The sequence below is a fragment of the Scyliorhinus torazame genome, chromosome 13 (assembly GCF_047496885.1).
Source record: "Scyliorhinus torazame isolate Kashiwa2021f chromosome 13, sScyTor2.1, whole genome shotgun sequence".
In the NCBI taxonomy this organism is placed as follows: Eukaryota; Metazoa; Chordata; class Chondrichthyes; order Carcharhiniformes; family Scyliorhinidae; genus Scyliorhinus; species Scyliorhinus torazame.
The window spans coordinates 10,589,434-10,661,522 of record NC_092719.1 but is presented as its reverse complement, the minus strand read 5'-3'; the positions used below and the strand labels follow the sequence as shown (position 1 = coordinate 10,661,522).

General features: G+C 49.1%; 1 long non-coding RNA gene across 1 annotated transcript; it reads right to left on the bottom strand.

Annotated features, from left to right (window-relative positions):
• Positions 1-25,410: 25,410 nt before the first annotated feature.
• Positions 25,411-62,256, bottom strand: LOC140387656 (uncharacterized). The gene is made up of 3 exons (XR_011933931.1): positions 62,072-62,256; positions 57,101-57,190; positions 25,411-25,740 (listed from the first exon to the last, which is right to left on the bottom strand). It is a non-coding gene; the product is annotated as an uncharacterized lncRNA (long non-coding RNA).
• Positions 62,257-72,089: the final 9,833 nt, after the last annotated feature.

Sequence of the window (72,089 nt, the reverse complement as noted above, 5' to 3'; positions counted from 1 at the left end):
TTTAAACTCTGAAGTGACCTCCTCAGTCTGAACTGCTCTGCCTGACAGCTGATGAGCAGTCCAGGAAGTTCAGCCAAGAATCTGTGCAGGTCTCAGCATTGCCAGGCCTGTACCATGTGTGACGAGTGAGGAGGTATAGACTTGTGGGGGTTGTGGTTGCTGTTCCTCCTGGTTGTGGGGTCTGAGATTGCTGTGGGCAGCCTCGCCTAGGAAGCCCAACGCCATTACAAGCCCAGTGCTTCTTGCAAGTATTCTTTTGATGAAGTTGGTCACAAGGTTTGTTTTGGAGATCGGACAGCAAGGATTGGATATGTGACTGTGGAGAAATCTGTTTCCTGAGCACTGCTGCCTCACGGCGCCTAGGACCTGGGTTCGACCCCAGCACCAGGTTACTGTCCGTGTGGAGTTCATATACTCACCCTGTGTCTGCGAGGATTTCATCCCCACAACCCAAAGATGTGCAGGTTAGGTGGATTGGTCACGTCAAATTGCGCCTTCATTGGGAAAAAAAGAATTGAGTATTTGTAATATCTGCTTCATCTGCCTCTTCAGCCTGAGGCCTACACATCTGTCCATGCCGCCAGTCACCGTCCTGATTGTGGCCTCCTTCCTGGTCTGAGTCCAGTCACTCTTCATGATTTGGATTTTGCACATCAAAGAAGGCCAATTGGAGTCTATCACCATTTAATCTCCTCAACTCCATCCAAACATCATCTTTGAGAGTTGATACGGATGAGATGCCAGTGGAATAAAGGGGCTCTGTTTTACAACCTTTCTAAAGTCCCTCTGCTTCTGACTTCAGGATGTAACGTGGGATAACAAGGTTTGTTTATTCCACAGGCATCAAATCAAAGCTCTCAAGAAAAAGCTTAATTTAAAGAAAAAAGCAATTTAGCGAATCTCCACCTGTTGAGTGCTTAATTCCTTAACTCTATCTCTAGTCCTTGTCGCTTCTCGAACTCAGGGGTGCTGTCCAGATGGTGTCCCCCAAGTCTCCAGCAGCTGTTTCCCCACCCTGCTGCCACTTTCCAGCGCCCCAGCATCGTCAGAGGCCTAAGTCTACCCTGTTCCTGGCCTGGGCATCTTGACGCTGTGATTCCACAGCCTCAGGCCTCTGCTTCTGCTCCATACTGCTGCCTTCCTCTCCTCTTTCTCTCTCTCCCAGGCTTTCTTCAATCTTCTCCAATCTGCGCTCTGCCCCCAGCCTGCCAAGGACATCGCTTCTACTCCTACAGGGCCAGCCCTGTTTCCTGCCCAGAGTCCTCCCAGGCCACGATCTCTGTTGACAGGGACCCAGTACCCTGTAGGTGGGGCCCGGCATCTGGCTCTGCTTGGGACACCAAGGACCTGTTTGTCCACCTGCTTGTCTCCCCTGCCACACGTGACTCGTTGTCCAGTTCCTTTAGCTCAGTGGGCTAAATAGCTGGTTTATGATGCCGAACAAGGCCAGGAGCACAGGTTCAATTCCGGTACCAGCTGAGAATTCTGAATTCTCTCTCAGTGTACCCGAACAGGCGCCGGAATGTGGTGACTAGGGGCTTTACACAGTAACTTCATTGCGGTGTTAATGTAAGCCTACTTGGGACAATAAAGATTATTTATTTATTTATAACAGTCTGACTCTGTTGACAAGCTGTGTAACATATTTGGCATTGATTGGGATATTACAATGGGTATGGTTCCAGAATCTGAGCCAGATTTCACAGAAGACACTGTTTTATGTCCAAAGAGTAATTTGATCTGTCATATGAAATTATTTGCTTTCCTGCTGTCAAAATGCTAATTAAGCATGAATAATACTGAAGCACCTTTGTGTTGTCACAGACTAACAAACCTATTCCTTTCATTACCCGTCCGAGGTATCCTCCCCACTCTTCTTCATACCTCTCCACCATGATCCATCTAACCAGCGCCTCAGTCATGGTTCCATTCTTCATTGTCTCATTGCAGCCACAACAGATTCTGTACAACCTGGTCCACACTGCACCCTTGGGGCATTGCCATTGACGCTCATTGTGACTAAAGTCCTCCAAACCGGCCTTAACCACCTTGGCTACCTCATAACTCTGCAACCCAGGTCGCATTCAGGGGCGCCAAGCCCAAACCAAAATCTGCGTTCACCCAATGACCAAATGCACAGACAGATTTCGAGGGGCAGGAGTCTCAGTTGACCCTTCAACCTTTACCAGCACCAATTCCGCCCCCCCCCCCTCCTCCACCCCCGGTAAGGCTGTGGCCCCACATAAACGTGCCTGACCTGCACTTCCCCCGTTTGTCCAAAGCCACAGTACTTCCAACACCTCAGCTGTAAGAGATGTATTTGATTGTTTTTAATCTTTAAATGATTATTGCTGTGTATTTTCCATTGCTGCAACATTAGCCTCTTGGCCCGGGCGTTATTATAAATGAGAATTGGTTCTCAATTGACTTGCCAGGATTAATAAAGGGTAAATAAATAAAGAAATGGCGCGAGGGGGCAAAAGAAAAACAAATGAGGTGCGTTTATAGACAGATACTAACTCTCCATTTAAATTTTTTTTTTTATTGTTTTGCGAGCATTTGTTTTTTAATTTGTTTTTGCAGGAAAGAGGAAAATATCAGCTCGGGAATTAATACTGCCTGATATAGTCATGCTGACACATGCATTCATTTCAAATTACCCTGTCCATTGTTTTAAAGGAAGCATCAACCCATTCATTACAAATGGGCTTTTTGTCTCTGTTGAAATTATGGTTCACGGAATTCGACAAATCATATTGCGCGTAATGTTGTACTGTACCATCTTCAAGCTAGAGGTCTTTCTCCTCTTTGTATATTCATTCACAGCATGAGGGTGTCACTGGCTGGGCCGGCACTTATTGCTCACCCCTAATTGCGCTTGAGAAGGTGGCTGCGCCCCACCTTTCTGAACCACTGCAAGTGCGGCGGTTTGGCACAACTGAGAGGCTTGCTGGGCCGTTTCGGAAGGCAATTACGGAGAAGCCACATTGCTGTAGGCCTGGAGTCACATGTAGGCCCAGACTGGGTGGCAGGTTCAAATCCCTCAAGGACATCATGACGAGCCTGATGGGTTTTTAAAACAGCAAAACGGCAGCTTCACCGTCACCATTGCTGAGAGTGCCTTCTTGTTCCCGATGTTATTTAATTTAACGTCAAATTCCCCAGTTCCCAGAAGGAAAAAACAATTCGGAGCAGTATTCTTTATTTCCCAGTTTTTGCTGTTCACCGAGGTGGGATTTGAACTCATTCCACTGGGGCACCAGCCCAGCAATATGCCTGCAGTTGATACTGACTTGATTAAACATCAGACACTATCTAAATGTTGATTAAGCAATAATGAAACTCAATAATGATAATCAAACCAGTTTAAAATATCAACGTTAATAAATAGATTTACGGTGCTGGAAAGTTCACATAGGGAAGAATGCAATTACATTATTTGCAGACTTCAAAACAGGCATATAAAAGTGTCTGGAAAAGAAACCCATTATCACAATTTATACTGATCAATTTAACAATAACGGATTACTTCAATTGGCGTGAAGTCATGAATGAAAGGGTTGCTGCAGCAGTAAAAGATGTTGCCAAGTGCTTTTGCTACACTAACTATTAACAAGTTAGGCAGCGATTTCTTGTTCATTTGAATTCTGGTTGTTGATAGTCTCATTCATATGATTTAAATGCCGATCGACGTCGAGCCGCCAGCCCTGGGAAGCCTTCTGGGTCAGAATTGGAAGATCTGCAGCTTGCAGGGTCGATTTGAGATGAATCATTTTCATAAATGAGCAGTGAAAGAGGTCAGGGCAGGGAGACACAGAAGGTTACGTGTGTGGCAGAGATAAGAGCTCATTCATTCCCACTCTCACTGCCAAGGCTCGATAGGGGAGAATAGCCTGCAGCACTCATCAAGAGTGTGCTGTTTGCAGAGCACTTTCAAGGGAACCATAAAAATAATCCAAACCTTCAGCCTGAAAGAATTTTCAACAGCGCTCTGCTGTCTATGTTCCAGGGTGAGGCTTTTCCCATTATTCCATTTAACATGGTTTAGATCAAATTGGGTGTAGACATACAGCATTAAGGGTAGAAATAGAATTTAAGCACCAAGAATTCATCGTGTGCCGAGCAGTGGATAGATGGAAGAAATGCAGATCTCGTGTAATTTGATAATGGGGTTTTCGTACAGGAATGAGTTGATGAGAACTTTTTTTTTTTTAAATTTAGCATTCCCAATTCATTTTTTCCAATTGAGGGGCAATTTAGCTTGTTCAATCCACCTACCCTGCACATCTTTGGGTTGTGGGGGCGAAACCCACGCAAACACGGGGCGAATGTGCAAACTCCACACGGACAGTGACCCAGAGCCAGGATCGATCCTGGGACCTCAGCGCCGTGAGACAGCAGTGTTAACCACTGCGCCATCGTGCTGCCCAGATTTATGAGGGCATGAATCTTTTAATCTTTTAAAGTTATTTTTAAACTGCACAAAAATATCTTTTGAATTGAAATGGCCCTGTGCAGTATTTAGTAACAAACATGTCAACGGACATGTATGAAACACCTTTGTTTGCTATTTGGGGGGGGGGGGGGGGAAATCATTAACATGACAGGAAAGGGCAGCACTTTGGCTCAGTGGTTAGCACTCGCGGCGCCGAGGTCCCAGGTTCGATCCCGGCTCTGGGTCACTCTCCGTGTGGAGTTTGCACATCCTCCCCGTGTCCACGTGGGTCTCGCCCCCACAACCCAAAGATGTGCAGGGTAGGTGGATTGACCACACTAAATTGCCCCTCAACTGGAAAAAATGAACCCACGCAAACACGGGGAGAATGTGCAAACTCCACACGGACAGTGACCCGGGGCCGGGATCGAACCTGGGACCTCGGCGCTGTGAGGCAGCAGTGCTAACCACTGCGTCACCGTGCTGCCCAAAACTAGATGGGTTTTTACAGCAGTCCAGTAGCCCCATAGTCAACACTAATGAATGGAACATTTTATTCTATTTGCATTTAATTGAATGAAATGAAAATCTCTTATTGTCACGAGTAGGCTTCAATGAAGTTACTGTGAAAAGCCCCTAGTCACCACATTCTGGCACCTGTTCAGGGAGGCTGGTACAGGAATTGAACCGTGCTGCTGGCCTGCCTTGGTCTGCTTTAAAAGCCAGCGATTTAGCCCAGTGAGCTAAACCAGCCCCTGGTTAATTGCATTTAACATTCCCATTTGCTGGGCTGGGATTTGTGCTGCTGTCTCTGGATCCCTCCTCCAGTAACATTACCATTATACTATGTTCTCTCATTCCTGAGTTGTATTTTTTGGGGCCCAGAGGCTGTTCACTTATTGGTGGATAATTCCTAAATCAGGCCATAAGCAGCTGTCACTTTGACAAGCTTGAAATTTCTGCAAATTAATAGCAGCATGGAATACAACTTCTTCCTTTACACCTCAGGCTTCATGGTAGGTTCCATTTGTATATCATACCTCAGCCCATCGCTAATGTTGTAAAGTTAAATTTCAACTGCTTTCAATAAAAATAATCATCGCAATGGTGAAACCCACTCTAATGTTCTGTGTGGGAAGGTACTGGATTGAACAAAGAACAAAGAACAATACAGCACAGGAACAGGCCCTTCCCCACTCCAGGCCTGTACCGGTCATAATACCAATGTTTGCCAAAACCCTCAGCACTTCCTTGTGCTGTATCCCTCTATACCCATCCTATCCATGTTTTTGTCAAGATGCCTTTTGAACGCCGTTAATGTGTCTGCTTCCACAACCTCCTCTGGCAACACGTTCCAAGCATTCTGTGTAAAATACCTGCCTCGCACATCTCCTCTAAACTTTGCCCCACGGACCTTAAAACTATGCCCCCTGGTGACTGACCCCTTCACCCTGGGAAAGAGTGCCTGCCCATCCACTCTATCCATGCCCCTCATAATCTTGTAAGACCTCTATCAGGTCACCCCTCAACCTCTGTCTTTCTAATGAAAACAGTGCGAGTCTATTCAGCCTCTCCACATAGCTAACACCCTCCAGACCAGGAAACATCCTGGTAAACCTCCTCTGCACCCTCTCCAAAGCCTCCACATCCTTCTGGTAGTGTGGCGACCAGAATTGTGCTCAATATTCCAAGTGCGGCCTTACCAAGGTCCTGTACAACTGTAGCATGACTTGCCAGTTTTTATATTCGCTGCCCCGTCCAATGAAGACAAACAATCCGTATGCTTTCTTGTGCCACAGATCAAGAAGTTTGACAAAATAACAGACAGCAGGTTTTTTTTTTGAATGTTATCAGTGTGTTTGTTACCAATAACTCAGGGAGGGTTTCAATGCATTTGTCTAAAATGGCTTGTACGTTTCCTGGCACTTACTGACTGTTCCCGTGTTAATTAGCAAAGCACCTTCAAATCTCAGCCCTACAACCCCATCAAGCAGATGGATGTTTCTCTGTGGGTTTTTTTAATACTCACTGCTCTGTTCCTCAACAGCGAGTGTGTGAAGGAAATAAAGTTTGAGAACTTAGACACTCTGGTATTTCCTGCTTTTGTGAAAGAAGGAAAGAAGAAATCACATTATCCTGAGGCCAACCACTCAGTATTAGCTTGACTTCCAGGAAATAATGCGTCATAATCTGATTGCAACAGAAATTTGTCAATGTTGTGACTACAGTCAGCAGTTGTGTTTCTAAGCCTAAGCATGAGGCCTGGGTCACCTTCCCTGCTTCATAAACAGTAAACATAATAGGATACTGGTAAATCTCCAATGATGTTGCTCACGGGGAGCAGGTGAGAGAGAAAGGCACAAATTAATAGTGGTGAGTTGTATTTTGATTGATCCCTGGGGCAGTTGGTACAATCAGAGGTTCACAGCAGATTTATTTTGCACAAATCCATACACTTGGGCCACGATTTTCTGGAACTTCCCCGCAGCAGGTTTTCCGGCCAAAGAAAGTTACCATTGGCCATCTTGGTTTGGGACATCTCGCCAGTTATAATTAAACAGGTGAGGCCTCACATCCTCATTCTCCACGCATTGCCTATGCCCTAACCATGCCACCTCATGCTTCCCACCCACCCTCATGCTTCCTCATGCCCCGATGCAAAGTTGTGGCCCCTCCATGCCCATTGACCCACTATACACAGTATAGAACTAATGAACCCTACAGTGATGAATAATTTTTTTTTAAACTTGAGAAAAAACAGTCATTCCTTCATAACTTTGTACTCTGTTAAATAAAAGTCATTTTACATTTGAGCAATAATTGTATTGATCATCCAGACCCTTTAGATTATCAATAGGAGAAACTGCAAGGACTTGAACCTTGTGTTATGAGGCTTGACTGACCGCCCAGAAATCCATTAGTCTGTTGAAATATCTGAGCCCCATAGAAAATATATATATTGGCATCTTTGGATCTTTGATCTCTGCTGTCAATTGCATAATGTTTACTTACACAAGAGGCATAGCTTACAGGGGATATGGGTGGGGTCAAAAGGGGGAGAGGGATGGAAGGGCAGAGCCTGACATGGGGAGCATGAGGAGGACCTTATGAACTTATATTTCAAAAGGTTCCCTCTTGCAGACCATGTTTCATGACCACTGAGGTGCCATGAACCAATAAACTTTTAAAACCTGGTCTGAATCCATGAAAACATATTCACTAGATTTAGACCTGCATTCACTGGAGTTCAGAAGAAAGAGAGGGAATTTCATTGAAACATATAACATTTTGGCATTGTTGGACAGACAATGCCTGGGATTTTGTTTTCTCTGTCTCTGGGGGTCACAAACAAGCGGTCACAGTCTCAGAATATAGGGTAGGGAATGGGATGAGGAGAAAACTTCACTCAGAGGATGATGAACCTGTGGAATTCTTTATCACAGAAGGCTGTTGAGGCTAAGTCACTGGACGTTTTTAAAAATAAATTTAGATTACCCAATTATTTTTTCCAATTAAGGGGCAATTTAGCGTGGCCAACCCACCTACCCTTCACATTTTTGGGTTGTGGGGGCGAAACCCACGCAGACACGGGGAGAATGTGCAAACTCCACACGGACAGTGACCCAGAGCCGGGATCGAACCTGGGACATTGGTGCCGTGAGGCAGCTGTGCTAACCACTAGGCCACCGTGCTGCCCTCACTGGACGTTTTTAAGAAGGAAATGGATTTCTAGACACGAAAGACACTATGGGGTTATGAGGAGAGGGCAGGGTATGTTGTTGAGATGGAGGATCATCCATGATCATATTGAATGGCGGGGTAGCATCGAAGGGCTGGATGGTCGGCTCCTGACCTTATTTCCTTTGTTTTGATGCTAAAATTGCGGAGCACAGGAACGTGCCTATCTCCGTAATGGAACCAGACAGGTTGGGCTTTTGACCTGAAACAGCCCACACCCTGAAAAAGCCCCAGTAAAATTTGGAAAGCCAGGGAGTGATGCTGGAAATCCTGGAATCGGGACCTGCCTGCAATGCCTATAGGGCTCCCGAGTATGCCCACTCATCGAAATTCCAGGCCACGGAGTCATTGTGGCATGGAAGGAGGTCTTTCCGCCTACCCAGTCTGTACCCGCTCCCTATCGAGCAATCTGGTCAGTCCCATTCCCCCTCTCAATCCCTGTTGTCGTGATTTTTCTCTCCCAAGTGCCCACCTAATTTTCTTTTGAAATCATCAATCGGCTCTCCTTCCTCCACCACCCTTGGTTAAGGACCATTCACTGCTTAAAGGGTTCTCCCCTTCCTCCCTCTTGTATCTTTTGTCTCAAACATTAATTGGCTCCCCATTGTCTCTGTGCCACATCAACTAATGGCATTGGCTTTTCTTTCTCTACTTTATGTAAACCTGTCATAATCTTGTACACATCTATCAGATCTCCCATCACTGACGTCCCCAGGAGAACAACTCCAACTCATCCAACTTAACCTTGCAACTAAATTCCCTCATCCCTGGGACCATTCTGGGTTGACTTGTGTGGTCTGTGCAACACAATTCTACTTTGCATCAATACATTTAATGTTAAGCTTTTGGCATATTCCAAACTTATAAAATATACAGAGAATCATAGAATTTACAGTGCAGAAGGAGGCCATTCGGCCCATCGCGTCTGCACTGGCTCTTGGAAAGAGCACCCCATTCAAGCCCATACCTCCACCCCATCCCCATAGCCCAATAACCCCACCTAACCCAAGGGCAATTTAGCATGGCCAATCCACCTAACCTGCAATATCAATCTATAGAGCTGGGCTGGAGGTCCTGTGGCGTAGTGGGTCGTGTCCCTGCCTCTGATTCTGATATTCCGGGTTCGAGGCTCACCACAGAACTTGATGGGCAAGCGAGGTGCTTACTTTTTTTTTAATTTAGAGTACCCAATTTATCTTTTCCAATTAAGGGGCAATTTAGCATGGCCAATCCACCTACCCTGCACATCTTTGGGTTGTGGGGGCGAAACCCACGCAAACACAGGATGTGCAAATTCCACACGGACAGTGACCCAGAGCCGGGAACGAACCCGGGACCTTGGTGCCGTGAGGCAGCAGCGCTAACCACTGCACCACCGTGCTGCCCGCGTGGTGCGTTCATCACGCAGCCGATCAGGTTGAGTGCCAACCTGCAAATTCTTCCAAACTCGCCAATGGCTGGCCCCGCTTGATTTGGAGTGTTGCCCCTCAAGTTATAAGTCCCTGGCAACAGACTAGTGATGTGTTGCGTGAATTAGTAGCTATGGAAACAGACCAAAGTCTGCCTTAGTACACCACTCGGTGCGGGAAGGGAATTAGAATAGACGACTACAGGCAGAGATTTCTTGTTGCTGGCACTTAACAGTGATATTTACCTTCTCTTCTTTAAACATACACAAGTACTGTACTCCGCGGGATTTTGAGCTATATTATACTTGTGTGGAACATCACTCTGACAGGCTTTATTACTTATGTGCGGAAAGATCAGGAGGGCAACAGCTTTCCTCCCTATAATTGGCTGGATCTTCAATCCTTGTGCAATGTAACTCTTAGCTCATCAATTCCCACTGAGAATTCTTCATGGATCAGAAATGTTTGGAGAAGCAAAGTCAATCAAAACCCAATGATACCTGTACTTAAAGTTACTCCTGTTTAGTTTGCTGCCGGAGCATGACTGATTAAGGGTGGAGATGTCTTATTTAGTATTTAGTCTGCAATCAGAGCAGGCAGCTCTTAATCATTAATGAAGAAAGCATACACCAACTTAGCACTGCTGCCTCACGGCGCCGAGGACATGGGTTCGGTCCAGGCCCAGGTTCACTGTCCCTGTGGAGTTTGCACATTCTCCCCGTGTCTGTGTGGGTTTCACCCCCACAACCCAAAGATTTTTTTTTAAAAAGAAATTTAGTGTACCCAATTCATTTTTTCCAATTAAGGGGCAATTTAGCGTGGCCAATCCACCTAACCTGCACATCTTTGGGTTGTGGGGGCGAAACCCACGCAAACATGGGGATAATGTGCAAACTCCACACGGACAGTGACCCAGAGCCGGGATTCGAACCTGGGACCTCGCGCCGTGAGGCAGCAGTGCTAGCCACTGCTCCACCGTGCTGCCCGCCCACAACCCAAAGATGTGCAGGGTAGGTGGATTGGCCACACTAAGTTGCCCCTTAATTTGGAAGAAAAGAGTTGCCCTTTTAAAATAAAGAAAGCATGCACCAAAAATCAGACTTTGAGCATGTTGAGAACAATACAATGCACAGGTGATGTTCATGGTCAGTCATCAGCTACTTTGCCCACTGTCAGCTTATCGAAATGGGATCAAAGCTGCTTGGCTTCTCCTGAATTCCAACCATAACCCTGGCAAAGCAGCACAATAATGGATCAGGGCCCAAATATAACACAAGAGGCGGGGGGGGGGGAACATGCTGGGAATCCCAGGTCAGCTTTTACCTGCCCATTCGTTATAAGACCGGCGATGAAGTGGGATGGAGGCAAGGGCAGGGAAACCCGAGGATGAATGCCAACATCCTGCTAACAATGGTGAGTCTGAAAATAACTTCCAAAGGCCAGTACACTGGTGAGATGATATACACCAGCTTCCAGAACTGGACATGTGGTCCCCACCTCCGCCCACAAAGAGGATCATGGAATATGGGAAACAGACAAGTAAAAGGATTTAATGCAAAGATCAGCCATGGTATTATTGAACTGCAGAGTGGGTTTGATGGGCCGTATGGCCTTCTTGTGCTCATATTTCTTATGTTCCTTTATTTTTTATGAGTCCAGACATGGATATGGCCTGTAAAGATAAAATGCTTCTGTTCATTTTTAGACCTTTTGCAAAGATGCCAAAGAAGAGGTGAGTCTGTGCTCCAGGCAGCCACTTGCATTCCTTCTACAGACAGCCAAGTTGCTGAACTTTCTGGCAACGTGAGCATAGCAGGTTCCTGAGATGCCCCCATAATGGCGCAGGCATCTGTCACCCTGCGCTGATGAGGCGTTTTTCTATTGACTCTCCTTACTCCAGCATGGTCAGAACTGAAAGACAGCAGCAGGTACAATCTGGGAGCAAGATTTTGGGACTACTGTTCGGGATGTGAGTTAACCAGTGGGAGTGATAGATCAACCAGTTCAGAAATGTAAGGTAAAATCACCATAGTCCCAGATGACCATAGGCTGCTTTCCCCTTTTGAGGGGGGAGAGCTGACTGGTGGTGATTTAACCTGAGGATCACCATACCTCAGGCGAGGGGCAAGGTTGGGAAGGCGGGGCCTCCATGAGTAACAGGTACGGGAATTGAACCAGCGCTGCTGGCCTTGCTCATGTATAATCCTAACAGTGAGCCATCTTTTTCACCTATGGAAGGCCTTGGCCCTTGCAAAAGTTAGCTGATCTAATTCTGACTTCTGGAGATGGGGACAGTACCACTGGACTGGGGCAGTGGAAAATTGGCTATGGTTTTCACTTCTAATTCCCCTCCAGTGACCCATTGGGAGAAAGTGACATGCGTGTTCCCCATCGTCAAAGAGCCTATTAACAGATGTTGCCCACACTGACACATGAATAATAGCCATTTGGGACAGATACAAAGGGCTGTTTAGGACAGGGCTAAATCGCTGGCTTTGAAAGCAGACCAAGGCAGGCCAGCAGCACGGTTCAATTCCCATACCAGCCTCCCCCAACAGATGCAGGAATGTGGCAACTAGGGGCTTTTCACAGTAACTTCATTTGAAGCCTACTTGTCACAATAAGCGATTTTCATTTCGTACAAGGCAGATTGCAGAATCTGTGAAATTTTATCGGAAATCAATCTTTTCCAAATGGCCCTATTAAAACTTTTTTTAGTTTTCTTATAATTTCTGAAAATGTTGCGATGAACCTTTTTCAATAGCAAACCCATAAAAGCAGTTTGCCACAGAAAAAATATTTAAGACATGAATTTTAACAACTAAATAGCAATAGCGTGTCATTCCTATAGAACCCAGAGTACTCAGTTTAAATGTCTATCAAAATTACTGTTTGACTGTAGAAAGGAATGACATGGATGAAATGCAACATAAAATCCCCAGCTCAGTAAACTTAGTCTGAGCGTGAGGTAAAATTGGTGAACAAGAGAGAAAGGGAGAGAGAGAGAGAGAGGATGTCTGCTTTCTCATCAAGTTTCTAAAAAAAAACACTTCACAAAAACAGCATTGTCAAGAAGGTCCTCGACTTCAAGACCTATTCATGATCCAGGTCAGGCCAATACTCTTGTAATTTAGAGTGGTGAATAATACAAATAAAGAGATCAATGATATACAATCAGAACATTTTCTTTCCTTATCTATGAGGCCATTATACTATCACGGTGCATCTTTCTCTGACCTGTCAATCACTCCTGCGAAAGGAAGTCTGTCTTTAAAGTTCCTCAGACGCCATTAAAGTTTACAACCACATCCATAAAAAGACAAACAAGTATTAAATCTAAATGCAGGTCACGGGCGACGTACAGAAGAACCATGCTTATTAATAATTAAGTAATACTTCTAATCATGTTAAAAGTGGATTTGATATTTTAGAATATCATTTTGAATATTAATTGAATAATACTATCAGATGAGGAAAAGAATGACTTTATTTTTTTTAGTTGACTTCGATCTATTCCCATTGTGGCTTGGCATCACTTTTAAGCGTAAAAACAAATTCTATTCTTTTTACGGTTCCTGCCTTCCTGACCTGAAGGTACTGATTTGGTCGAGTGTAAGGTTCCACAGTGTGGGGGTGGCTGGCTCTTCCACCTAACGGCGGTGCCGTTCAGCGGCAACTTCAATGTTGGGGTGGGATGCCCAGCGCCACCGTGGTACCCAAGACCTTGTGGCGATCCCGCAATGGGCCTAAAGGAGACCTGAGGTTCAGCAATCGCAAAAGTAATTAATGGGGCGCGATCTTCCGGCCAGGCTGCACCGGAAAGCAAATCGCGCAGCGCAGTGTGGCCGCTGAAAGCCGGGAGACCCTGCTCCCGGGATCCACCCGCTCGCAACGCCTCGTGAGATTCAATGCAATCCCGCGAGACGTTGCAATGAGAATCCCGCCCACAATGGACGGGATCAGTTTTTTGAAAATCTGCATATTAGAGCTCTAATGTGCAGATTCCCGAGGTACCTGAGGCATTGGGATTCAATCCCTTCGCCTTGGGGACCTCGGGCGAGCGCCGTTTGGTACTGGTCCCCCACAAACTCTCCTGGCATCAGTTCCACAAACTCCCAAACCCCCTCCCACCCAACAAATCACTGGCTGAACACCTCACACACTCCCCACATTCCTCAGAATCCACTGGCACCCACCAACACAAACACACCAGCACCCACCCACCCACCACCCACACAGGCCAACTACTATGGATACCCCCCTGATCCATCAAGCGTGCCACTCACAAAGCCCTTTCTCTGTCCCCACAGGAAAAGATAGTCCATAATAAGCGGAAAAGGGCCATGAAGGAGAGGAGTTGGAGTCCCAGAGATCCGAGTCCTCACCCCCTATGAGAAACGGGCCCCGGAAATCGCGGGGTTGACCGAGGAGAGAGCAGTCACCGACAGCGAGGTTGGTCTGCGCCACAGAGGTGAGGATCCACTGCCCCTTCACCCAGATGACCTGCCTCAAGTGAATTGTTCATGTCAGACAAAATTATCCTTCCCCCTCACTGATCACATATCCACTGTCTCACGGGATCTACAACTGATAAGACCAGGCATCTGGAGTTGACTTCCCCAGGCACACAAGAGACCACCTCGGAGGAGAGCTTCTGAGGAGACCACTATTGAGGGGTCACAGTTATCATCCACACCTTCCACCAGCGCAGAGACGTACACCTCAGTGGGCGGCATTAGTGGACAGGCTTCTGGGGCACAATCTGGTGAGCACCACACAGTTGCTGATGAACATCAGATGGAGGCAGGAACATCCAAGGCAGTCAGCAGTCGGAGGTTTGCTGGATCCGGGACTCGGTTGAATGCCAGTCAGGTGCCGAGCCTCTGGACAGGTTATCCCGGAGCTGATGCGGATATTAGGGCACGCCGTGAGATTCAGGAGGGGGTTTCAGTGACATTCCAGTGGGTGCTTAGCCAATTGAGGAGTCGCAAAGGCTACAGGCACATGAGATGATGCCAGCAATGCGTAGCACCAAGGCCAACACTGCTAGGGTGGCGACAGCAATGGAAAGCCTGGAACACAAGATCAGTGTCTTGAGTGGTGGTGTTGGGGGCATGCTTCAGTTTGTGATGACTATTGCTGAGGGCCTTGACATCATGTCCCAATCGATAAGGAACATGTCTCCGATCCAGGTGGACATTGCTTTTTTAAAATCAATTTAGAGTACACAATTCATTTTTTCCAATTAAGGGGCAATTTAGCGTGGCCAATCCACCTCCCTGCACATCTTTGGGTTGTGGGAGCGAAACCCACGCAACATGGGGAGAATGTGCAAACTCTGCACGGACAGTGGCCCAGAACCGGGATCGAACCTGGGACTTTGGCGCCGTGAGGCAGCAATGCTAAACACTGCGCCACCGTGCTGCCCTCAGGTGGACATTGCTGAGGCACTCCAAAGCATGGCGCAGTTTCTGAGGAACATCTCTAAGGGCGTCGACACCATGGTGCAGAGAATAGGGAGCTGCCAGGAGCCGCCAGGACTGGCAGAGCCAGGTGGCACAGAGGCCTCTGGAGCTCAGTCCAGCTTCCCCACCGTCCCATGGAAACCCCAATTCAGGGTGTGCAGCAGCCCCCTGCATACGGGGTGCCACCTCTAGTCAGCGCCGATGCTGCTATCTTCTCTGGCATCTGTTTGCCTTGGCTGCTCCCAACACCATGAGAGCATCCTCTGTGGAACGACACCACCATCCATTTTGGTCTCTGCAAGGAACTGGAGAAGGAGAGAGTCTAACAATCAGTTCGGCCTTCCAGCCGGGAACCCTCAAATCCCCCAAGTCTAACACATTCCTACGTATCCCACCTTCTCCCAGAGTGCCATCCAGCTGATGTGTTAGGCAGGTTGGTTCGATGTGGACTACACTCGATGCAGGGAAGCTAGAAACAGACGTCTAACACAGGAGAAGATCCAACACTGTTTTATTCAACTAGATGAACTGCTGTACATATTCAGCTGTGGGTCGACACTATACTGATCTGACGAGTGACCTTGTAGTAGCCTGACCAGACTTACTAGCTACCGCATGGTGTTGTGCTTGCTGGCCCGTGGACTCTGACTGTCTCAGTGGCTGGGTCCCGAGAGAGCGGGAACCCTAGTGCCCTCTGGCTTTATAGTGGTAATGTCCTGTCTGGTGATTGGCTGTACTGTGTTGTGTGCTTACTGATCATCCTGTGTGTCAATCACTGCCTGTCTGCATCTCATTATATACATGAGTGGATATTATGACACCAGTGAGCTAGCTGTGCTGGTAAACCTCGCTCTGCACACTCACCCCCGGCCACAGCAGGAGATCCGAGACTCCAGACCCAGACCTCTGCCGGGAACATTAGGAAGACCGTGCTCAGGTGCCCTCCCCTGATCCACACACTCACCCTCTGGTCGCGAGGATATCCCCAGTGCTGAAGCCCAGTTCTTGAGTATTTGATTGTTGACTGCTGCCTCTATGGTGCTGATGCTTCTCGAGCTTGGCAACCTGTCCAGAGATTGAAATGCGATGCAATAATCATCGTCTGAGACACAGCAGGTGTACGCACGAGAATCCACTTGAGAATATGTATGTTGTTTATTAAACGGTCAACAGTACTTTTACACAAAAAGACGAAAACCACCAACTTAACAACCCATGAATTAACCATTAATCAACAAGGAAAAGACACCGTGCCACACACACACAAGTACAGAATATTGGTACAAACACAAAGCTACAACAGTTCCTTTGTACATAGAAAGCCAAATTATGCTGTCTCAGACCTCGCAGGTCCTCAACAGAATGGGGTTGAACCCAGGACCTCAGCGCCGTAGGGCAGCAGTGCTAACCACTGGGCCACCATGCCACCCGTGAAAACGTCTTTTCTCACATCACATTTTCTTCTTTTGCAGATCACTTTAAATCTGTGCCCTCTGGTTCTGGGTCCTTTTAACGATCGGGAACAGTTTCTCCCCGTCTACTCTGTCCAACCCCCTCATGATTTTGAAAATCTCTATCAAATCTCCTCTTAGCCTTCTCCTCTCGAAGAAGGATGCTCCAAACATCTCCAATCTATCCTCATATGGGACCTCCCTGGGACCATCCATGTAAACCTCTTCTGCACTCTCTCCAAAAGCATTCACATCCTAACCATACTGTGGTGCCCAGAACGGTTCACAATATTCCAGCTGAGGTCTAACTAGTGTTTTATAGGGGATCAGCGTAACCTCCTCGCTCTTGTACTCTGTGCCCCTAGTAATAAAGCCCAGAATATCATATAGTCCCTCTACCCATATATTAAGCACCAATGCAAAGAGTCCCTGTCATGTCATATTGCTGTGGTCAGGCCAGGCGAGGATTGCAGATTTCCTTCCTTAAAAGGTAAGAGTGATTATTTTTCTACAGCAGTCAATGATACCTTCATGGTCACCATCACGAAAACTTGCTTTTGAATTCTATGGGCGCGATCTGACCCCCCCCCAAAAAATCAAGAGTCCGTTCTGGGCGGGATTAGTGAGGTAAGCATCGGGAATGATCCCGCTATTTAATGCCATTCTGTTGTTATTTCGGGTCTGGAGGAGAATGGTCATCCCCCCCCCGCCACCCCCGCCCCCCCATGGCCTCTCCACTGAGGCTGTACTCAGCATCATTTCATGCGCTGAGGAGTGGAGCGCCTCAGTGCGGGAAGAGATCGGGACACGATTTTTAAATGGTGACCCAATCTCTTGACATCCCCAGACACAACCCTTGGACCCCCTCAATGCCCCAACTCACCTGTTGGGGGGGGGCCCTTGACCCCCCTGCGTCATACCACATACCCTGAGCCCGATTCCCAGCGTGGGCAAAATGGCAGCTTGGCACCTTTGCACTGCCAGCCTGGCACCCTGACAGTGCCCCTGACAGCCAGGCAGTGCCACCTCTGCATCCTGGCAGTGCCGGGCTGGAACTTGGGTGGCACTGCCAGTGTGCCCCAGTGGCTCTGCCAGGGTGCCAGGCTGGCAGTGCCCAGGCACCCAGGTGGTACCAGAAATGCCAGGATGCCAGCCTGACCAGAGGTCGACCACCCAGGAGCCTCCGATCACCTAGGAGACCCCGCCCAAGTGCTGGTATGCCTGGTCCCCGGTTGTGTGGGGGGGGGGGGGGGCAGTACTAATCGGGGCACGTCTGGGGTCTCCTTGGGTGGCCGTTCCATCCAATGTCAGCATGGCTAAGTGGGTGTTAATCCCATTGTGGGATCTGGCTCAATCTCGCAAGGCATAATGACCATCCGGAATTGGGGGGAGGGGGCGGGGGAGTGCGGGGATGTCTCTCCCGGGACCTACGGGCCACCTTCGCTCCGATTCAAGCGGGTCACGGACGGTTTATTGCACCCTATATTTTTTCTTTTATAAATTTAGTGTACACAATTCATTTTTTCCAATTACGGGGCAATTTCGTGTGGTCAAGCCACCTAACCAGCACATCTTTGGGTTGTGGGGGCGATATCCACGCAAACATGGGGAGAATGTGCAAACTCCACACGGACAGTGACCCAGAGCCGGGATCGAACCTGGGACCTGGGTGCCGTGAGGCAGCAGTGCTAGCCACTGTGCCACTGTGCTGCCCCTATTGCGCCCTATATTTTACTCATTGAACTGAAATTCCACCAGCTGCTACGGTGGAATTCGGACCCACATCCCAGGACCATTAGCATGAACCGTTGGATTATTAGCACGACATTACCACTACTCTACCATCCCATCCAGAGAGGTTCAAACTGCATGTGCATGTTTCAGAGTTTAAAATCTAGCATTGCGTTCTACAAGTTCGCCCCATTTTTAAAAACTAATTGAGGAGAATTCCACATAAAATGAGTTACTCGTTGAAAGTTAATGACGAATTGCTTACATTCACACACTTGAGCGGACGATCTTTTAACTGATTTGTAACAATCACCCTTGGGTTAGCAATGGGCTGTCCTAGTCAGATTAGTAAATAGGACTTCATGATTTCCCCATGAAAAGCTATTACAGACATAACACAGGCAGGCACAGGGGAAGCTCCTCCTGTGTGCATTAAGCATGACTTAAAAAGACCTTATCACTGCATTGTCATTTCAAAGATGTATTTACATTTCAAACTATTTCCAGTAATTAAACAAAAAATTAGGAACAAATGGGTTCCGACCATGGTTTTCCTTAAAACTATCATCAAGGGCAATTGAACTCAAAACAGTAGTCACTTCAAAAGGATTCAAATGCTTCATCTTCAATCACCTGCGCCCTGTAGATGCTGAGCTATTAGCATTGTGAGGTGAGTATGTGCGGTCGTGCTTACGATGCTATCATTGATGAGTGAATTGTGTGGTGTGCTTTTGACCCACATGTATCAGAAAGCTCAAGATCCTGCAATGCTGGTCCCCACAATCCAGAGAGAGCAGGGGGAGGGGGGAAGATGCCCCTTCTCCTCATCATCCAGTACCCACATGTGGAGAATGTCTCTTCGTAAAGGCATTGGGCAACGTTCAGGCTCCGTTATCAAGCAACGGCTTCAATAGGCGACTCAAGGAGGATGCTCACTAACGAGCAAATGTTGATGCAGGTTTCGCCGGGTCAGTTTTGCATTGATTTCGACTGCTGCTTCCGAATGTGGAAGGGGAGGGAAGAATTGGGGATATATACAAGTGGCAGGGGGTGCAGTGAGGCGAGCGGGTGGTGCAGATCACGGAGAAATGGGAAGCGGAGTTGGGAGGGGAGATCAATTGGGGAGTATGGAATGAGGCACTGCGATGGGTAAACGGGACCTCCTCTTGTGCAAGGATGAGCCTGATACTGTTTAAGGTGGTGCACAGGGTGCATATGACTCGGATGAGAATGAGTGGGTTCTTTCAGGCGGTAGCAGATGAGTGTAAGAGATGTGGGCGGGGGACAGTGAATCACGCGCATATGTTTTGGGGTTGCGAAAAATTGGGAAGATTCTGGGCGGGAGTGTTCCCGGTCTTAGCCAGGATAGTGGAGGAGGAGGTGGACCCGGACCCTTTGGTGCCGATATTTGGGGTTTCAGAGAAGGCGGAGCTCATGGAGAGGAGGAAGGCCGATGTCGTGGCCTTCGCCTCTCTGATTGCACGGCGGCGAATTGTGCTGGAGTGGCGGTCGGCAGCGCCACCGGGGGTAGCGGCTTGGTTGGGTGACCTGTACGACTTCCTGCGGTTGGATAAGATAAAGTATGAGTAAAGAGGATCTGCAGGGGGGGTTTTAGATAATTTGGGGGATGTTTGTGACTGTGTTTGATGGGCTGTTCATCGCAGGTGAAGAGGGGGGAGGGGGAAAAAGGGGCAAAACCTGTACAGACTGTACAGTTGATTGTTGGGAAGTATGTTTTCCGGGGTGTTTATTTGCTGTAACTTGTTTTGATAGATGTTTGTAATAAAATACGTTTTTAAAAAAAGTTTTACATTGATTGGAATAAAGCTGACTCCACAACCCTGGCAGGAAAATCACACATGAGGAAACTGCAAGTCAAAGAGAGTCAAACCACACTGGGGCCCTGATCCAATGGTTGACAACTCTGATTGGATTATTCCTGGAGGTTTCGACAAGGGAACCTGGGCCTCCGAATCTTGTCACCTACGCAAAGAACCATTCTCGCGGACCTCAGATACTTTAATATCGAATAACGTGTTCAAAGACAATGAAAGAGACTACCCCATTCTTTTAATCTTTCTATGATTTCTCCTGAGTTGCTTGCAACAGTCACCAGGAGATTAATCTTTGATGTTTAGAGACACCAGGACAATCTTTGATGATTAGTGACTCTAACTATCCTGAACTGCGCTCACTGTGGGTCTCAACATCTGAATCTCTCGATTAACCCGGTAAAATAACAAATGATCTAATCCAGCTAATGTATCTTGACATCTTAGCTTTGTCGGATAAAAGACCCTCGACTACACCCGGCTCTCTTTGCTTGATGAATACAATAGTTCCTTCCTTTGCTGCTGCTGAAATCTGGAAATTCCATAAGCATTTATGTCACATTTCCCAGCTGTTGGAGGAGGGCTTTTCTTTTTAAAAAGCTTTGTCAATATTTCCAAATGCTGGATTTTGCTATTTGCTTTAGTGGTGACCATAATCTTTCAACCCTCCAACGATTCTTATCTGTGTCAGGGATTATACTTTAATCTTTCTGATTTATAATTCATGAGCAAAGGACCAATATCATCTACCTATCATGTGGCTAAATAGAAGTTGGAAAAGCACCAAACGGATCACTGTTACCAATGCAGCCGTAACTGTGCCATCAGAGTTGGTGGTGCCATTATTATAGGAACTTGCTTATTGGCCTAAATCTTCCCCTCTCAACAGCCCGGGACATTGTCGAGGGCAGGACGAGCAATCTGACGGCAAAGCAAAGTTGACCTCGGGCAGAAATATCCAGTCCCGGACGGGCAGGACCAGAAATTTTGTCCATTATCCATGATCTGTACTCAGGGCAAATCATTTGCTGAGGAGTTGGGGCGGCACGGTGGCACAGTGGTTAGCACTGCTGCCTCACACGCCAGGGTCCCAGGTTCAATTCCGGCCTCGGGTGACTGTCTGTGTGGAGTTTTCACTTTCTCCCCGTGTCTGCGTGGGTTTCCTCCGGGTGCTCCGGTTTCCTCCCACAGTCCAAAGATGTGCAGGTTAGGTGGATTGGCTGTGATAAATTGCCCCTTTGTGTCCAAAAGCTTAGGTGGAGTTACTGGGTCACGGGGATAGGGTGGAGGCGTGGGATTAAGTAGGATGGGCTGGTGCAGACTCGATGGGCCGGATGGCCTCCTTCTGCACTGTAAATTCTACGATTCTAGTTCCTGCTTTTTAGTCTACTACCGAGCTTGCGAATTTTTGATGCAAGAACTCCTAAGTCCATCTCCGAAGCAGGTGCATGCAGCAAGCTTTACTCAAATCAAGTGCCTGGTTTGAAAATGAAACTTTTATAATGGCCAAATGACAGCAGAAAATGCGTAAAACACCTGGCAGGACAGACAGCGTCTGTGACGAGAGAAACAGGGTTAAGATTTCAGGTTTTATAATGTTGTTTGTGTAGCTCAGATCCCAGGGAACTACCACTTAAGGACACCTAGAATCAGCTCCTGGCTGTTAGAAACATTTCTGTCATGGGTTGCGAATTCAGTCATTCAAACAACGAGACGGATTGCAATCCAGCAGGAACAAAGTCTCGCAGTCTCCTGGAATCCAAAGCCGCCCCAATGTAAAATCACTACCAGGTCTGGACAGGAGGAAACCTGGAGGGAATCCTGTTCAGATCATTTCACTGCCCCGCCCCGGCGCCGACTCAGAACCCGCAGTGGGTCGGGTGGGGGTGGGGATGGGGGAGGACACACTTTTGGCCCTTGTTTCCAACTCCTTCTGGTTTACTACCAGTCACCATTTGGAGTGCCATAGAAAAGCAAATTGTTTTGTGTACGACTTGTGTAAAAATACATTGTTGATCGGAACCCAGTGTCCATTGACAGTCAAGTTCACGTTCATATTTTCCATTACAATATTACTATTGAGGGATATCCATTAGAAAGTACATCAAGTTCCTCAAGACATCTCATTTCAACATTAATTCCTACATTTTAATCTTGTGTTTTATTCCTGCAGCTGGCTCCCTTTTAACACGCTCCATTTTCAGTTATTCCACAGAAACAGGTGAAATTCACTCTGTATATATATTTTTCAATCCCAGTTTTCTTCCTTACACCCCATCGGTGCTAATCCATGCTGGGAGAGATTGCACAGGTGCCACATTGCACTCTGATATCTATCTTACAATGCGGTGAGTGTACCTCCACCACATGGGCTGCAGAGTTGACGAAGGTGACACCCTTTGAATGAATAAAAAAGAAAATCAGCAACAAAGCCTAATCCTCTCTTCACCCTAACGCTGTGCATTGTGCCTGTCTTGACAGAATAGTTAGATAGGACTTGTCCATAAAAAAACAAATAAAGAAACACGCATTTTGCTGATTGGGCACAGAAAGATTAAGCTTCGTTAGGGCTTCAAGTATGCCTTTAAGAACAGAAATAAGGGCAGTACGGTGGCACTGTGGTTAGCACTGCTGCCTCACGGCGCCCAGGACCCAGGTTCGAATCCCGGCCCTGGGTCACTGTCCGTGTGGAGTTTGCACGTTCTCCCCGTGTCTGCATGGGTTTCATCCACAACCCAAAGATGTGCAGGATAGGTGGATTGGTCACGCTAAATTGTCCCTGAATTGGAATAACAGAATTGGATACTCTAAAAAAAAAATTTTTAAGAAAATAATTAAATTTGATGAGAGCATTTCTCCTTTCAGTAAATGGCCTTAACCTCGTCCCTCTGCTATATTGTCATAGTCTTTCCAAAAAGAACTTTGATCCTCCCAATACAAGGGCACTGCTACTAATATTGTAAGTTTAATGCTGTTTAAACTCAAGTCTTACACAATGAAGGCAGTCCCATGATGGAATACAATTGCTTGTGTGATGATGCAGCATCTAAGAGGGGCACAGGAAATTCAGCTAATTGCCAGAACAGTATGAAGCACATGGCCACCTTGTAAAATGTGTCACAAGATTGCCTCATGTGAATTAGTTGCTAATGTATTATACTGTGTAATATTGGCATGTTAACTCTTAGCATGCGAGTGTCTTTACAATTCTCGGCTTCATCAACCTTATTCTTCGCTTTGAGCATTTGAACACTGAACTTGGTTTTATCTTGTGAAAGTTCAATTTCACAAGTAAATTTATACGGTAGCACAGAGGTTAGCATTGTTGCTTCACAGCGCCAGGGTCTCAGGTGCAATTCCTGGCTTGGATCACTGTCTGTGCGGAGTCTGCACGTTCTCCCCCTGTGTGCTCTGGTTTCCTCCCACAAGTCCCAAAAGGCGTGCAATTAGGTAATTTGGACATTCTGAATTCTCCCTCAGTGTACCCGAACAGGTGCTGGAATGTGGCGACTGGGGGATTTTCACAGTAACTTCATTGCAGTGTTAATGTAATCCTACTTGTGGCAATAATAACGATTATTATTATTATAATTCTTACACATCAAAATGCACCTCATTGGGGCGGCATGGTGGCGCAGTGATTAGCATTGCTGCCTCACAGCGCCGAGGACCCAGGTTCGATTCTGGCCCCGGGTCACTGTCCGTGTGGAGTTTGCACATTCTCCCCGTGTCTGCGTGGGTCTCACTCCCTCAACCCAAAAGTTGTGCAGGTTAGGTGGATTGGCCACGCTAAATTGCCCCTTAATTGGAAAAAAATAATTGGGTACTCTAAATTTATATTTTTTAATGCATCTCATTCATGTATTTGTCACATGGTCATACTTTATTAGCCTTATAATTGAAGTGGGAATATAAAAAAAAACTATTCTCAGTACATCCCAACTGTGTATATTGTGTACAAACTGAGCTATGTTACAATGGGTTCAGCTCAAGGGGTAAACTGAGGGTAACATTTATGAGCTAATGTTCACGTGTTAGGAGCTTGATGTGTTATCCAATAATTAGCTCTCAATAGTATTTTGGAAACAACAAATATGAACGTGAACTTCAGTTTCACAGAATCACAGAATCGCTACGGCGTTGAAGGAGGCCATTTGGCCCATCATGATCTGCACCAGCTCTCTAAATGAGCATTGTGTCTTGGTGCCATTCCGCTGCCTTTTCCCCGTACCCCAGCACATTGGGCGTGATTCTCCGCTCCCGCGACTAAGTGCCCATGTCGTCGTGAACGCCATCGAGGTTCACGACGGCGCGAAACGGCCCCGATCTCGACCGATTCAGGGCCCGAAAATGGGCTAGGATCGGGGCCGCGAGAAACTCGGGGGTCGTGTCGCTAAAGCAGCGTCGCCAGCGCGCTGGGCATTGGCGCCGCAAAAAAGCGGCGCCGCGTCATCCGCCGCATAACTGGCGTCCCCCGCGCATGCGTGGTTGCCGTCCTCCCCGAGGCCGCCCCGCAAGAAGATGTCGGATGGATCTTGCGGGGCGGCAGAGGAAAGGAGGCCCTCCTTCAGAGAGGCCGGCCCGCCGATCGGTGGGCACCGATCACAGGCCAGACCCCTTTTGAGTGCAACCCCGGTGAAAGAACCCCCCTCGCCCCCCCACAGGCCGCCCCCCCCCCAGCATTCCCGCGCTGTTCCCGCCGGCAGCGACCAGGTGTGAATGGCGCCGGCGGGAATGGCGGGTGTAGCGGAGAATCGCCATTTTGGGTGTCCCGGGCGATTCTCCGGCCTGCACCGCGCAGAACTCAACGGGGCCGTTCCCGCCGTTTGGGTGCATGGAGGGCATCGGACCGGCGTCGCGGGGAAAAATGGTGCGCCAGGCGATTCTCCCAACCGGCGCGGGAGTGGAGAATTGCGCCCATTGTTTCTATTCAAGCAATCATCAGATGCCCTCTCGTATGCCTCAATTGAACCTACCTCCACCACACTTCCAGGCAATGCCTTCCGGCCCCCAACCATTCTGTGTGCGTGGAAGTTTTTTCTCATGTCACATTTGCGTCTTTTGCGATGGGCACAGAGTTCACGTCAGCAATGTATTTTACATAAGTAGTGATTATAACAGCTCGTGTTTCCATCGGCTACTCCTCCGAGCGCTGAAGGAGCAGAACAGAGGAAGCAGGAAACAATGGAGAATAAACGCAATCAGCTCAATTTCTCACCCACCTCATTCCAAAATGTCTAAAGTTTTTCTTTGCAGTTGGAGTTACATCCAGTTCAAATTATATTTTAAGGGATGACTTCGCTGCAACCAAATTTTCTTTTAATTTCTAATTTCATTTGATTTCACAGTTCTATTGTGATTATTCAATATAAAAGCCATATTTAATTAACACGTAACATATCAGGATGGGTGCAGAATTGTAAAATGAGAAATGACTGCAACATCACAATCTTGTTTTTTAACCTTATTAAACCAACATTCTGTAACCCTACAAACTTTTTTTGTGTTGTTGATCAAATGGCATCAAGACAGTTGCTGATGTAACAGGACTGCACCAAGACCCAAGGAGAACCGCAGTGACATTTTCAGACTTATTAGCTGGTTTTCTGACTGACTTCAATCAACCTCTTTAATCCTCCCGAGGAGGAGGATTTTTAATTTGCCGATCCGTTGATAAACCTGCAGCAGAGGGGGAAAAAAATGATTTACACAGAGATGAATGGCATTTACAAGATAGAATTTTGCTGCGTTAAAAGCGAATCTGGAAATTCCTATCTGTCATTTTATTTGCAATGTTCATTTTTTTTTTCCTCGCCATTAACCGATCCCGATTGCAATCTCCAAGCGCCATTGGGCCCTGCTTCCGTAGTTTTTAATCTGCCCTTAATCCCATAGATTTTAAATATTCCCAGCGCCAAGAGACTGGAGGCAATTAACTGCCCTTCTGATGCCTTCCTTATCAGTTGCTTCCTTGTATCTCGCAGAAGCAGCCTGAAGACAGTGCGTGGTTCACAAGCGCTATTTCCCCCACTTCTGAACCCTCTGCAGGATTTGTGGTGCGAAATCACATCAGCTCATGCTTATTAACGATTCCATTACACCCAGAGATTTATATATATATAAAAAAAACTATCTTACATTTTGCTTTTTTTTTAATAGGAACGATTGCTATCACAAATTGAGTCCCTGAAAATTTTAATACGAGCCCAAGGTTGAGTGGCATTTTGCATGCTGATTTAGTCCTGATTGCCTGCTTTTGATGCTGGCGAGGCCGGTATGTAAAGCCACGCTGCGAGCGGGCTTTAGAGACTGGCAGCTGAAACACAGATAAAAAAAATATTTTTTTAAACTTCCAGCTGGAATCTCTAGGCGTTTGTGCTTTGATTGACTGCTGCATTAATGGAAGGAATCCACTTGCTATTCTCGATTTTTTTTTGTTAGTAAACCATAAGCCTGCTCTTTTTTTTTGAAGTGGTATTACAGGTCAGTGGTCTTCCCTCTGCTGCGCAGTTTTATATTGTGCAATGGCTTTGACCCCCAAGTAGGTATCAACGAAATGAGCGATGGACAGCACATATATATACATATGTCTGAAGAGAGAGATGAAGACGGCGTAGAGTCTGTTCAAGCTCTATTGCTTCTGCCGTCTGCATTCAAACAGGCTTGAGCACAATCTTGATCTTGTCCCATCATCAAGGACCACTGCGATAAAATTGTGTTTGCCATAGATGGAAGGCTCAAACACCTAATCATCCCACTTTTCCACGCAAAGAAATTGATTATTTAAACCTTACACGAGCCGGTACTGCAGCTGCTATTTATAAAGGACCCTATTTTTTGCTCCTCAGTCACAGGCAGGCATGGAGCGCAGACTTTCCATGGTGCTCTCTCTGGGAGGTGCCACTGGGGGTAAAGCCTAACAGCTTGCAACAGTAGCCTTTGGAGTTGGCTTTTCTATATATTTATTCATCAGCTCATCCTCTAAAAGCTAGCAATGCACTTGGTCAATATGGACCTTCTCTGGATTCTCTGGAGGTTCCAGATGTCAGATTTGCCACATGCATTTGTGACTTCAAAGCGTCAACACTTGCACAAATCTTTTGGTCTTTTCATTGTTAATAAAATTGGCAACAATATAAACAGACCTGATTTCTCTTCTATGGCAATAGATACTACTGCATGTTTTACAAACAGAAATGGTTAAGTAATATAAGAACAAACGTAAGAATTGGTGACCATACATTTAAAGGTCTTAGCCCAATTCCAAGCCAATGTTTTGTATGGGGCTTATTTAATTATGGACTGTGCAGGTGTTTTGCTCTCATGCTAAGCAGAAGTAACTACGCAAGTGTGCAACCACTCGCACGCTGTCTGGATCTGCCCTTCTTCTTTGAAGCAACGTCCACGGTGGTGGGGGCGCGGGTGGAGCCAAGCCCGAAAGTGGCAGTCTCCCGGGTATCAGACCAGCCAGAACTATTTATGGGGAAAGGAGCCGACGCCCTTACCTTTACTTCCCTAATCGCCCACTGAAGGATCCTGCCCGGCTGGCGATCATCAGCACCACCCAAAGCTGCAGACTGGCTGTCCGGCCTGTCGGAATTTCTCCACCAGGAGGAAATCAAATTCACCATCCGAGGGTGGGAGGGGGGGCGTCCGCAAAACATGGCAGGCATTCACCAACTTGTTCCAGGACCTGTTTGAAGCCAACAGCCAATAGGGCGAGGGGAGGGGTCGGGGGCCGCATAGGGGCCACGAGGACACCAAAGAACAGGAAGAGGGAGGAAAGGAGGGAGATGGGCAGGGTAAGGAGAGGGGAGGTGGGTGTGACGGGAACAGCCCTTACGTAGGGTGCTCTTTCCAAGGGCCAGGTGCAGACTCGATGGGCTGAATGGCCTCCTTCTGCACTGTAAATTCTATGTAAACAATGAGGGGGGGCAAGAACAAGGCCACGAAGACAGGATTCTGCGACAGGGACGAAATGGGGGTCTGTCAAGGCCCAATCACCTGGCATGGGGAGGGATATCGATGGCACCCTCCCCCCCACCCTCCCACCCCCCTCAACCCCAACCCGGGGGGGGGGGGGGCAACATCCATCCTAACCGGCAAACTAACAGAACCAGTTACAGGGCCTAAGTTTCTGCCGGGGCTGGCACAAGCAAATAAGTAAAATCCTACGAAAATATAAAATAAACCAAGACGCCAAGGGAACATCTAAACAGAGAGGGGGAGAGAGGGAGGGCGGAGCTAACCGATAGTGGGGGGAGGGGTGCGGAAAGGGGGGAAATGAACTCTACATTGGTGAATACATGATGATCACTTTTTGTAAACTATGTATAAACTGCAAAATTCCAATAAAAATTTGAAATAAAATCTAAGCATGCGTTTCTGCTCTCCTTAAATGTCGGCTTGGGTGTGCATTGGTGTCCTTTGGCATTTCCAATTCAATGCTTTCCTCTCCCTCTGCTATTCAGTTCTAACCGTTCATTCATCCTGTGGACACACCTTCTGGTCCTCTCAGTTTCTTCAGTTATCGCCTTTGTGCTCCATCGTCACTGCTGTCATTGAATCATCTCCTGCTCCGCACCCAACCACAGCCTCCTCCTTACTCCTGGCTCCTTATTCCCCAGCTACACACAGCAACAACAACAACCTGTATTCATACAGCGCCCTCAACGTGGTCAAATGTCCCAACATGCACGACAGGAGCATTTTCAAACAAAAACCAACATCCAGCCACACAAGGTGATGTTAAGGCAGGTGACCAAAACCTCGGTCAAAAAAGGTGGCTTTTAAGGAGCATCTTAAGAAGGGGGATAAAGAGCTGGGCAGGTTTGTGGAGGGAATTCCAGGTTCTAGAGAATAGTCAGTTAAAAGCAATGCAGGAGCAATGAAAACTGGAGATGCGCAAGAGATCGGTTTTGAGGAATACAGAAATCTCAGATGGTTGTACAATTTGAGGAGATTACAGAGATGATAAGGGCCATGGAGGAACTTGAAATAAGCAAGAGAATTTTGTTGAACAGGGAGCCAATGCAGATCTATGAGCAGAAGTGTGAGAAACCTCAACTTTTTAATCCATCTCCAACCTCCCTTTCGAAAGCCTGCAAACGTGTCATTGTCTGCCAGCACGGTAGCACACGTGGCTAGCACTGTGGCTTCACAGCGCCATGGTCCCAGGTTCGATTCCCCGTTGGGTCACTGTGGGTGCGAAGTCTGAACGTTCTCCCCATGTCTACCAGAAGCACATCAGGTTAAAGTCACTACTGTTATTAGTTTTAAATCACCAGGATCGATTTACAGTCTTTAGATTACAGAGAGAGACTCTAATAGACCTTCTGGCTGTGACTGCAGCTATCCAGCTCTGAAAACGAAACTAAAACACACTCTGCAGCAGCAGCCTAAAACAAAAGTAAAAAGCTGACAGACATTCCAGCTCCACCCACTCTCTGACATCGCTGCAGTAATAAAGACTCATTTCTTAAAGGTACTCTCACTACAGATACTTATATATACACCCATTTATAAACACCAATTTCTTAAAGATACTCTCAAATGACACCTCCCCCCAAGAAAAAAAAACAAACCATCAACTTCAAGATGGTTTCATTTTTCACCTTTTCACCATCCTTTAAGAAATGCACACAGTAAATATAATTTATCATTTTAAAAAAACAACACACGCAAACAGGTATAATAATATAGCCCATTTATTTTCGTTCTTCTTCCTCCAACTGAAATCCTTCTCGATTGACAGTCTCTTTCAACAAGAAGGTTCTTGCATGATCCGTCCATTTCTCTACGCCTCGGCATTTCTCTTTAAAGTCAGATACTTTAGTTCAATCTGATCACAGAGCCCCTTATAATTCTCCAACACAGGAGCATTGGTTATCACAGCTTTCAGGCCGTCAAATGCCTGTTGAAACTCCGCTGTCCACTGGAATTTGTTACGCTTCTTGAGCAAGTCCGTCAGTGGAGCAATCGCGCTACAAAGATTTTTCACCAATGTTCGAACAAATCCACTCATGCCAAGAAATCGCATTATTTCTCTTCGTCGTGAGGGTATCAGAAATTCCCCAATAACTTTTGTTTTCACATCCCGTGGGACCATTCGACCCTGTCCGATTGTATGGTCAAGGAAAGTGACTTGGGCCTTTCCAAATTCACTTTTGGTTAGGTTTATCACCAAACGCACCTCCTGAAGTTGATCGAATAACTCCATCAGATGTTTCAAATGTTCTGTCCATGTCTGGCTCAAAATTACCAGATCGTCGACGTATGCCGCACAATTGAGTAATCCTGAAACTACTTTGTTAGTTAACCGTTGAAATGAAGCTGGTGCGTTTTTCATGCCAAATGGCATAACTTTGAATTTGTATATACCATCTGGAGTCACAAAAGCTGAAATCTCCTTCGCCCTTTCGGATAAAGGTACCTGCCAGTAACCTTTAAGTAAATCCAGTTTGGAAATAAAAGCTGATTGTCCCACTTTCTCAATGCAATCCTCCAAACATGGGATAGGATAAGAGTCTGTTCTTGTAACTGCATTAACCTTCCTATAGTCCACACATAACCATTGGGTACTGTCTGGTTTAGATACCATCAATATGGGTGAGCTCCATTGGCTGCAACCCACTTCAATTATTCAATTTTTACGCATCCTCTCAATCTCTTTGTTAACCTGTGCCAATTTTAAAGGGTTCAGTCTACATGAATGCTGTTTGATTTGTAGCCACCTGGGTTGGCCACTTCCCGGCTTAAAATGTAGGTCCGCAAAGACTACAGGGAAATTCAGCCAACACAGGAAAAACTAGCAAGTGCAGAAATCCTGTGTATTAGAACTTGCAAAAGCCCAGACAGCACTGAAACACACAGCCATCTGCATACTAATGAGCGATCCCCGGGAACAATCGAAACATTTAAGGTGAATAAGGCCAAGCCAGACTCCTCGGCGCCAGCAGGAGCCAAGACAAAGGAAGGCCAACGGACACTCAGGGACCGCCCAGCGATCAGGGAACAACTCCAGTATTGGAGAAATCGATCCAAGTGATCGGAACGTAGTCCAATCACTTGGAACCAGGTACGGGGTCCGGCCAAAAGGGCGGGAAGCCCCTGGGGATTATAAAATAGAGTCCCCAAGTTCGTTTTGTCCTTCTTGGCAGGGTCACTCAACAACGCGAATCAACCTCTTTTCACCTGACCCACAACTTTTAATAGATTGTGGTATGGGGAGCACACGGGCCACTCTACAGGTGGAAAAAGTATTTTTTAAAGCAAAACAATGTTTATTCTATTCACTCAAGTTAACCTTTTTAAAACAAACAGTGAACATCTTAGCAACCATTAATTCAAATACAACCCCCAAAGAATACAACACTAAGTAATCCGTAAGCTTCCCAAACAACATCCAGAAGACAAAAGAAACACCTTTTAACAGAAGCACGTCAGGTTTACATTCACTACTGAGAACATTTATAATTCTGAATTCACCAAATGATCAAGAGATAGTCTTTTCATGGCAGAGAGAACAGCAGTACACCTGCTTTGTCTGGCTTCAGCTCCAACACTGAAAACGAAACCAAAAAGACACAGACACACCCAAGCTTTTCTCAAAGTGAAACTAAAAAACTGAGCCAGAGCTCAGCTCCACCCACACTCTGACATCAATACAGTAACATGATCAGACAAACATTTCTTAAAGTGACATTCTCATGACACACTTAAATAGTGCTAGCGTGGGAGGTCTATCTTCCTGCTCACCGTATGTTCACATGAGGTTAAGAGAGGGTGTTGGTTGGACCCAGAATGGCAGCATTGGAGTCAAATCAGCGTTGCACATTGATTGATGTCATGACCTGCCTATTTTGCGTGTGACCAGAGGACGTTAATGCATGTGGACTAAGCCCATTACTCAGAGTTACCCAGAGTTTGATATGCTTCATGTCAGTGTGTTTGTATGTGTTTGTGTGCATGTCTGTGTGTGTGTGTGCTTGTGTCTGTGTGCCCGCATGTGTGTCTGTATGTGTGTGCGCGTGCGCCTGTGTGTGTGCATGTCTATGTGTGTTTGCATGCGGCGGTGTGTCTGTATGTGTGTTTGCGTGCTTGTGTGTTTGTGTGCTTGCGTCTGCATGCCGCGTGAGTTTGTGTGTGTCTGTGTGTGTGTCTGTGTGCCCCATGTGTGTGCATGTGTTTGCATGTGTGCATCAGTGTGTGTGCATTCTGTGTGTGTGTGTGTGTGTGCTTGTGCCTGTGTGCCCACGTATATGTCTGTTCACCTGCATGCGTGTGTCTGTGTGCCCGCATGCATGTGCCTGTGTACCCACGTGCGTGTGTCTGTGTGGGTTGCGTGCGTACGTGTGTTTCTGTATGTGTATGTGTGTGCATTTGTGCACCTGTGTGTGTGTTTATGTGTATGTGTCTGTGTGTGTGTGTTGCATCTGTGTCTGTGTGTGTGTGTCTCTTTGTGTCTCTGTGTGACGCTGAGTGTGTGTGCCTGTGTGTGTGTTTGTGTGTGTCTGTGTGCAGGCACGCACCATGGATGTCATTTTGGAACCTAAAAAGCAACTGCTGATGAGCCCAGTTTTGTCCTTTACCAATGTTTGCTTTTGCTGTGGGCAAAGATGTCGTTGAGATGTCCGAGAATTGTCACCACTGACACCCCAGTAGTCAACATTTTTCAATTTCAAGATTTGGACAAAGATGAGCCATCCGTAGCATGAATGTTGCATAAAATACGTCACAAATCAGTCTTAACAGGCATTTAAATCGAAAGAGGAATATGCTAATTAAAAGTCTTTGTTATTCTTCAAAGACCATCACCCATTCGTCACTTTTCCCATTATATTTGTACTTCATATTGTACTTGTTGGTACTTGTTGAAAAGAATTGTAAGCAAATATTTTAGTTGTTTTACCCTGTAAAAGCTGCACCATGTTTAGCATTGCATCAGTTCGGAACAGAATGTGCAACTTAATATGAAATTCCATTTAATCCAATAAGCAAGTTACTGCAAGTGAGGTCACTTTTAATACTCAGGGTCACACAAATTTGTAAAGGGATAACATTGAAAAGGTACAGCCTCCCTCTGAAGCCAAGGCATACTTTGGTGAACTATTGTGAACCTGTTGAACAAGAAAGCAGCTTCTATAAAATATCCAGATGCATGGACGGCATGGTGGCACATTGGTTAGCACTGCTGCCTCAGAGCACCAGGGTCCCGGGTTCAATTCTGACCTCGGGTGACTGTGTGGCGTCTGCACGTTCTCCCCGTGTGTGCGTGGGTTTCCTCCGGGTACCCTGGTTTCCTCCCACAGTCCAAAGATGTGCAGGTTAGGTGGATTGAATTGCCCCTTAATTGGAAAAATTTAAAACAATATTGCCCTTAGTGTCCAAAGATTAGGTGGGGTTGCAGGGAAGTGGGTCTGGGTAGGTGCCCGTTCAGAGGGTCAGTGCAGACTCGATGGGCCGAATGGCCTCTTTCTGCCCTGTAAGGCTTCTGTGGGAACATCCATATTAAACGTTTCACTGTGCAATGTATCCCTAATGTATATGGTGGGTAAAAGGTGGAAAGAAACATAATCAAAGACAAATAGATACAAACAAATTATCTCAATCTCATGATTTATCTTGATAAAGAAATGTTTTCTACCATTGGTTTGTGCAGAATGATACCTCAGAATGTTGGTAAAATGATTCAAGAAAACTGGTTTTGCGAGTATACAGTGCTGACATGACCTCAAGATGTCCTAAAGCGATTTTCAGCCAATTGAATATTCCCGATATGTTGTCGCGATTGTATAGTAGGAAAATGTGGCAGGTAATTTGTACATGCAGCAGCAGTAAGGTAACTGGCTAGATCATGTGCTTTTTTGATAGTGGACAAAAGTCAGTTATATTGCCAGGAAAACTGTGATTTGAGAGCGTGCCATTGGATCTTTCACATCGAGCTGGAGAGAGAGGCTGGCCTCGGTCTAACACCTGACATGAGATATGGCACCTCAGACCATTTATAAAAAGCTTTTTTTTTTAAATGCCCAATTATTTTTTTCCAATTAAGGGGCAATTTTAGCATGGCCAATCCACCTAGCCTGCACATGGAATCACAGAATCATAGAATATACAGTGCAAAAGGAGGCCATTCAGCCCATCAAATCTGCACCGGCCCTTGGAAAGAGCACTCTCCTCAACCTCCACGTCTCCACCCTATTCCCTTTATCCCCGTAACCCCACCTCACCTTTTTGGACACTAAGGGCAATTTAGCATGGCCAATCCACCTAACCTGCACATCTTTGGACTGTGGGAGGAAACCAGAGCATCCGGAGGAAACCCACGCAGACACGGTGAGAATGTGCAGACTCCACACAGACAGTGACCCAAGCCGGGAATCGAACCTAGGACCCTGGCATTGTGAAGCAATTGTGCTAACCACCATGCTACCGTGCTGCCATCTTTGGGTTGTGGGGGCGAAACCCACGCAGACAAGGGCAGCATGGGAAAACTCCACATGGACAGTGACCCGAGGCCGGGTTCGAAACTGGCTCCTCAGCGTTGTGAGGCAGCAGTGCTAACCACTGCACCCCCGTGCCACCCTGTGCATCTCATGTAGCCCTGAAATATTAACCTTGATTAATTGGTCTGATGTGGACTTTAATGCACAAACCTTCCAGATGAGAGCTCTACCAGGAGCTTTGCTGAAATACAAACGATATTGTTAGCTCCTGTCTGACATTTTATCTGGAGATGGCACCTTTGGGAGTGCAGCGTCCTTTAGAGTTTATAAACTGAGGTGAAAGTCTGGAATATCTACTCCAGCTCTGGAAAGAGGTTCAAAACCACAACCTTCTGACTCAGAATCATAGAATCATAGAATTTACAGTGGAGAAGGAGGCCATTCGGCCCATCGAGTCTGCACTGGTCCTTGGAAAGAGCAACCCACTTAAGCCCACGCCTCCATCCTATCCCCGTAACCCAGTAACCCCACCTAACCTTTTTGGACACCAAGGGGCAATTTATCATGGCCAACCCACCTAATCTGCACACCTTTGGACTTATGGGAGGAAACCGGAGCACCCGGAGGAAACCCACGCACACAGGGGGAGGACGTGCAGACTCCGCACAGACAGTGACCCAAGCCGGGAATCAAACCTGGGACCCTGGAGCTATTAAGGAACTGTGCTAGCCACTGTGCTACCGTGTAGAGATAAGAGTTCGATTACTGAGACAAAGCTGAAAAGAAGTTCTAATGGTTTTGTAGGTCGAATTCCAGGATCCTGCCATTCCAATAGTGTTGTAGGAAGGATTGGATTGGGGTGTAATGTTGTGTGTGGTGGGGGGGTGAAGGGGGGGTGAAGGGGGGGAGGGTGGGTGTCGTGGGCAGTGTTGGGGGGGAAGATGACCACCAATGCATCCACTATTTCTAACGTCACACCCTTTGCTACTCTGTGATGTAGATTGTCAGGCCCTGGGATTTACCGGCCTTCAATCCCTTCAATTTCCCCAACACCATTTCCCTACTAATATTGATTTTGTTCAGTTCCTTCCCCTCACTAAACCTAGTGTTTCTCAATATTTCTGCTACGTTCTTTGTGTCTTCCTTTGTGAAAACAGAAACAAAGTATATATTTAGTTGATCAGCTATTTCTTTGTTCCCCACTATAAATTCCCCTGTTTCTGATTATAAGGGACCTACATTCAGGGTGAAAACGGGGAAAAATCTGTCCAGACTGTATAAGGGACCTACATTTGTCTTCACCAATGTTTTCCTCTTCACAGACACAGAAGTTTTTTCAGTCAGTTTTTATGTTCCCCACAAGCTTACTCTCTTTTCCCCTTCTTAATCAATCCCTTTGTCCTCCTTTGCTGAATTCCAAACTGCTCCCAATCCTCATGTGTGCTGTTTGAAAATGACTGGTCTTAATGACCTATTAACAGGCCGGGCACCATATTCTCCGGGCCCGCATGATTCTCTGGTCCTCTGGGTCGGGAATCACATGGGCGGGAATTGCTGCAGGTCTTGATAAACATGGCCCTGACGCAGTGAGTCGAGGAGATAACTGTTTAAAGGAGTTGCCCCCAAAGTCCATTGGAAGGCCACCCTTCCCCCGCAATGCAAAGCCTGAAAGCCCCACCCCCACCAAACCCCTATGCCCCACTGCTCCCCCACAAGGGGACCCCCCAGTCCCCCCCCCAGTCCCCCCCCCCCCCCAGTTAGAGAGACCCCCACTACAGACTCCCCAAAATAGCTAGATGTTTATAAACATTGCAGTTAATTCAAAGCCACTCAAGTTGAAGGGAGATGAATGAAATGATGCAGACAGCTGAATGTGTGTGGAGGCTGTCAATCACAGCCTAGTAAAAGCAATTTCACATTGATATGAATGAAAGGCTTGCAGATCAAAGCTCTGAGGGGGTTTAAACCCAGCTGACTGGTTTTCTCATTCCAGGCATTGTCAAAGGCTGCTTCCTGTGTCTGAGTCAGCAGGTGCATTGCCCAGGTGAGTGTTAAAACAGTGATTTTTGTCACTGCCTCTATCTGGACTGCTCTCTAGTTTCCAGACAGGGGTCTCTATTCTGGGGGGCTTCCTGGCCGGGTTCACTTATGTGGGGTGGTCCTGCGGTGGAGGTCTCTCTCATTGGGGGATCTCCGGTGGGGGTCTCTTTCATACTGTGGGGGATTGTGGGGGTAAGTCAGGTCACTCTCGTACTGTGGGAGGGGGGGGGGTCATTCAGAAAATCTCAGCGGGGGGGGCTGAATTGCATTGTTGGGGGGGGGGGCTAGCCGCTCATTCTCACTATCGGGTCACCTGCTAGGGAATCTCTTGCAATCACCGGCTTGCAGATATATGCATGGCGGAGATTGTGACTCGCCTCCGGATTTGTGCTCCCAGCATGAGTGTAAATCAGGAGACAGTGGGCGGGATTCTCCATTGCCCGACGTCGATATCGTAATCGGCGATCAAGCGGAGAATCCCTGTGTACGACCGAATCGGGGCGGCGCATGTTTTCGGATGCTCCGCTCCCCACCCCCACTCCCCAAAACGCCGTCATCGGCGGGTACGCCGCACACTGTTGGGACGGCCTCAGGACGTTACCTGAAAGCCCTCCCCCGATGCTCCGCCCCTGATGAGCCGAGTTTCCAACGGCGCGGGGGACACTCGTGCTCTCAGTTTTCAGGAACCCGGGGCGAAATTCTCCGTTATCGGCGGAAACTCCGCCGATCGGCGCAAAAAACGGCGCAAATCCCACTTGCGTCACGTCATAAAAATGGGGCGATAGTCTGCGGCCCGAAATGGGCTAGCAGCGACGTAACGGGATCCGCGCTTGCGCAGTGGTTCACGCCGTGCAGCGTCATACGCGCCGCACGGCGTGACGGCTCATAAGGCCGCGCTGCTCCCCCCCACCCGACCGCAACACCCGACCGCAACACCCGACTTGATGGCTGGCCGTCGCTCAGCCCCGAGGTTCGAGTCACACGATGTGGAGGCGCTTCTGGACGCGGTGGAGCAGAGGAGGGACGCCCTGTATCCCGGGCACGGCCGCAGAGTTGCCCCACGCCACAGCCGGCGTCTGTGGAGGGAGGTGGCAGAGGCCGTCACCGCTGTGGCCCTAACACCACGGACAGGTACCCAGTGCCACAAGAAGGTGAACGACCTCGTCAGAGCAGGCAGGGTGAGCCTCCCCATATCCCCCATATCCCCCCTCCCCATATCCCCCATATCCCCCCTCCCCCATATCCCCCATATCCCCCCTCCCCCATATCCCCCCGCCCCCATATCCCCCCTCCCCCATATCCCCCATATCCCCCCTCCCCCATATCCCCCCTCCCCCATATCCCCCATATCCCCCCTCCCCATATCCCCCCTCCCCCATATCCCCCATATTCCCCCCTCCCCCATATCCCCCCTCCCCCATATCCCCCCTCCCCCATATCCCCCCGCCCCCATATCCCCCCTCCCCCATATCCCCCATATCCCCCCTCCCCCATATCCCCCCTCCCCCATATCCCCCATATCCCCCCTCCCCATATCCCCCCTCCCCCATATCCCCCATATTCCCCCCTCCCCCATATCCCCCCTCCCCCATATCCCCCCTCCCCCATATCCCCCCTCCCCCATATCCCCCCTCCCCCATATCCCCCATATCCCCCCTCCCCCATATCCCCCCCTCCCCCATATCCCCCATATCCCCACCTCCCCATATCCCCCCCTCCCCCATATCCCCCCTCCCCATATCCCCCTCCCCCATATCCCCCCTCCCCCATATCCCCCCTCCCCCATATCCCCCATATCCCCCCCTCCCCCATATCCCCCATATCCCCCCTCCCCATATCCCCCATATCCCCCCTCGCCCATGTCCCCCATATCCCCCCTCCCCCATATCCCCCCTCCCCATATCCCCCCTCCCCCATATCCCCCATATCCCCCTCCCCCATATCCCCCTCCCCCATATCCCCCCTCCCCATATCCCCCCTCCTCCATATCCCCCCTCCCCCATATCCCCCATATCCCCCCTCCCCCATATCCCCCCTCCCCCATATCCCCCATATCCCCCCTCCCCCATATCCCCCCTCCCCCATATCCCCCATATCCCCACTCCCCCATATCCCCCCTCCCCCATATCCCCCATATCCCCCCTCCCCCATATCCCCCCTCCCCCATATCCCCCATATCCCCACCTCCCCATATCCCCCCTCCCCTATATCCCCCCTCCCCATATCCCCCTCCCCCATATCCCCCCTCCCCCATATCCCCCCTCCCCCATATCCCCCATATCCCCCTCCCCCATATCCCCCATATCCCCCCTCCCCATATCCCCCATATCCCCCCTCCCCCATGTCCCCCATATCCCCCCTCCCCCATATCCCCCCTCCCCCATATCCCCCATATCCCCCTCCCCCATATCCCCCTCCCCCATATCCCCCCTCCCCCATATCCCCCCTCCTCCATATCCCCCCTCCCCCATATCCCCCATATCCCCCCTCCCCCATATCCCCCCTCCCCCATATCCCCCCTCCCCCATATCCCCCATATCCCCCCTCCCCCATATCCCCCCTCCCCCATATCCCCCATATCCCCCTCCCCCATATCCCCCCTCCCCCATATCCCCCCTCCCCCATATCCCCCATATCCCCCCTCCCCCATATCCCCCCTCCCCATATCCCCCATATCCCCCCTCCCCCATATCCCCCCTCCCCCATATCCCCCCTCCCCCATATCCCCCCCTCCCCCATATCCCCCCTCCCCCATATCCCCCCTCCCCCATATCCCCCCTCCCCCATATCCCCCCTCCCCCATATCCCCCCTCCCCCATATCCCCCATATCCCCCCTCCCCCATATCCCCCCTCCCCATATCCCCCATATCCCCACCTCCCCCATATCCCCCCTCCCCCATATCCCCCCTCCCCCATATCCCCCTCCCCCATATCCCCCCTCCCCCATATCCCCCATTTCCCCCCTCCCCCATATCCCCCATTTCCCCCCTCCCCCATATCCCCCATATCCCCCCTCCCCATGTCCCCCATATCCCCCCTCCCCCATATCCCCCCTCCCCCATACCCCCCTCCCCCATATCCCCCATATCCCCCCTCCCCCATATCCCCCCTCCTCCATATCCCCCCTCCCCCATATCCCCCATATCCCCCCTCCCCCATATCCCCCTCCCCCATATCCCCCATATCCCCCCTCCCCCATATCCCCCCTCCCCCATATCCCCCATATCCCCCTCCCCCATATCCCCCCTCCCCCATATCCCCCCTCCCCCATATCCCCCTCCCCCATATCCCCCCTCCCCATATCCCCCCTCCGCCATATCCCCCCTCCCCCATATCCCCCATATCCCCCCTCCCCCATATCCCCCCTCCCCCATATCCCCCATATCCCCCCCTCCCCCATATCCCCCCTCCCCCATATCCCCATATCCCCCCTCCCCCATATCCCCCCCTCCCCCATATCCCCCCTCCCCCATATCCCCCATATCCCCCTCCCCCATATCCCCCCTCCCCCAGATCCCGCCTCCCCCATATCCCCCCTCCCCCATATCTTCCATATCCCCCCTCCCCCATATCCCCCCTCCCCCATATCCCCCCCTCCCCCATATCCCCCCTCCCCCATATCCCCCATATCCCCCCTCCCCCATATCCCCCCTCCCCCATATCCCCCCTCCCCCATATCCCCCCTCCCCATATCCCCCATATCCCCCCTCCCCATATCCCCCATATCCCCCTTCCCCCATATCCCCCCTCCCCCATATCCCCCCTCCCCCATATCCCCCCTCCCCCATATCCCCCCTCCCCCATATCCCCCCCTCCCCCATATCCCCCCTCCCCATATCCCCCCTCCCCCATATCCCCCATATCCCCAAGTGAATCCAGCCCTAACCTTAACCTCTGCAATGCACGCGCAACCGATGGCGTGCATTCATATACCTGCCTAACACTGTTGGCTTTTACCCCTGCCACCATCCCCCCCCCCCCCACAGGAGAAGCGCGCACACAACAATAGGGAGCATGTGAGGACTGGAGGAGGGCCCGCTGATGAGAGGCCACTGACCGTACACGAGGAAAGGGCCCTGGAACTGGCTGGCGGACCTGAGGACCGGGAGGTTGCTGATGCAGAGGTCGGGGCCCCACGAGCAAGTGAGCCACCAACAGCCCGTCCCCATATCCCCCCTCCCCTACATCCCCCTCCCCCGTATCACCTGATCACTGCCTGATGTCTAACCATGCATGCTTCATTGTGTATCGCAGGACCAAACGTCCAGGCACCCATCCCCGCAGATGCAGACCGCCCGCAGGATGCCCCTCGGAGACCACAGGAGACGGAGAGACCCGCACCCTCCAGCATGCGACGCCCGCAGGATGCCCCTCGGAGACCACGGGAGACGGAGAGACCCGCACCCTCCAGCATGCGACGCCCGCAGGATGCCCCTCGGAGACCACAGGAGACGGAGAGACCCGCACCCTCCAGCATGCGACGCCCGCAGGATGCCCCTCGGAGACCACGAGAGACGGAGAGACCCGCACCCTCCAGCATGCGACGCCCGCAGGATGCCCCTCGGAGACCACAGGAGACGGAGAGACCCGCACCCTCCAGCATGCGACGCCCGCAGGATGCCCCTCAGAGACCACGGGAGACGGAGAGACCCGCACCCTCCAGCATGCGACGCCCGCAGGATGCCCCTCGCACACCACGGGAGACGGAGAGACCTGGAGCAACAGGGAGACGACACCCCCGTCACGTGCGGGAGCGACCACCCAGCGATGAGGGGGGCAGCCACAGGCCCCCGTCACATCCGAGCCAGGACACCACTACCCAGGACACCACTATCCAGGACACCCCTACCCGGGACACCACTACCCAGGACACCCCTGCCCGGGACAGCACTACCCGGGACAGCACTACCCGGGACAGCACTACCCAGGACACCCCTACCCGGGAAGACGAAATACCGGACAGTGACTCAGAGTGGATGGGTGGAGACGAACCCCCACCCCAAAGTGCCATGGACTCAGAGTGGGACGAAGAGCACGACACAACGCCACTGCTGTCACCAACACCCTCCACCATCGCAGAAACACTCACCACGGTTGGGCACTTTAGTGATGAGGCGTCTGGTACACTCACTGGTGCGCACAACACAGCCATCCCGGTACAGCAGGTGGAGGTAGGAGCAGCAGAGGGACCGGGCGGTCGGAGGGCAGCCCAGGCCTAGCGAACATCTGCCGCCCAGATGGATCCCGGGTTCCTGCAGTTACCACACCCACACATAGATCCGATGCAACCACCGACACGGAGACGAGCGAATAGGGTGACGGGTGGCTTGCGGCGGCTGCGGTCGCAGGTGGAGGAGTCCACCCGCGTCCAGGAGCTGGGAGTGGTCCCGGTCATGCGTGCCACCCAGGCTGACACCGCACGGGTGGCGTCCGCGGTGGAGGCAATGGGTGCGACGGTGTCAGAGATGGGGAACGGTTTGCGAGGCCTGGGGCCTTCCGTGCAGGCGGCGTCTGTGGCCCAGGAAATGGCTGCCCTCTCACAGGAGGCCATGAGCCAGTGCCAGCGCCAGATGGCAGAGGCGCTCAACGCCATAGCCCAGTCTCAGCAGGCCATGGCCCAGTCTCGTCAGGCCATGGCCCAGTCTCAGCAGTCCATAGCCCAGTCTCTGCAGGCCATGGCCCAGTCTCTGCAGGCCATGGCCCAGTCTCAGCAGGCCATCGCTGAGGGCATCGGCGCCAGTGGCCATGTGCGAGCTGGCGTCGCACTGTCGCAGACAGGGTTCGACAACCCCCTGGGCTCCATGGCTGCAAACCTGCAGACCCCTGTCGATACCAGCACGGGCCTCCAGGACTGGCAGCGCCAGATGTCGGGGGCGCGTCGGATGGCCAGTCCGTTCGCATCCCCCACCCATGTAGAGGCCTGGGGGCCATCGGGCACCCCGAGGGAGGAGGAGGTGGTGTGGTCCGTCCCGGCTCCCTCTGTAGGGGAGGTCCCGGTACACCGCGACACCTCGGACTCCCCCCCTTCCGTCCCAGGTGCATCGGGTGGGCAACGGGCAGGACAGGCTGGCAGCTCGCCATCCCAGTCGCCCGGGCCGCAGCCTGGCCCATCTAGGCCAGGACGCCTCAGGAAACGGCCGCCAAAGGGATCCGGTGTCAGAGGGCAGGAATCACAGGAGTCCACCTCCAGTTCTGCTGTACCGTCTGGGGAACCACGTAGACGTAGTCAAAGGGCCCGTAAGGCCAAACAATTAGACACTGAGTAAGTTGGCACGGGTGCAGGGCACAGATGAGTTTTAGGGGCTAGGGCACGTGCATGAACTCCTTTGGTTATTAAAGTCAATGTTACACCTACCGAAGCTGCCTTTGTGCTCTGTCCAAAGTGTGCGGGGGTGTCATGTACGTTGAGCGCAAGTGTGTGTGTGACGGGTGGTCTTACCTCAGCCCCAGGTGAGTCTGCCCCCTTCCCCCTGGGCCGCCATCAACATCCCCCGGGCAGAGGACGGGACCGTGCGCTGCAGTGTCACAGCCGCATGCAGGGATGGTCCGGGTGGATGGTGGTACTGTGGCCATGGGTCAGACATAGTCCAACGATGTAGAGCCAGGAGCTCATCGGAGGCGGGTTGTCATCATCCTCCATGGCCTGCGATAGACACGCGTCCACCCGCAACTGGGTGAACCCGGCCCGTTGTGCCGCCGGTGGATCGGCAATTGGGGGTGGGGGGGTGGTGTGCATGCGGGTGGGGTGTGTGGGGTTGGGGAGGGGGGTGAGGGTGCTGGGTGGGTGGATGGGTGGGGGGTGTGGGTGGTCGGCTGTTGTCATGGTGTGCGGTCTGTGGCCATACTACCCGATTCCCACGCCCATCTAGTCAGTGAAGCGGGCGTCTATCAGTCTGTCCCGTGCCCGCTGGGCAAGCCGGTAACGGTGGACAGCCACCCGCCTGTGTCTACCCCGTCTGCCCTGACCATTGCCCCCATCCCCCTCATCTGGGGAGGACTGGACCTCTTCCTGCTGCTCCTCCACTCCGCCCTCCTCTGCCTGCGGCACATCGCCCCTCTGCTGGGCTATGTTGTGCAGGACGCAGCACACCACAATGATGCGGCCGACCCTATCTGACCGATACTGGAGGGCGCCCCCAGAGAGGTCCAGGCACCTGAAACGCATCTTCAGCACGCCAAAGCACCTCTCGATCACTCCCCTTGTCGCTACATGGGCATCATTGTAGCGGTTCTCCGCCTCATTGCGTGGCCTCCGTATAGGCGTCATCAGCCACGATCGCAATGGGTAGCCCCTGTCGCCCAGCAACCAGCCCCTCAGCCGGGGATGGCGTCCCTCGTACATGCCGGGGATGGATGACCGCGACAACACGAATGAGTCGTGTACACTGCCTGGGTGACGGGCGCAGACGTGCAGGATCATCATGCGGTGGTCGCAGACCACCTGTACGTTCATTGAATAGGTCCCCTTCCTATTAGTGAACACGGCCCTGTTCTCTGCAGGTGGCCGCACGGCGACGTGCATCCCATCGATCGCGCCCTGGACCATGGGGAACCCGGCAACGGCAGAGACGCCCACGGCCCGGGCATCTTGGCTGGCCCGGTCCACGGGGAAGCGGATGTAGCGGTGCGCCATGGCATAAAGGGCATCTGTCACTGCCCGGATGCACCGATGCACCGATGTCTGCGATATGCCGGACAGGTCCCCACTCGGTGCCTGGAATGACCCCGTTGCATAAAAGTTCAGGGCCACCGTAACCTTGACGGACACGGGGAGAGGGTGTCCCCCGCCAGTGCCACGCGGTGACAGGTGTGCCAGCAGGTGGCAGATGTGTGCCACGGTTTCCCGGCTCATCCGGAGTCTCCTCCTGCATTCCCGGTCCGTGAGGTCCTGGTATGACTGCCGGGGCCGGTACACACGGGGCGCCCTCGGGTGCCTCCGTTGCCGTGGGGCTACGACGTCCTCCTCCCCCTCCTCGTCCTGTCGGTCAGGTGTCCCTCCAGCCTGGGCGGCTGCCGCCTGCCCCTCTGCGGCAGCCTGCGCCGCCTCTCTGGCACGCTCCTCCTCCTCCTCCTCCTCCTCCTCATCCAGGGCAACATAGACATGAGCGGCTGCCACCACGGCGGCCAACATCGCTGGATGGTCTGAAAACATGACGGCCTGGTGGGGGGGAGGGGAACGACAACATGTCATCATTGCCCATATCCCCTCCTCCCCCCAGCCAGGTGGCATGGACCGCATGGGTCCAACTGTTGGAGGCTGGCACCTGGCCAGGTGGACCAACTCATTTGCCCTCCCATCACCCACCCCGGCACGGACCCCCTCCCCAACCCACCCCGGCACGGACCCCCTCCCCAACCTCCACCCCAGCACGGACCCCCCCCCAACCTCCACCCCGGCACGGACCCCCTCCCCAACCTCCACCCCAGCACGGACCCCCCCCCAACCTCCACCCCGGCACGGACCCCCTCCACAACCCCCAACCTCCACCCCGGCATGGACCCCCTCCCGGCACTCCCCCGGAGCCCAGCCTACTCTAACCACCGCCCCCCCCCCCCCCCCCCCCCCGCCGCACACACACACAAGCCGAGACACACCTATCCTCACGCAATCAGTCTGCGGCCACGCCATTTCCTGCCCAGAGCCAACCCCCCAGGCCGTCACTCACCTCCTCGCTGGTCGGCGTGAGCCTGGAGCACCGGGTCACGCCGATGAAAAGGAGGTTTGATTGACGTCGACGTGAACGGTCATCACGTCGACGGGACTTCGGCCCATCCGGAAGGGAGAATATCGGCAGGCCGAAAATCGGCTGCCTTGCGCAGACCCGTGACATTCTCCGCGGCAGCGGCGCCATTAACGCCCCGCCGACTTTTCTCCCTTCGGAGACTTCGGCGGGGGCGGGGGCGGGATTCACGGCGGCCAACGGCCATTCTCCGACCCGGCGGGGGGTCGGAGAATGACGCCCCCGGTGTGGCGGCTGCGGACTGTGTCCAGCGCTGCTACAGTCTGGGGGTGCCGTGCTACTGGCGTGGGCTGGGGGGAACGGTGGGGGGGGGTGGTAGCCCAGGGTGGCGAGGGGGTGTCCAGAGGGACACTATCTGGCAGGTTGGGTCCGCGAGCAGCCGGCGCCATGTTGTACGGCGCAACCGCTGTAGCTCGTCACCGTGTGCATAGGCGGCCACAGACCCGGCAATTCTCCAGGTGTTTATATCGGGAAGGCCGTGCGTTTTACGTAGCATCGGTGCGGGGGCGGCACCAACATTTTTGGCGTAAAACCAGACACATCCTCCAGACATAGCCTCAAAACTGGAGAGTCCAGCCCCTCGTCTCCCAAAGGGAGAATCCAGGCCATTATCTGATTTGAAAGCAGACCGAGGCAGGCCAGCAGCACGGTTCGATTCCCGTAACAGCCTCCCCGAACAGGCGCCGGAATGTGGCGACTAGGGGCTTTTCACAGTAACTTCATTTGAAGCCTACTTGTGACAATAAGCGATTTTCATTTCATTTCATTATCTCTAATTTTCCTTGTAAGCCATGGTTTGATCACCTTTCCCATTTTATTTTTGCGCCAGGCAGGAATGAGCAATTGTTGCAGGTCACAAATGCGCTCTTTGAATATTTGCCATTGCCTATCCTGTCATCCTATTCAGTAACACTTTGGGGGTCTATATGCAACACCCACTAATATTTTTCCCCTTGGTGTTTCTAAGCGCGACCCATACGGATTCCACATCGTCGGAGCTAATATATTTCCTCATTATTGCATTAATTCAATCTTTAACCAGTAATGCAACTCCCCAACCTTTCCTTTCTGTCTGTCCTTCTGAAATACTGAATACCCCTGGATGTTCAGTTCCCATCCTTAGTCTCCCTGCAGCCATGTCTCCGTAATCCTGACCATGGCATATCCGTTTACATCGATTTGCGCATTTAGTGCAACCACCTTGGGCGGGATTCTCCGCGAACCGGCGGGCGGACCGCTCCGGCGTCAGGCCGCCCGGAAGATGAGGAATCCAGCCGGCGCAGAAGGACCTCCACCAGCCGGCGCGAGTTGCCGCATGCGCGGGAGCGCCAGCGTGTGCTGGCGTCATCCCAGCGCATGCGCAGGGAGGTTCTTCTCCACGCCGGCCATGGCGGAGGTTGACAGCGGCAGTTGCGGCGGGAAAGAGTGCCCCCACGGCACAGGCCCGCCCGCGGATCGGTGGGCCCCGATCGCGGGCCTGGCCACCGTGGGGGCACCCCCCCCCCCCGATCGCGGGCCTGGCCACCGTGGGGGCACCCCCCCCGCCCCGCGCCCCCCCCCCCCCCGAGGACTCTGCAGTCCGCCCGTGGAGCCAGGTCCCGCCGGTAAGGACCTGTTGTGATTTACGCCGGCGGGACTGGCCTAAAACGGGCGGCCACTCGGCCCATTGTGGGCCGGAGAATCGGCGGGGGGGGCCGCTGCCAATGGCCCCTGACCGGCGCGGCGTGAATCCCACCCCCGCCAAAACCCCGGCGCCGGAGAATTCAGCAGCCGGCGGGGGCGGGATTCGCGCCGCCCCCCGGCGATTCTCCGGCCCGGCGGGTGGGTCAGAGAATCCTGCCCCTTATTGCGAACGCTCCATGCATTGAGGCACAAAACCTTAAGGCTAGTCTTTTTAACATTCCTTGTCCAGTTCCCATTATTTTTCACTGTGGCATTTTTTGATTCTGGCCCTTGATTTCTATGCCTATCACTTCTCTTATTCCCCTTGTAGCCACCTAAATTGGCCAACTCCCGATTTAAAATGGCGAACGGCAAAGGCTGAAGGGAAATTCAGCCAACACAGGCAGAAACCAGCAGGTGCAGGCTTGCTGTGTATTTAACTCTGCAAAAGCCCAGACAGCATCGATACCAGCGACCATCAGCATAATAATGTAGCAGCCATCTACATACTAATGAGCAATCCCCGGGAACAATAGCAACATTTGGGACACACAAAACTAAGCCAGACTCCCCGGCGCCAGCAGGAGCCAACACAAAAGAGGTTAACGAACACCTCAAGACCGCCCATCGATCAGGGAACCGCTCCAGTATTGGAGAAATCGAACCAAGCGATTGGAACGAAGTCCAATCACCTAGAACCAGGTACAGGGTCCGCCCCGAAGGGCGGGAAGCCCCTGGGGACTATAAAGTTAAGCCCCCAAGTTCAACTCGCTCTCTTCTTCCTGCCCGAGTCACCTAGCAACGCGAACCAACCTTGACCGTGACCGGTGCAGTGACCGCCGAAAGACCGTAAGTCTTAATTCAACGCTCGCTAAGAGATAGGCGCTCCTAGCTACCAATCCGTACCAACTTCGAATCCCGCAGACTCAGAACCCGAATGAAAGGCCATTTGTTCCCCTGACCTGGTGGGCCAGTCCGAAGTTAAGTATAGGCCTGTTAGTTATAGAAGCTTAGACGTAGAATTTGTGCCTGAGTAGCGATTACTGTGAATAATAAATGTGCTTTGATTTGAATCTTACTAATCGGTGTATTGGATTATTGATCATTACTTGGACTTGAACCTCGTGGCGGTATCATAAAGATACCTGGCGACTCGAGAGCAAAGGTAATAAAACAGAGCAATTGAACCAACCGAAAAGTTAGCAACACCCTTTCTGTCTTTTGTCCTTGTCCGTGTTTCCTCCCCATCTGACTCCTTGCATAGGTTCCCATTCACGTGCCATTTTACGTGATTGTTGTAGTCTGGAGCCTAGGTGACCAGGAATCTCTCCTGCTCTCAGCGTCTGCCATTGGCGTGTGATCACAGGTTGATACTTTGACAAAGGATTACCTGGACTCGAAACTTTAGCTCTTTTCTCTCCCTACAGATGCTGCCAGACCTGCTGAGATTTTCCAGCATTTTCTCTTTGGTTTCATGTTGATACTTAATCTGTTTGGCCACCTAATGGTTGCACCTTCCTTAATCATCGGCTCCTGAAGCTTTTGATTCATAGGCAGCGCTACACATTGAAATGAAAATGAAAATCACTTATTGTCACAAGTAGGCTTCAAATGAAGTTACTGTGAAAAGCCCCTAGTCGCCACATTTTGGCACCTGTTCGGGGAGGCTAGTACGGGAATTGAACCCACACTGCTGGCCTTGTTCTGCTTTACAAGCCAAATATCGAGCCCACTGTGCTAAACCTTGCCTCTTCACCTCCTCGTGCTAATGCTACCAGCACAAAAATAGTGAAGCTACCATAAAGATCCAAACAAAAAACATATTTGTTCAATGCTATATGTCACAAAATAATTGAAATATTTCGAGCTAACCTCCTTTCCATTTCCACTTCTTGAAGACATTAACGACTGGAAGACGCTTGCTACAAATTGCATGTAGATTTTATAGGTATGCTCAGAAGGATGAGGTAAGTGAAGAATCAAAGCACAAAGTGCTGAATTCTGGAGCCCCTTTAGACGTTAAAGTATGCAGATTGAGTGGCATTAATCAAACCGTAGGGTTTGCTTAGAATGTCTTTGCATATAATGAAATTCCATGCAAATAAAAATTCTAATTGGCTTACCATATAACTGAACCAAATAATATTCACATCGTTATGAAATTTCTAACCATTTAGCCCAACAATCTGAGTGTTAATATTCCATTGTCTAGCTCTTAAGGAGCATCTGAATGCACCTCATAGATCAAAGAGAATTGGTGCCTGCAGTCATGAGGGATTAAATATCTGCCTGTGCACTGTGTGAATCTCTTAATTACTTATTTTACTTATCACTCTCTAAAGTTTCATGATCAAATGCTGTGAAGCAGTAGCTGAAACAAACAGGGTCCTAGGTTGTATTCATAAGGCAATTCACTTCAAAACAAAACATCCCATTTTGTCCTTGTACAAGACCTTGATAGGGCCTCAGTTCAAATTTGTCTCCTTTTAATTTGCACACACGGCGGGGAGGATTGTTTTTTTGAAAAGGGTGCAAAAGATGGGCTGCAAGGTTAATTTTAAACACCTTAGTCACCAGTTAGACTCAAAGAGATGTGTCCGCTGTCCTTTAATTGTGATTAAAGGTTTATAAAATAATGTAAGCAGTATGGGGGCGATCACACAATCTGCTTGACCTCCAGCCCTCATTTTAAAGGTGCCTGTTTCGGATCTCCCATTCAATACGGATGCAGTCATGTCATCAAGAAGCAGTCACAGGATTCTGATGAAGTTTCTTGGGCATCCAAATGAGTGGAACACAATCCACAGAGCTTCACAAAATGCTTTGGTCGGGTCCATGATTGCAACAAAGAGTTCCTGGTGTCATTCCTGAGAATTTTCTTGGATTGTTTTGGGCAGCAAGGACCATGAAAGCGGTTCCTCGGGAAGGTCTAAAGTTGCACGGCGTGTCTGGGAGGAGTTCCGCAGTCACAGGAAGTAAGCGAGTCAGGAGAATGCATGTCAGGATTTTGCCAGCTGTGGACAAGAGAGAAATAACTCAATAGTTTCCACGCATGTGTCATCTCCGTTCATGAAGATGGAATCCTCCAGTTTCAATGGGAGGACCATCGAAAACATGTTCGTGACTTCTTGAAGGCAGCTTCAAAAGCATTCAGGTAAAATTAATTTCGATGGACTGGACACTGTGTCTGGATGGCCAAGAACCATCTCCTTATTAGGTCCTGCTTTCTCAACTCTCAAAGAGTCACCACTCCAGTGGAGGACAAAGAAAACACTTTGAAGGCACTGAATCTCTCCTTGAGGTGTAGCAGCATTGACATTAATGACTGGAAGACGCTTGCTACAAATTGCACAGAGTGGCAACCATTTGCACATCAAGCTGCATCACGCTCTGAGTCACAATGTCAGAATGATGGGATGGCGTGGGAAGAGAAGGAGGCAAATCCTGCACTCCAGCCCCCAATGCCTCATGGGACATCCTGCCCCATGGGCCCAAAGATCTGCGGGCCGAGAATGGGACTGTCCAGTTTTGTGACGATTCACGGCAGAAACTGCAGCCCTGAATAGGCCTCATCCAGGAACCAAGGGTCCAACGACAATACAATAATGTAGGGTCTATATCAATGTTCTCACTAAGCTGTGGAGTAATCAGGAAAGTGTTGCACAGGGAACAAACAGGCCGTACACCAAGCAAAGCTCTCTTTAGGATGCCGGCATTTGTGGCATTTGTAACATCAACTTTAAAGGGGACGGCTGGAGCAAACAGTTCACAGCAACCAGACGTTGGAGGGGATTGGGTAGTTTGTGTATATAGAGACCAATCATTTCATTTGGACAAGTTGGGGGCTGCACGGAATTTTATTTACAAGTGCACAAGGCCTAAAGCTAGGTTGGATGTTAAGAGGCTCTTCTTTTCCCAGAGAAGAGTGGGCCTGTGGAATGGGCCGCCGGCTCGTGTGGTGAATGTTGATTCATTGAAACTTATTTCAAACAAGAGATGGACCTGTTTCTAACTGGGCTGGAGGCCATTTCCCCAGGAACTAGGTACCTGATAATGTAAGTCAGGGTCAATATGATCCCTCGGGCCTGAACCTTTTGGACAGCAGGGGCTCGGCTAACCTCAGGCAGGCATCTTGCGATTTTCCTCTCAGCTTCCCGTCACCAAATGGAAGTGAAGAAGGAAGCTCTCTTGTATTGCGAATTCAGGATGCAAGAGATGGAGAACACGTACACCTGGAGGAGGTTCAGAGGCTCTTAAACAAATGAAGCAGCAAAAGCTGAATCAGAGGCTGAGAGAACGTTGGCTGATGCTGGAATGCAGCAGCAACCAGACCTCTGCTCCCAGCCTCACTCATGCCCAAGAATCGAGGGTCAAGGGCAAGAGTATTGTAATAAAGAGGCAGAGCAGTGGGAAACGTAGATGCCACTTTTCCTTTTGCAGATACTCTAGAATATACCAGGCACTAGAGGCCTCCTCACTACTGCCTTGATACATCAACCAGGGTGTCCTGAAGCTGGTACAACATGCCTTCAGGCTTTGAACAACAGCTGCCCAGGCACATGGTCCTACCAAAGAGCACGGCCCTCTCTGTCTCGGTACACCTGGCCAATTTAGGTGACCTGGCTGCGTAGGCTTAGGTGGTTTCAAGTCACATCTCTGCCTCAAGGGTCGGAGGAGGAATGTTTGCTTGGGAAGAAATCTTTGTTTGCCCATCGGAAACTTCCAGAATTTGAAACACTGATTCAGATTTCCCCTGCCAGGCTCCAGTGAATACAACAGTGAGTGTTTAAGTGCCTCATCTTAACTATATGTGTTCCCTGATATCACCCTAACAAGCCTTCTCACTATCCCTCCTTATTAAAGTTAGTCGCCTGATGATAGACTATTGCATTTGCTCAGCAAACTTCCTGGAATTTTTGGCTAATTTACAGCAAAAGTTCACATTGCACTCAGGAGTTAAGCTAAGATTAGAGCTGTTCTTTATATTTAAAAAATGGGCCCACATTTTGCAGACTCCAGTCTTTCAACAGGACCAGAGATGCCAAAACTTTCCTCGGCCTATTCGATGAGGCCCTACTTAGATACTGTCAACAGCCATTTTTATATGTCACAGGCATAAATAGGCCTTAGGTTAGATCATATCAGCCATCCATCAAAAATAACCGTTCTGGATTTCATTGATACTGTTGTTACACACCCATAAGTATACCTACCCTGCCTTTAATATACTTGTGGGAAAGAAATAAACATTCATCTTTTGATTAAGAGCTTTGTTGACCTATGCAATAAGCCCCTGATTATCAGCTCAATCCCTAAAAAACACAGTTTTTGTTTTCCTGTATATATTCCATGAGAGTTCCACACCTGAAGTTCTGGTTTATCATGTGTCAAATGCAATGACTAACATGAGTGCTTTAAGTGTCTGGCAGAGTCAAGCCTATTTTGCTTCAGTGACCCCTAGAATATTTCAGCAGAGGTCTCTCATGCATAAGAAGGATTGGTAAAGAAACAACTAGTGCGAGACACTCAACATCAACCAGGAAATATGTACTGATCAAATAGAAATTGATGCCTTTGACATCTGAGCAACATTAGGCTAATGAAGTGCCACATTCTACAGGCCTCTCTTCCAATATGGCTGCAGAGCCAAGCGTTCTCCTTGCATTTCGTTAGACCTCAGTTAGATCCTATCAGCGGCCTCTAAACACTTGAGAGCCACTTTGATAGATCTTTGTTGCAATTACCATGGAAAAGTAAAAGATACTGCCTTATTGATGGGAAAATAATATTGACCAAAACACCATTGATTTTGTCACAATCTTATTTTACAATCGGAGCAGTGGTTTTCTGGCCTGTCACTAGCACAGTAATGCATTCATTTTTTTCCCAACTAAAACACTGACTGTGGTCGCTATCTGGCACAGAGATAAAAAGTGTCGTGGTCAAAACCTTCTTTTTTTATCAGTGGACTTTATTTGATTATTACAGAGCAATTTATCCATCAGTCAGATATTTAAAACAAAGCAGTATTTTATCTTGCCTTTCCTTTACTAACTGGAGACATAAGTGGCTTGATGTTCCATCAGCATTATCGTTTGTTGTGAGCAGAATGAAAGACAATGCTGATAACAATGTAATGACGGTGGCTCGCGAAGCCACTTTGATGTCTGCCTTCTGACTTGTGGGCAGGAAAACAGACTGAAACACGCAGCCTGTTACAAGGACGGCACCGCAAAGTTTTTGAAGCCGTCAGTCCACCGACATTCTGGAATCCCCAAGCAATAGTGCACAGAAGGAGTCCATTCACCCTACGTGCCTGTGTCGTCTCTTTGAAAGAGCCGCCCAATTAGTCCCACATCCGCCGCAGCCTTGCAAATGCTGCCTCTTGCATTTTTATTTTTATTTTCTATAAATTTAGAGTACCCAATTCATTTTTTCCAATTAAGGGGCAATTTAGCGTGGCCAATCCACCTAGCCTATACATCTTTGGGTTGCGGGGGCGAAACCCACGCAAACACGGGGAGAAGGTGCAGACTCCACACGGACAGTCACCCAGAGCCGGGATCGAACCTGCGACCTCGGCGCCGTGAGGCTGCAGGGCTAACCCACTGCGCCACCGTGCTGCCTCTCTTGCATTTTTAAACTGTATTTTCAACACACCGATCATCCAATGTCATTTAACAAAATCAAAGATAGCAGTGGGATGAGGCCATAAACCTGGTTGAAGAGGGAGGTATTATTAATAATAATAATAATCTTTATTAGTGTCACAAGTAGGCTTACATTAACACTGCAATGAAGTTACTGTGAAAATCCCCTAGCCGCCACACACCCTGGGCAGCATGGTAGCACAGTGGGTAGCACTGTTGCTTCACAGCACCAGGGTCCTAGGTTCGATTCCCAGCTTGGGTCACTGTCTGTGCGGAGTCTGCATGTTCTCCCCGTGTCTGTGTGGGTTTCCTCCGGGTGCTCCGGTTTCCTCCCACAAGTCCCGGGAAACGTGCTGTTAGGTGAATTGGACATTGTGAATTCTCCCTCAGTGTTCCCGAACAGGCGCCGGAGTGTGGCGACTAGGGGATTTTCACACTAACTTCATTGCGTGTTAATGTAAGCCTACTTGTGACAATAAAGATTATTATTATTATCATTACTCCGGCGCCTGTTCGGGTACACTGAGGGAGAATTCAGAATGTCCTCATTTAAATAGGCAGGTCTGGATCATGCCCAGTGAGGGAGAGATCCAGATCGCGATGTCTCGCGAGATTTCGTTGAATCTTGTGAGGTGTTTCAAGCGTCACAAATCTCGCGCGAGGCCTCTCGTGAGTTTTAACGGCATCGTCCCGACACCAAGTCGGGTGTGACAAGCCGTTGAATCTCACCCAGCATGCTGTCATGCTCAACTCTTAACCACCCAGTGTAAATTTTGACACAGCAAAAGCAGTACGGTGTGTGGCGCAGCTGGAACAGAATACAGAAGATGGTGTGTTTATGTTGTTGATATTTTAGTGGGTATGCATCCTTTATAATTGTGTTTTCCTAGATGTGTACACTCCTGGGTTTAGTTTGGGTCTATTTGGGTCTGTGACCATTACAGAGGTAAAATTCAATCTGGACCACAACATTAATTGATGCCGGCAGATTCTCAGCCTGTCTTAACTCTGCACAACTTTCATTTTCAATCCATTCAGCAGCCAGCTTGTACTCTGCCCAGGACACATTTAACCGTTAAGTTTTCGAACAGATGTGGGTGAAAGCTCCCAGGCCCCTGTCAGGCTAAGTACAAGTCCATTGGCAGCCCAGAGAAGAGGCTTGCCGCAAATTCAGCCTATTAATAATTAAACTACGTAAGTGAGCGTTTGAAAGTACCAACAAACAAAGCCACTCAACCCAGTTAGATTGATCCCACTGGTTAAACCTACACATACTATTCACTTTCACTTCCCACTGTTCATGGCTTATCCACAATTTTGCAGCCAATAGTGCTCAATAGTGTTAGGCAACAGGGGCAAATCATTTTGTAAATTCCAACCTCATACCACAATTTGAGCTCACCAATCTGGGCTTGCGTACAGGGCCGAATTCTAACTGTCCAACCTGCTCACAGCTGCCCAAAAGCATGTTGGGAAACTGGAGGTTTCAACAGTGCCTTTGTCAATGGCATTTTAACTCAACCATGGCATTTGCTTCTGACTTTTGGGCTGAAGTTGCCCAAGGAGTGCCTCCCTCCTGTGTCCACACAGTGCCACAGAAGGTTCAATGACCTGACCAGGGCTGGAAAGGTAAATTCATAGAATCATAGAATTTACAGTGCAGAAGGAGGCCATTCAGCCCATCGAGTCTGCACCGGCCCTTGGAAATAGCATCCCACTTAAGCCCACGCCCGTAACCCAGTAACACCACCTAATCTTTTTTGGGCGGGGCCAATCCACCTAACCTGCACAACTTTGGACTGTGGGAGGAAACTGGAGCGCCCGGAGGAAACCCACGCACACACGGGGGGAACGTGCAGACTCCGCACAGACAGTGACCCAAGTCGGGAATCGAACCTGGGACCCTGGAGCTGTGAAGCAACTGTGCTAACCTCTGTGCTGCCGTGCTGCGCCTAAAGTTGCATAGCATATACAAGTAAAAGCCCCCTCTCTTTGCCTTCCTCAGCCTTCCCCTGCACATCATTCCCCAGATCAAGAAACCTTGCATCTGCGTCCATCCATTTTTCTTTAGGCCCCCCCTCAAATCCTTAACTTTAACAACCACCACTGCCATTCAGTCTTATCTTCTGGCAATGGCACACCAAACCCTTGCATTGTCCTTCTATCCTCGCAAAACATTCCACTGCTCACACCCATGGGGTTTTTCCATCTCTCCTTGCAGGAGGAGAGAGCACAAAACACCAGAGGCAAAGAACCAGAGATGACCCTGCAGCCATAGCCACCTGGACAGCTGCAGAGGAGGAAATGATGGATACAGCCAAGTCTCGACATGCCTCGCCATTGGCAATGGAGAGATGGGAGGTTTCCCGATACCTGGTGACAGAATTAAATCTAACGCAGCCACATAACATTCAACACTCAATATTGACCTGATGTCAGCCGCCCCTGAAACAAGGTGGTCTATACAACGGTTTGGGCCCCCTTACAATGGAATGATCGATTTCTACGCGTCGGCCTTCTGGATGGCCAAGAATAATGAGGCTAACATATTGGGATTGATGAGTGATTAATGGGAAGGCTGTGGCCAGGCTGATTGACATTTCTTTGCCTCTGGTTTATTCAAATCTGTTTCTTTATCATTTTTTAAGAACTTGCTTCTGTGCCAATTAAACATTTTCCATTTCGAGCGTCGAGTGTCAACAACAATCTGCCCCAAGTCAGGGTTAGTACGGCCAAATATTCCTCTGCCCCCCCACTAACCTCAGAAGCACAATCGCTGAGAACCAGTGTGTGTTTTTCCATTTCCTCACACTAGGCAATCTTGGCCCTTATCTGAGTGGCTTTGCAAATCAGTGCAAGTTCTGTTCTATGAGCAACTCGTCTTGACTGAGACAGTCAAAATATATCTCACAGAAAAATAGATTTTCATCCCACCAACATTGGCGACATTTGAACCCAGGTCTTAAAGGTGAAAAATCAGTGTCTGACCTTCTACAGTTTCATTCTGCCTAGTGTTTTTCAAAGTTCAGTGGCCCTCTTGCCTCTATTTTATGGGATTCAATAAACAATAGATTCTCCACAGTTATCTTTTAAAACATCAGGGGCGGGATTCTCCGCCGGCGGGATCCTCCATTTTGCCGGCGCCCGGGGGGTTTCCCGACGGCGTGGGACTGCCCCCAATGGGAAACCCCACGGATCGGCCGACGGAACTGAGAATCCCGCCAGCGGCTCGAGGCAGAAGTGTGGCATGCCGGAGAATCCAGCCCCACGTTCATTATTTGCACTTCTGTATTGTTAAATGTAAAACATTGCAAATGGAAATATATTTTCTATTTTTGTTGGTATTCGGAGATCTAAAGAACGTGTAATAAAAATCTCTGCACAGATCAGTGAGCAAGACATTTCATCGCAGACTCCGGAGGTGTTTGAAGGGGGAAATGAGGCAATTGTTGGAAACAGGCCTGCATTTTGGGCTGATGAGGAAGGAACGAGACTCACCATACATCACAAAGTCCGTCTGACTGAGAGAGCGACTGGTCTCGGAAAGTAAGCGGAGAGTGGCTCACCATTTGAAATATCCATCGAAACCTTTATGCACACACAGCATAACTTTAAACATAGATCTGATTGACAGGGTTAAGAGTAACAGAAACTCAACAGACAGAAACAAGATTAACCGTCGCAGAAATTGAACCAACACTGAGAACATTAATGGTAACAGAAATTCAAGATTCATTGACAATGGTAACAATGGCATCCGATTCAGAACGTTAACGCGGAAATCAGTCTCCTTGTGTGATCATTGACGCTGTGCTTCTTATGATCTGCACTTGAACAGATGCATTTCCCCCCTGACTGGGAAGGTTGGAGTTCCCAAACCCACACCCGTCACCCCAGAGCGGGTTCAGAATGGGGCAAATATAAATCAGCTTTGGGAAAATGGACCAATTGAAAGGTGGGGAGAACCCCACAGGAGACACAGGAATTATCTGCTCTAGCCAAGTTACTGAGTTACTGACTGGGGTATTTGTGGCTATTCCAGTCGGCAGTCAGTTGTTTTTGGGTGGGGAATACAGGCCAGGAAAATAAAACTGCGAAGCACAACTGGAAACTAACGTTGTGCAGAAGGGGTATCTGCAGGAAATACATTTAAAGATAATGGCCGGGATTCTTCAATCCCGCGCCGGGTCAGAGAATCGGCGGTGGGGGGGGGTGGGGGTGTGAATCCCGGTGTCGCCGCGGCGCCAGTCGGGGGCCGTTGAAAGTGCCCCCCCCCCCCCGGCGATTCTCCGTGCTCGACGGGCCGAGTGGCCGCCAAGACCCACCAGCGTCGTTTGTGTATGGTCCTACCCGGCGGGACCTTGGTGTTCTGGCTGGAGCAATAATCCCACCCCCACACCTTTTCCCCACACCGCTGCAAACATTATTCTCTCCAGACGCTTATCCGATTCCCTTTTGAAAGCCACAACTATATCTGCCTCCACCACGCTCCCTGAGAGTGCACTCCAGATTGTAGCAACATGTTGTGTAAAAACATTTTTCCTCATGTCCCTTTAATTCTTTTGCGAATCACCTTAAATCAGTGTTCACTGGTTCTCGATCCTTGCACCAATGGGAGCAGCTTCTCTCTGTCTATACTCTGTCGAGACCCCTCATGATTTTGAACACCTCTATCGAACCTTCTCTCAGCTTTGCCTTCTCTAAAGACAATCATTCCAGCTTCTCCGATGTATCCACACTACTGAAGTCCCTTATCCCTCGTAAATTCTTGTAAATCTATTTTGCACCCTCCCTAAAGCTTCCACATCCTCCCCACAATGCAGTGTCCAGAATTCGACACGTTACCCTAGTTGAGGTAAAGTCTTCTTTTTTTCTTGGGCAGTCCCTCGGGGTCGAGGATGACTTGCCTCCGCTCCAGGGAGGTGGGTTCTACTGTGGCTGAATAGTCCAATCCTGGATCCGCAGACTCAGCCCTCCGAGTGATCACTTGCCATTGCGGAGATCGAAGTAGAGCACTTGTTTCAGGAATCTTGTGTCGGGCATGCGGACAATGTTGCCCGCCCATCGCAGCTGGTCAAACGTGACCAGTGCCTCGATTCTGGGGACATTGGCCTGGGAGAGGACATTCACATTGGTACGCCTATCCTGCCAGTGGATTTGCAGGATTTTGCAGAGGCAACATTGGTGATATCTCTCCAGGGATTTGAGGTGTCTGGTGTACATTCTCCATGGTTCTGATGCATACAGGAGGGCGGGGACCACGGCTGCTCTGTACACCATGAGCTTGGTGCTGGGTTTGAGGTCTCGGTCTTAGAACATTCTATTCCTCAGGCATCCGTAGGCTGCACTGGCGCATTGGATTCGAGAGCTGGGATTCATTGTCGATGTCTGCGTGCGCTGAGAGGAGGCTCCCGAGGTATGGAAAATTATCCACATTGTCCAGGGGCTCACCATGGATCTTGATGATCAGGGGGGGGGGGGGGGGGGGGCAGTTTTATGTGGCAGGAGCGAGCTGATGGAGAACCTTTATTTTCCGGATGTTTAATCTGAGGCCCATTCTTTCAGATGCCTCGGTGAATGTGTGAACAATGATTTGTACTGGAGCTGCGGCGCTGAGGACCCGGGTTCGACTCCCGGCCCTGGGTCGCTGTTTGTGTGGAGTTTGCACATTCTCCCCATGTCTGCGTGGATTCCACCCCAACAACCCAAAGATGTGCTGGTTAGGTGGATTGTCCTCGCTAAATTGCCCCCTAATTGAAAAATAAAATAATTGGCTACTCTAAATTTAACAAAAAAACAATGATTTGTAGCTCAGCCATAGGCATCATCTGCATACCAAAGGTCAATGACAGAAGTTAGGGTGGTCTTGATTCTGGCCTGGAGGTGTTGGGGATTGAACAGTTTCCTGCTTGTCTGATAGATTAGCTCCACTCGAGTGGGGAGCTTCAGGGTGACGGGGTAGAGTGTCGCTGTGAGGAAGATGGAGAAGAGTTTGACTCCAGTTTGCACCCGTATTGGGTCTGTGGTGGTTCCGTTGGTGAGGACCACGGCTTGCATGTCATCGTGGAGCAGGCGGAGAATGGTGACGAACGTCTGCAGGCACCGAATTTGAAGAGGATGTACCCAACCCCTCATGGTTGACAGAGTCGAAGGCCTTTGCAAGATCCGAGAAGATGCAGAGATTGATGCGGCTCCTTATACTTTTTCTGGATTTGTTGTGCGCTGATGACCATGTCCATTGACCCTCTTGTTGGGCGGACGCCGCACTGAGACTCAGCGAGGAGCCTTTCAGCCACTGAGAGGAGGTGGTTGAGGAGGATTCTTGTGATAACCGTTCCCGTGGTGGAGAGTAGGGAAATCCCTCTGTCATTTCTGCAGTTGGACCTCTCTCCTTTCTTGACGGTGGTCACTATAAGGCGTTTCTGAGATTATCCGGCCTACTCTCTTCAAAGTAGACCAAGTATTTGATAAAGGTACATCCTTTCTTGCTCCTGCACACAATGACACTGTTTATAAAGCTCATATTCCACCCAAGGTGGTCATCCATACCAGAATTTAAAGGTTTGTCCCATAATCAACGTTATTGCGCTATGACCCAGATTGTAGCTTGCCTGGGGGGCCACTCCTTACCTATTTCAGGCAATTAAAGTTTGTGTATGTGCAGTGTACATATGTTTGCTTGCACCGCTGCTGACTGTCCACATGGATGGAGCCCACCCCTTGCCCTTCACTCTGACAGACTCACCAGAACCCCTCCCTGCAGTCACACGTTCACCAACACCCCCCCCCCCCCCCCCACCCCTCAAACAGGCTTGCTGCCGTGCGCAGCCCATTCGTACAATCCCCCATTTAATAGGGGCGACATGGTGGCACAGTGGTAAGCACTGCTGCCTCACAGCGCCAGGGACCTGGGTACAATTCCGGCCTCGGGTCTGTCAGTGCGGAGTCTGCACGTCCTCCCCGTGTCTGCGTGGGTTTCCTCCGTCTGCTCCGGTTTCCTCCCACAGCCCAAAGATGTGCAGGTTATGTGGATTGGCCACGCTAAATTGCCCGAGTGTCCAAAGATGTGCAGGTTAGGTGGGGTTACGGCAGGGGAGTGGACCTAGGTAGGGTGCTCTTTCGGCGAGTCGGTGCAGAGTCGATGGACTGAATAGCCTCCTTCGGCACTATAGGAGTTCTATGGTTATAGTCTCCCTTAATTTCCTTCCCCGGAGAGGTGGCCACCTTTTTAACCACTTTAGCAACGTGCCTTGCCATCTTCAATACTTCCTTGACAATGGATTATTCTGAATATCAGCTATTGCTGGTTCCATCAGCAAAATATAGGCCAATCAGTGCACAGCAAGATTTCATGAAAAGCAATTGTGCCAAATGAGCCACGGTAATAGAGGGGCACTTTGAGATGTTTCATTGACAGTGGTTAAAAAAAACTCCTAATTAAAGAAACCCTCTTGTGTGAAGACTTCTGTGCTGCAGTATGATTGGCTGCAAAAGGATTACTGCCAATCTCTGCAAAGCAGTTAATGGCTGCTATCAGTAAACAGAAAACACCTGCTTTGAAATAAGCTTTTCCTGTTTAGATAAAATGATAAATTAGTCTTCGAAAGTAGTTGGGAGAGTGGTTAGCGTGCTGAGTTAAAAACCGTCAGGCATTTTCACATTGATTTCTATGCAAAGTCACATTGGCATGTGGGTTTTTTTTCCCCCCGCTGTGTGCCTGCTCGAGAAAGTTCTCGGCATTAAATGATTAATAATTAGTCAAAACAGTTTATCGTTGTTTCTGCTCGTGAGGTATGTGCGGCAGGATTGGGCGTTAGTCAGGTGCTCATTTAAACGGGCCCGGCGGGATGACACACGGTTAACCACGAACGGAAACTAGAACTACAGCGTTCTTTATTAACATTACTGACACCCTGTGAATGTCGTTACCACATGCCAACTAAGCACAAAAAAAAAGCAAATACAAAGGAGTGTCGTCGGACCACTAAAATGATGTTTTCTCAGTCGACTGTTAATGCACCTGTGCCTCTTTGAACATGTTCTTGCTTTATGAACTGTCTCCTTCAGCTCTGGACAGGTTTCAATGGATCAGTCTGAAAAAAAACTGGCCTCGCTATAACCACTCAAGTGTTTGTAATTCCCCATTTCAGCCACCCAGCAAGGTTAAAAAAAACATAATTTGTAGGTGACACAAATAAATGACAACTTTGATATCGGCTGATCTCAGTTTTGGGGCCTTGTGAAACTAATTTACTTTCCCTCCTCTTTCACTCCTTCTGACAGATTTTAGAACTGTTGTGCTGCATATTGTTAATACGCTGTCTTACGGGGGTGCCATCTCTTGGCTGCCTGACAGTGTCACTTCGAGCTCTGCCACTTTTGAATGATGGCAAACAGTCGGCCTCAAGAGATGGCTTTCTCATTGCAAAGTGGGAAGACAGGGTATAAATCATTCAGGATCATAATTACCTGTTGCAGTCTGTCCACACTCTCTGCTCTTTCTTTTTCATGTGAAGCTGGCAGTATTGTGAAGGAACAAAACAGCTCGCACAGATAAAACTGCATCAAGTCTTCCTATGTGTATAAATACGGCGTTGCTCACAGCTACACGGTGATAGGGAATAAGTGACAAATTAACCTGGGCTCAAACCGCCTTTATCAGTCCCAAGTCCCTGTTTTCTGCTTAACTTTTTTAAAATTTCAATATGTGCTCCCTTTCCCCCCAAATATTCTGGAAGTTTTAACCTAGCCTGCCCTGCGAGGAGCTGGCTGGATCTTCCATCTGCCAAGCCGCCTGACATTACTTTCCTTCCACTTCAAGATTTTCCTGCATAATTACGAAAGGCTTCTTTCGTTAGGATTACCCTTTTGGTCCTTCTGCCGGAGCTCAGCCTGAGTTAGTGTTACCTTCCCCCATTGGTTCGATAGCTTATTTTCTGCATGTTTTTGCAATTCCTCCCCGCTTAGCCGATTAACCTGTGTGAGGTCGATCCGCCCTCCACAGGCGGTAAGGTTCTTTCTGGCGTCATCTTGGCAGCATTCTCTATCTGCATTGACCCTAACACTGCTTATCTAGTATGACCGAATTAGAGGAGCATAGATATTTGGTAGGGTTGTAGGGATGGAGGGGATTACAGAGATAGGGAGGGGCAAAGCCATAAATTGAAAACAAGACTGAAAGTTTCAAAACCGAGCCGAGAGACAATTCCATTTATGACATTGTGTGGAGATGCTGGCGTTGGACTAGGGTGAGCACAGTAAGAAGTTTTACAACACAGGTTTAAGTCCAACAGGTTTGTTTCAAATCACTAGCTTTCGGAGCACTGCTCCTTCCTCAGGTGAGTGAAGAGGTATGTTCCAGAAACATATATATAGACAAATTCAAAGATGCATGACCATGCTTTGAATGCGAGCATTTGCAGGTAATTAAGTTTTTACAGAGCCAGAGATTTCTGCTCGGCGATTCTCCGGGTATCTGCTCTGATCTCCGGGTAAGCGTTCTCCAAGGCGGCCTTCAAGACGCACGACGAGTCAAAATCGCCGAGCAGAAACTTATAGCCAAGTTCCGCACACATGGCTGTTGCGGGGAAAATTTACATACGTCCGGTGCGGTCACTCTAACTTGAAGGTGTACCTGTGCAAGAGACCCTAGCTGTTCAAGTGAAGACAAGCATCCAGTAGAGGGCAGTAGAGTGGAACTGCTGATTGGATGTTGCGGGGAAAATTTGCATACATCCGGTGCGGTCACTCTAACTTGAAGGTGGTTTGTGGAGGAGCTGTTGTCAAGTGACACTTAAACCCGAAACACTTCTTCAGTGTTTCCCGCCCTACCCCCTCCTCTAACCAAAAAAAAAAACAACCGCTGTAAAGATCAAGAGGAAGGCTTGAGGGCAGGTAGAAGTAGAAAGAAATTAAACCGTGACGTCACAGCCTGCAGGTAAGGGATTGGCTGGTCACTGGTAAGTAGTTTTTCTTTTATTTTCCCTCAGGTGTTATCGTGCGGGGCACAGAGTTTGCTGAGTGAGTGCTTGCTGAGAAGGGGAGTGAATGACGTAAGCTCTTCCTTTTTCTTTTTTTATCGAGAGGGGATGGCAGGGAAGGTAGTGCAATGTTCCTCCTGCAGAATGTTTGAGGTGAGGGACGCCATCAGTGTCCCTGCTGATTTCATCTGTGGGAAGTGCACCCATCTCCAGCTCCTCAGAAACCACATTAGGGAACTGGAGCTGGATGAACTTCGGATCATTCGGGAGGCAGAGGTGGTCATAGATAGAAGCTTCAGGGATGTAGTTACTCCGAAGAATAAAGATAGTTGGGTGACAGTGAGAGGGGCTGGGAGGAAGCAGTCAGTACAGGTATCCCCTGTGGTTGTTCCCCTTAGTAACACGCTTACCGCTTTGGATACTGTTGGGGGGGGGGGGGAGTTACCAGGGGTAAGCCATGGGGTACAGGTATCTGGCACAGAGTCTGTCCCTGTTGCTCAGGAGGGCAGGGGGGAGAGGAGCAGAACTTTAGTCATTAGAGACTCCATAGTTAGGGGGATAGATAGGAGATTCTGTGGGACCGAGAGAGACTCGTGGTTGGTGTGTTGCCTCCCAGATGCCAGGGTCCGTGATGTCTCGGATCGTGTTTTCGGGTTCCATAAGGGGGAGGGGGAGCAGCCCCAAGTCGTGGTCCACATAGGTACCAACGACATAGGTAGGAAAAGGGATAGGGATGTAAGGCAGGAATTCAGGGAGCTAGGGTGGAAACTTAGATCTAGGACAAACAGAGTTATTATCTCTGGGTTGTTACCCGTGCCACGTGCTAGCGAGACGAGGAATAGGGAGAGAGGGGAGTTGAATACATGGCTACAGGGATGGTGCAGGAGGGAGGGTTTCAGATTTCTGGATAATTGGGGCTCATTCTGGAGTCGGTGGGACCTCGACAAACAGGATGGTCTACATCTGGACCAGAGGGGTACCAATATCCTGTGGGGGGAAATTTGCTAATGCTCTTCGGGAGGGTTTAAACTAGTTCAACAGGGGCTTGGGAACCTGAACTGTAGCTCCAGTATACAGGAGGTTGAGAGTAGTGAGGTCATGAGTAAGGTTTCAAAGTTGCAGGAGTGTACCGGCAGGCAGGAAGGTGGTTTAAAGTGTGTTTTATTCAATGCCAGGAGCATCCGGAATAAGGTGGGTGAACTTGCGGCATGGGTTGGTACATGGAACTTCGATGTTGTGGCCATTTTGGAGACATGGATAGAGCAGGGACAGGAATGGTTGTTGCAGGTGCCGGGGTTCAGATATTTCAGTAAGCTCAGGGAAGGTGGTAAAAGAGGGGAGGGGTGACATTGTTAGTCAAGGACAGTATTGCGGTGGCAGAAAGGACGTTTGATGAGGACTCGTCTACTGAGATAGTATGGGCTGAGGTTTGAAACAGGAAAGGAGAGGTCACCCTGTTAGGGGTTTCCTATAGGCCTCCGAAAGGTTCCAGAGATGTAGAGGAAAGGATTGCAAAGATGCTTCTGGATCGGAGCGAAAGCAACAGGGTAGTTGTTATGGGGGACTTTAACTTTCCAAATATTGACTGGAAACGCAATAGTTTGAATACTTTAGATGTGTCCGTTTTTGTCCAATGTGTGCAGGAGGGTTTCCTGACATAGTATGTAGATAGGCCAACGAGAGGCAAGGCCATTTTGGATTTGGTACTGGGTAATGTACCAGGACAGGTGTTAGATTTAGAGGTAGGTGAGCACTTTGGTGATAGTGACCACAATTCGATTATGTTTACTTTAATGATGGAAAGGGATAGGTATATACTGCAGGGCAAGAGTTATATCTAGGGGAAAGGCAATTATGATGCGATGAGGCAAGACTTAGGATGCATCGGATGGAGAGGAAAACTGCAGGGGATGGGCACAATGGAAATGTGGAGCTTGTTCAAGGAACAGCTACTGCGTGTCCTTGATAAGTATGTACCTGTCAGGCAAGGAGGAAGAGGTCGAGCAAGGGAACTGTTGTTTACTAAATCAGTCGAAACACTTGTCAAGAGGAAGAAGGAGGCTTATGTAAAGAAGGTTCAGTTAGGGCGCTCGAGAGTTACAAGTTAGCTAGGAAGGACCTAAAGAGAGAGCTAAGAAGAGCCAGGAGGGGACATGAGAAGTCTTTGGCAGGTAGGATCAAGGATAACCCTAAAGCTCTCTATAGATATGTCAGGAATAAAAGAATGACTAGGAAAAGAGTAGGGCCAGTCAAGGACAGTAGCGGGAAGTTGTGCGTGGAGCCCGAGGAGATAGGAGAGGTGCTAAATGAATATTTTGTCAGTATTCACACATGAAAAAGATAGTGTTGTCGAGGAGAATACTGAGATTCAGGCTACTAGACTAGAAGAGCTTGAGGTTCATAAGGAGGAGGTGTTACCAATTCTGGAAAGTGTGAAAATAGATAAGTCCCCTGGGCTGGATGGCATTTATCCTAGAATTCTCTGGGGAGTTCGGGAGGAGATTGCTGAGCCTTTGGCTTTGATCTTTCAGTCATCTTTGTCTACAAGAATAGTGCCAGAAGACTGGAGGATAGCAAATGTTGTCCCCTTGTTCAAGAAGGGAAGTAGAGACAACCCCGGTAACTATAGACCAGTGAGCCTTACTTCTGTTGTGGGCAAAATCTTGGAAAGGTTTATAAGAGATCGGATGTATAACCATCTGGAAAGGAATAATTTGATTAGAGATAATCAACATGGTTTTGTGAAGGGTAGGTCGTGCATCACAAACCTTATTGAGTTCTTTGAGAAGGTGACCAAACAGGTGGATTTCAGTAAAGCGTTTGATAAGGTTCCCCACGGTAGGCTACTACAGAAAATACGGAGGCATGGGATTCAGGGTGATTTAGCAGTTTGGATCAGGACTTGGCTAGCTGGAAGAAGACAAAGAATGGTGGTTGATGGGAAATGTTCAGACTGGAGTCCAGTTACTAGTGGTGTACCACAAGGATCTGTTTTGGGACCACTGCTGTTTGTCATTTTTATACATGACCTGGAGGAGGGGGTAGAAGGATGGGTGAATAAATTTGCAGGTGACACTAAAGTCGGTGGAGTTGTGGACAGTGCAGAAGGATGTTAAAAGTTACAGAGGGACATAGATAAGCTGCAGCGCTGGGCTGAGAGATGGCAAATGGAGTTTAATGCAGAAAAGTGTGAGGTGATTCATTTTGGAAGGAATAACAGGAAGACAGAGTACTGGGCTAATGGTAAGATTCTTGGCAGTGTGGATGAGCAGAGAGATCTCGGTGTCCATGTACATAGATCCCTGAAGGTTGCCACCCAGGTTGAGAGGGTTGTTAAGAAGGAGTACGGTGTGTTAGCTTTTATTGGGAGAGGGATTGATTTTCAGAGCCATGAGGTCATGTTGCAGCTGTACAAAACTCTGGTGCGGCCGCATCTGGAGTATTGCGTGCAGTTCTACCGCATTATAGGAAGGATGTGGAAGCATTGGAAAGGGTGCAGAGGAGATTTACCAGGATGTTGCCTGGTATGGAGGGAAGATCTTATGAGGAAAGGCTGAGGGACCTGAGGCTGTTTTCGTTAGAGAGAAGAAGGTTAAGAGGTGACTTAATTGAGGTATACAAGATGATCAGAGGATTAGATGGGCTGGACAATGAGAGCCTTTTTCCTCGGATGGTGATGTCTAGCACGAGGGGACATAGCTTTAAATTGAGGGGAGATAGATATCGGACAGATGTCAGAGGTAGCTTCTTTACTCAGAGAGTAGTAAGGGCGTGGAATGCCCTGCCTGCAACAGTAGTGGACTCGCCAACACTAAGGGCATTCAAATGGTCATTGGATAGACATATGGATGATAAGGGAATAGTGTAGATGGGCTTTAGAGTGGTTTCACAGGTCGGCGCAACATCGAGGGCCGAAGGGCCTGTACTGCGCTGTAATGTTCTATGTTCTATGTTCTGCATGGGTACGGCCTCACCTTGGATTCATGTCGCATTACATTCATCCCCCACCATCTGGCCTGGGTATGCGAAATTCTGCAACTGTCTTGGCTTGAGATAATTCACACTTCTTTAACCTGGGGTTACCCCTATCTCTGGATCTGTAAAGACTTAATTACCTGCAAATGCTCGCATTCAAAGCCACCTGCAAATGCTCGCATTCAAAGCATTGTCTTGCATCTTTGACTTTGTCTATCTATATATGTTTCTGGAACATACTTCTTCATTCACCTGAGGAAGGAGCAGTGCTCCGAAAGCTAGTTATTTGAAACAAACCTGTTGGACTTTAACCTGGTGTTGTAAGACTTCTGGCTGTGATTTATGACATTGATTGAGGTAAAGTCCCAGATGACCATAGGCTGCTTTCCCCTTTTGAGGTGGAGAGCTAACTCGCGGGAATTTAACCTGAGGACCAGCACACCTCAGGCAAGAAGTCCTTTGTGGATAACTTCAGCCGGTATGGGAATTGAACCCAAGCCTCACTCAGCGTCACCAACCAGCTGTCCAGCCAACTGAGCTGAACAAATACTGATTATTCTGGAACTGTCTTATTTACATTATATCAAGGAGCGTGGTTCATTATTTCGCCCGCTGTTTCAGCTGCAATGCACATGGGGCCCTGAACCACAATGATCACAAGGTGGCAAGGATCATTTCTCAATGTCTGCTGAATCCGTTGACCTCAGTTGGATGAGTGGTTGGGTATGAAAATTGACCACAGCACCACCAGCCTAAACAGGAGAGCAATAGCCAGGGTTTCTGCTCCAGATTGCTGTCCACTGATTTCTGATGCAAATGCACACGTGGATTGCGTATTGAGCCCAATTAAGCCCAATTGGCCAAGTCCAGTGTCTATGTCCCATGTGAGGCTCCTCACTCTACTCTAGTTCTGCCAGTCTATTGTTCTACTCTTTTCTCGCTCCCCTGTTTATCTGGTCACTCTTCAAATGCGTCTATGTTATTCATCTCAACTACTCCACATGGTAACGAGTTGAATGTTATTTTGATCCCAAGCCAGTTAGTGAAGAAGGAAGCTGGGCACCCATGCTTTTTGGAATATTGGAACCTAGGAGCAGGAGTAGGCCATTCAGCCCCTCGAGCATGCTCCACCTTCCAACTGATTCTTGTCTGATCTTCGACCTCAAGACCATCTTCCGCACTATCCCCATCTCCCTTGATGTCATTCTTATCTGTTGACCTCTGCTTTGAACAAGCTCAACGACTGTGTCTCCACAGCCCTCTGGGATAGAGAACTCCAAAGATTCACCAGCCTCAGACTGACGAGATTCCTCCTCATCGCCATCCTAAATGGCCTATCCCCTATTCTGTGACTGTGACCCTGGTTCTAGACCTTCACCCTCCACCCTGGCAGGGAGAATAATAATAATGATAATCTTTAGTGTCACAAGTAGGCTACATTAACACTGCAATGAAGTTACTGTGAAAAGCCCCTAGTCGCCACACTCCGGCGCCTGTTCGGGTACACTGAGGGAGAATTCAGAATGTCCAATTCATCTAACAAGCTTGTCTTTCGGGACTTGTGGGAGGAAACGAGAGCACCCGGAGGAAACCCACGCAGACAAGGGGAGAACATACAGCCTCCACACAGACAGTGACTGAAGCCGGGAATCGAATCTGGGACCCTGGCGCTGTGAAGCCATAGTGCTAACCACTATGCTACTATCATTGCAGACTCTACCTTAAGAAAATTTGTACACTTCAATGAAATCTTTTTATTTATTTTTATTCATTTACAGGATGTGGGCATCACTGGATCGGCCAGCACTTATTACCCATCTCTAATTTCCCAAGACGATGACGGTGAGCTGCCTTCTTGAACCGCTGGAGTCCCTGTGGTGTAGGTACACACAGTGCTGTCAGGGAGGGAGTTCCAGGATTTTAACCCAGTGACAATGAAGGAATGGGGATATATTTCAAAGTCAGGATGGTGAATGGTTTGGGGGGGGGGAACCTCCAGGTGGTGGGTTCCCAGGTGTCTGCTGCCATTGTCCTTCTGGATGGTAGTGGTTGTTAGACGTTTTAGTTGCTGTGATACGAAGCGTATAAAGTTCTGGTTCCTTTTTCACAAACACACATTTATTTCATTCCCTAACAGTTTGATTATCATGTTGCAAAATAATTGTTTTGCCATCTATGCCTATAATCTTCCCTGGGCCTTTCCATTCATTAGAATTGTCTCTCTTATAGTATACCATGCCTCCTTGCTGGAAAACAGCATCTGATGGTCGTACGTTATGTCTTAAAGCTCTGCAAATTCTTTCAGAGACTTCTGCTTCCAAAAAAGCCTTTCTACTGCTATTTAATGCATTTAAATGTTCAGCAAAACCAGAGCTAATTGTAGTCCCCTCCCAAGCTGGAGGCTGGTCATCCAAAATGGATGGAATTTTAGGATTTCTACCAATTGATAAGGAATATAGCCCCCAACCATCTGCAATGAATTCTTTGCATTTACTGCCCATGCTAAAGCTGAATTTAGCCTGCAATTTGGTCGATCTGCCAAAGTTTTCCGAAGCATGTCATCGATGACAGCATGATTTCTTTCACAGACACCATTACTAAATGGGCTTTCTGCAGCCGTATTCATAACTCTGATAATCATGTTTTCACTCATATCCCTAAACTCATCATTAGCAAATTCTCCCCATTGTCCATAAGGAATTTTGCCAGTGGACCCATTCCTGTCCCTATCCATTTTTCCATGATTTGATCCAGAATTACTCTCTTTTCTTTACTTCGTACAATCGTTGATTGACTAAATCTGGTTGCTAAATCTACAAAATGCAAAATAAATATATTATTTGCTTTATCCCAGATCTTAAGGTCCATGGCCACAATGTTGTTAAAATCCCTGGCCAAAGGTAGGGTTACTATCGGTCGTGCTGGTGTCCTTCTGTACTTCCTACAAACTTCACAGCGGTCACTAACCTGTTCTATCAGTTTAGTATAGTCGTCATCCTTTACCCCTGCATCCTTTAATACATTTTTCAGCCTCCGAGGAGACGGATGTGCAAATTGCCGATGCAGTTTTAATACCACAAGCTTTTTATCAGCTAAAGTCCCATTTTCAACTGCCATTAACACATCCTTAACCACTCTACTTGAAATATTATTTGTCAGTAATGGAATACAATAGTGTCCCAACTGTGTAAATTGTAAGTCCACTGTCTTTCCAAAAACTATTGCCTTATCCTGTTCCATATCCAGTTTCATGTGTGCTTTCTTCATCGACGGTCTGCTCAGAAGCAAAGGTATCTCACTTGATACAACATCCGTGCTAATGAAATGATTCATTCCGGCAATATTGCAAGGGATCACCACTCTTTTCAGCGACTTCAGAGTATTATCATCCCCAAACCTGAAACTTGTGGAACTTTCAAATTCCTTAACCTTGTTACGATTTTCAGCATTCAAAGAGTCCAGGTAACATTTTAACCAGTCAATTCCACACACAGTAGATGTGCAACCACTGTCCAATACAGCACAGTTGAAGGATTCTGCAACCAACACCCTCATTACCAGCGTAAAACCGCTTGTCAATAGGACAATGCCATTTTTTCTGGTCACTATCTTTTTCCTCTTCTGACTCTTCCATGTCATGTGTCGCTTCAAACACTCTTATCATAACGAGTTGGACAGTTGAAAGCATAATGGTATTTAGAGTCACATCGAAAGCATCGATTTATCATGCCCCGTGCATTTCTGGGGTTCATCTTCCAATTGTAGGTTCTAACTGGGTTTCTGTCTTCATAATTTCCTTGTCTCGGTCTCCTTCTATAGTCTTGAGCCCTGTTCGTAGTCATACGATTTTGCCATCCTGTTAGTAGTGGATCTTCCATATTCTGCCTTATTGCAGGCTGACCTATTTGGGTCATCAGAGCCATCGGAATCGAATGTTTCCCCAGAAACTTTTGTAAAGCTTTTGTCATCTGTTCGAATAAGGTATCCTTATCAGTAAACTGAACTCTTGCAAAACCAGGAGCCTATCCACGTTGCTCACTCTAGCACAGTCAAGTCATTTAAAGGCCAACACAGACTGGAAATTCCAGATTGTGTTTCTGCAGCCTTTTATATAGTCTGCCAAATTCCATTATATAGTCTTCCATGGAGATATCCTCCATTTTCCGTAACTTATCAAAATCCGACCATACTTCATACGCACTTAACAAGTCATCTTTCTTATAAATCTTATCCATATAATGCAATAAAGTCTCCAGACCTTCTTCTGAGTCTAACTCTTCCAATTCCAGCTCAGAAAGCACTTTGTTTCGGATTTTACTGCCATATGGTAAAGAAAGAGCCAATGCCATACCTTGTTTTCTCTTTCCCAAAGCAGTTACCTTAGTCCACATAACTACTGCACTTCTCCATTGGCCGTACGAGTCCCTTTCAGAAAATAAGGGAGGATAGTCATATCCAGCCTTCTTTATCCTCAGTTCAGCCATATATCCCTTTTTTTTTTCCTTTCTCACTCACTCCTTGGCTTGATCTGG